The 72,089-nt window shown below is 36.7% G+C and overlaps 2 protein-coding genes and 2 long non-coding RNA genes across 4 annotated transcripts; 1 reads left to right on the forward strand and 3 right to left on the reverse strand.

Annotated features, from left to right (window-relative positions):
• The first annotated feature begins 589 nt into the window (after positions 1 to 589).
• On the forward strand, positions 590 to 2,568 carry LOC110903079. Its single transcript, XR_002571647.2, has 3 exons — positions 590 to 807; positions 1,647 to 1,722; positions 2,278 to 2,568. It is a non-coding gene; the product is annotated as an uncharacterized LOC110903079 (long non-coding RNA).
• Positions 2,569 to 12,821: 10,253 nt separating this feature from the next.
• On the reverse strand, positions 12,822 to 14,063 carry LOC110903080. The gene is made up of 3 exons (XR_002571648.2): positions 13,851 to 14,063; positions 13,114 to 13,178; positions 12,822 to 13,005 (listed from the first exon to the last, which is right to left on the reverse strand). It is a non-coding gene; the product is annotated as an uncharacterized LOC110903080 (long non-coding RNA).
• An 18,924-nt stretch (positions 14,064 to 32,987) lies between these two features.
• LOC110901450 (ankyrin repeat-containing protein NPR4) lies at positions 32,988 to 33,569 on the reverse strand. Its single transcript, XM_022148277.2, has one exon. The coding sequence runs from the start codon at positions 33,567 to 33,569 to the stop codon at positions 32,988 to 32,990; it is 582 nt and encodes a 193-aa protein (XP_022003969.2).
• Positions 33,570 to 43,333: 9,764 nt separating this feature from the next.
• On the reverse strand, positions 43,334 to 46,944 carry LOC110898896. Its single transcript, XM_022145750.2, has 5 exons — positions 46,340 to 46,944; positions 44,310 to 44,660; positions 44,008 to 44,151; positions 43,542 to 43,922; positions 43,334 to 43,459 (listed from the first exon to the last, which is right to left on the reverse strand). The coding sequence occupies exons 1-5, from the start codon at positions 46,716 to 46,718 to the stop codon at positions 43,422 to 43,424; spliced, it is 1,293 nt and encodes a 430-aa protein (XP_022001442.1). The 5' UTR covers positions 46,719 to 46,944; the 3' UTR covers positions 43,334 to 43,421.
• Between the last annotated feature and the right edge of the window lie 25,145 nt (positions 46,945 to 72,089).

Here is a 72,089-nt window from a genome sequence, read left to right on the forward strand (position 1 = left end):
AACCTCGGAATTTTTCACGAAAATAAATAACCGATGAAGTATTTATACTAATATCAATTTAGTTATTCATCTTATTTGTTTAATCAATTAATTTGGTTAATAATTTAAATTATTAATTTCATAGCTTAACCAAGTTAGTTTTGTTGGATTAAAATAAACAAAACCAAACCAAACCAAGTTAGTTCAGTTTAGTATAGTTGAATTGCGTATCGTACCTTAAAAAAAACTTTAAAGTAAAAAGGAAACTGATTAACAAAAAAAAAACATGTAGAACCCAAGGGTCGAACCCGGGTCTACCCGTTCAACAGTTAGCGACCAGATCTCCACATCTTACAAACCTCCCTATCGTTTGGATCTTAAATATGGGTTACGTTCAAACCCATGACTTTTGCCGCCCAAGGATGATAACAGCAAACTGTTAGCTGTGTTTCTATATTTCTTGATTGATTGACCCTGATTTCTCTATTAGTTGGATGTGATTGAAGTTTCCTTGTGAACGCGTATTGAATCTAGACACCTTATCAACCAAGATTCCGCACCCGCGTTTTCGGAAATTATGAACCGAAAGGATGTTATAAACAATGGATACATGCTCTTATACACTAAAAAAAAAAAACAATTCCAGAAACCTCCCACACGAAAATCAACCACCCCATACCAGAGTTCGAGAATCTTGCCGGAACTCGAAGACGCGCGGACGCACAAGCCGGAACATTCGGACCATCGTTTCGCCATAGCTCGCCGGAAACCGGAGGCATCGCCGGAGATCGGAGAAAACGACCGGAACTCGCGGCCCTTATCATCTCGGTATAACTTATCTTTTAAATCAATCCATTTCATTTTTTTTCTTTTCCTTTTCGAGTAATCACAGTTGTGATTTAACGCAACCGATACTAACCACCATGCTAACATACAACTGTCATAACAACCTCTATACATATATACACTCTAATCAGTTATATAAGAGAATATAACTAAACCAACTAAATTAACTTCTTAATTATTATATGTTCAACATGGCATTTTAGCATTCTCTTATATTCTTACATTTACAAAAAATGGAAGCGTGACAGTTGTTCATTTAAATTTGAATACCATGGATATGGATATGAGGTTTGCTATGGCAGTTGGTGCTTGTTCTGTTTTATTCGGCTGGGTATTTAAAAGGAACAAGATGATACTGTTAATCGATGTTTAAATAAAATAAAAAGCATAACTTAACACATCAGTCATTGTAGTATCAAACAAACAAAGGTTAGGAGTTCGATCCGTTTTGGGGGCGGTTTATGGGCTGATTTTTGGAAGATGATTTTTTTTAGATTCTTTTTCTTAAACACTTCAATCGAATAATAAAATTCAATAAATAACCGTTTTATTAATCTCCTTTATATTACAACCCTTAATACCAATAATGCAATATATAAATATTTGTTTTTTTTTTCATTTTTCCTTTATAGTTAAACCTTTTAATTCTATAAATCACACTAATAATTAATAACTTATTTTAATTCTTTTATATCAGAAAGAGTTATTATGAGATAGATAATAATATACAAATAATTAAAATGTAAAGCATAAGTAATAGGAATATTATTTAACTTGTAAATATTATTTAGATCGGTTATGTGTGGTATTTTTATATCTAGGATAACCGCTTCCGTTCGTTCGGTTTCTCAATTTTACTCGTGCGTTATTTTACAAGGAATCGCAAATGCAACCACTGTGAGTGAATCTTACAACTCCCCTTTTTCCATTTTATTTATACATTTTGGGGTGTATCATGTGTCGCAATGTTTTTATCGCATTTTACAAGTTCAATTCCGTGCAATTACCATTATGTGGAGTATCTATGTTATGTGTTGTTTGATTGTTTATCACTTGGTGCATTTCATACATTTTGGATATCACATCGTCATAGGCTCGTCGGATCCCCATTACCTATGGGCGGAACTTGACGTTGCCACCCATACGAGGTCAGCTCCGTTTGATTGAGCTTAGACCTTGCAGCACACCATAATACCGTGCAACATACATTCATTCATTAGCACACCATAATACCGTGCAACATGCGTGCATTTATTGAATCATTTCAGTTGGTTTGTTTATTGTTTGAGATTGTGTTATGAGTTATGATATATGACATACAACATATTTAGTTACATTGGTTAACGCACGTTTTCACAGTAAATCAAACTTAAACATATTATTTTTCCAAAAATAATAAGGTTCACTCGCCAACTTTTGTTGACCCAAAAACCATTTTTACACATGGTACAGGTGAACAGGTACGAAGAGAAGATTGGACATAGGATGGGCCTTAGTTAACAAGAAACGAATTAGTGTAGTTTATTTGTTATGATCTTGTATTTGTAATTATGTATTGAAATTATTTGTTTCATGAAACATTTGTTATGAATTAATGATTATTTAAAACAAGTAATAGCAAGTCATAAGCTTTGGATCAACCCAATCATGCCCTGATCACCTATCTCCGCTGCGGGTTGGGGTGTGACAGTATATTTACCTGTAAATCTGAACATTGAGATCTGGATATGGGAGTATGTTCAAGTGGAGTGATACACAGTTAAGTTCAAGTCTCTAAAACACTAATATCGTATCTCGAATCAATTGAAATTTGTGTGAGAATTTAAAGTGGACCAATATACTGACAATCTAGGTAAATTGTTTAGAACTAAGAATGTTTAAAGCTTAACGCTGTTAGTGATATGTCTCAATACTGATATGGTCCTCTTGCACAAACTCACAAAATATTGTCTGTAAATATTTCATTTTTGCATTTTCTTTTATTCAAAAATCCAAAAAGATTGTAGTGTGTTTTAGCATAAATTTTGAAAAAAAAAAGATTTTCGACAACTGATGTTGAATAGCTGATTTTCAAAATTCCTAGTGCTAAACAGGATGAACAATACTTGATGGGGAGTGTTTGTATGAAATCAAATGTTTTCTTAAATCTATCCTTTCAAGTGGTTCATCATAATCTGTGTTTGTTTTGAAGGAAAATGTGCAGGACTATTTGTTTGAAATATATGTGAAAGAAATTTACTTTGAGGTAGAGTTTTTGCAGGAAATCCAGACAAAGATCCTGAAGATGTTACTGAAGATGTGAATACCAGTAAATCGAGAGGGGGAGTCTGTTGATAGAGAGAGAGGCTCAAAGACTGATCAAGACTGAAGATGTGAAGATACAGCATTGTTGTGACTCGATAGTCGACTCCATCAACATCTGAGGGGGAGTCTGTTGGTGCACTACATCTGCTGATTACGTCTTGTATCGAGTCATATGTCTTAGATGTTAAATCTAGACTTGAAATATGAGAAATAGTGAGATTGTATAGTTATAGGATTATTGGATCGCTCATATGGTCAAATAATATACTTGGGCCGCTCATATGTCCATGACCTGGACCGCTCGAATGACACTATTGTGGACCGCTCGAGTGACAGCCTGGATCGCTTATTGGGCCTGTCCAATAAGCGATCCCAGAATAATATAAATACCCTATGAGCGAATTCATTTGTAACGGATTCTGATTCTCGTACCGAAGTGCTGCCGGATCGAGAACAGATTGTATTTGGCGTCAAATCAATAGAAAAGAAGTTTAAAGTGAATCTCTAGCTATTCCTACGTTGATTACTTGTTTTCCGCACCTGTAATTGACGAAAACGCCTCTGATTGACTCGTTTGGGTCACGAAACAATCCTACACTAACAAGCGCTGATTGATTGTCACAGTGTATGGAAATCGCCGTCAACGGCTTTGGCCATCTTGGAATAGTTTCCACAAATTGACGTAGCCACTCTGCCTCTTCATCGCTTTTATCTAAAGCGACGAATTCGGATTCCATCGTGGATCTAGCTATAACAGTTTGCTTGGAAGACTTCCAAGCTATAGCTTCTGGCGCAAGTGTAAACATATATCCACTTATCGATCTATGATCCTTTATATCTGATATCCAGTTCACACCCGTGTATCCTTCGATCACTGCTGGATCACGGGTATAATGCAATCCATAGTCTCTCGTGTATCTTATGTATCTGAGCACCCTCGTGATAGCTTTCCAATGTTCCGCGCACGGATTACTGGTGTATCTACTTAGCCTGCTCACAGCATACGCTAAGTCGGGTCTAGTACATGTCATTAGATACATGAGACTCCCAGTGATCCTTGAGTACTCTAACTGGGCAACACTCTCGCCTCTATTCTTTCTTAGGCGTTGGGTATTATCAATTGGAGTTCGAGCTATACTCGTATCGTCCGAATTGAATTTCCCAAGGATCTTGTCCACGTAGTGAGATTGACTCAACACAAGACCATTTTGGGTTCTAGTGATTTTTACTCCAAGAATCACATCCGCGAGACCCATGTCTTTCATGTCAAACCTCACTTTCAACATGTCTTTGTTGAGTTGATCATGTTATCATCACTCCCAATGATAAGCATATCATCTACATAAAGACACAACGTCAGTTTCGAAAGCTGAAACGTAACTGCACAGCACTAACTGCTGCTGGAAGCTTCTGCGCGCGCGCGCAGATCTGCACCCTCATGCGCGGTGCGTTCATTTGGCTCACATGCCACGCGCATGTGTGCGAGTGCGAGTGCGAGTGCGTGTACGAGTGCGAGTTAGGGTGCTCCGCACCCTTCGTGAGTACACTAGTGAGTGCTTCCATGAAACAATAAGGATGGAGAGTTCCCACTTAAATGTCCCTTTAAGTTTCATCTCTCATCCGATGTGGGACAAGGTGCCACTTTCCCACTTATTTCAGCATTTAAGTTTCAAACACCAAACTTTGAGCATCGATATCTCATTCATCTTAGCTCCATTTTGGACGTGGTTTAGTTCGTTGCGAAGCTCTTCCGACATAGAACACCAACCCACAATAAATGTATAAAACCCGCTCATTTTATTATATTTATTTCTAGTCCAAAATAGGAAAAAACATTTTCCTCTATTTGTGAAAAATGCTATTTTCGCAAAATTTCCAACAGGTAATTCCCAAAAATCCAAAATACCATGAGCTATCATGCATTTTTAAACATCAGTTCAAGTAAACCTTAAATTCTTTTTAATTTTCTCGACGCACAAACCATCCTTTCAACTGTCGCTATTTCTTTTCTTCTTTATTTTTTACCAATTTACCTCATCAAAACCCTAATATATTTTTTATTTTTTTATATCAAATCAACTTCGCAAAACTGAAAAAAAAAACTTTTTAAAAAATGTCGTTCACTCTCCCAAACCTGAAACTATTAGTAGCACATTAAAGTGTCACTAAAACACCTTATCTCTTCTTTGAAACAACACTAACAACTTCAATACTAGTCGGATTCAGATCTGTAAATACTAATTTCAGTCAAGCATCGATCCAATATTCAGCTCTGAAAAGAGTAGCCTTCAATCAACAACTCAGATCGGTACACGAAATTCAGCGATAATTCAGATTCGAAACAAACACATCAACTACAACGATCTTCTTACCGAATTCTTTGCACATCAAAATCTTTCTTCTTCGTCCAACAAAAACAACAAGTATAACTTGCAGATTTGAATATGAGATTGAAAACAAAATATCTTCTGTTAGATTTAAGAACAATTATACAATGTTTGATCTAAAAAACTGATCTCAGATCTGAAACGATTCACTGAATTCAATTAACTGCAACTTTCAGATCTGATTTATCAAAAACAGTATTCAAAGAATTCGGTTAAAATATCGATCCGAATCAAACCAAAGTTAATTGAAACAGTCCGAAATTCACTGAATCAAACTGAAATCAGTCCGTAATCGATCAAATTAGTTCAAAATCATCATCGAATTGAACCGATAATCATATGCTTTTTACCGAAACATGTTTAGATTCTCTGAAAAACCAGTTGAAATCAATCTGAAATCTATTGAATTAGTCCAAAACGTTTAACACTTTTATCAAAACAAATCAAAATAGATTGAACAGTGCAATATTCTATCCAAAATTTAACAGAAAATCACTCGATTCTGTTCGAAACTCGTCCGATTTGAACACGATTACACGCAGAGCATCCGTAGCTCTGATACCACTTGTAGGATCGTTGTACGGCCTAAACGAGTCGATCAGAAGAGTTTGAATCCGAATCAAAGGCGGAATTCGATGATGCGGACTTGATTACAGCTTGATTCACGCTTAGATTCACTTTAATTATCTTGTTTATTGATTTCAAAGCTATACAGATCACTTGACAATTTGGCAGCACCTTGGCTCTGAAATCTGCAACGTTACAAATGAGAAACCAGGCTCAGGTATTTATAGTGGTGGCCAGTTTATATGAACATGGTTCTGCCACTTCGTGCGAAGTGGCACTTCGTACGAACTGGCTTTGTCCAGTTCGTGTGAACTGGTCAAACATCACTAAAACCCTAATTTCTTTACTTTTGAGCACTGGTTTATCCTATCTAGATACAAGACTCGATACAAGACAAAGTTGACAGACATATCCACCAACATAATCTTTGCGGGTTTGGGTAATTTTTGGGTAAATCGGCTGATAACCTTAGAAACGGTAATTAAGAGATTATTAAAACGTGATATTCTACTAATCTTGTCGCTATAATGCTCGAGGTTATTAATAGGTCTCGGTTTGGTATATAGCTAGGATTAGGTTTTGTAAGAAATCGGTCTTAGTTCCCTAATCATACTCGTGTCTATTAAGCCAAGTTAAAATCCATAGTTGCCTTAGACTTTCGCGCTGTAAGGTAGATTGTCATATTAGGGCACTTTTCAAGAAGTTAGAGTACTGTAAGGAAATCTAACAACCGGTAGTCGTAACGGCCTAGGTGATGCCATAAGTTTCACCTCGAGAAGGGTTGAGGGGCTTAGTTGGTGTCTTAATAGGTTTAGTATCAAAAGATCCTGGTTCCATACCACATTAGTTTCGAATAGAAATCCACTCCAAGTTAAACCTGCGTCTAGCCTAGGTAGTCTTCATCGCCACTGCTTCAAGTCTTCGTCCAAGTTCGTGTTTAGTCATTTTAATTAATTTAGTTTAATCTTTATTTGCATTTTTAGGATTTTTAGTGAAACCCCCCCCCCCAATCAAATAAACAGTTAGTAGACGTGTCAGTCTAAGTCTAGATAGAGTCATTAACGTAATTAGAGAGTCTTGTGGGTTCGATACTCGGACTTACTTTAGCTATACTACATTGACTGGTACACTTGCCGGTTGTGTGGTCTAGGTTTTAGAGAGTCTGTTTTTATAAATTTAAAATTTAGGTGTCTAATGTAGGGTTAATTTAGTTTATATTTATTTGACCACTTTTAACACATCACTTAGGCTCACGAAATACCTAAAAGCCTTCCTTCCACAAAACGAAACGCTAATTCCTCAACTATTATCATATAGGCTAGACCCTTCCTAACGATTTTTTGATCAAATTTCCAAGCAGTCATTTTATTGTCAACCCCAAATGTGATTTGTTCCACCACTTTTTAGCTAAGTACGGGGCACAACCTTCTAAATATGTGCGAAGATTAGACGTACCTTGACTTTTTGATACACACTTGTACGTATTGCTACAATGAATACATCTTGCTCTTTCAATACCGTTTTCATCTTTGTACTTTTGAAAATCATTCCACGCCGCTGATCTTTCTTTGTATATTTTACGTTTCTTGGTAACTGGTTCAGTTGTTAGTGGAATTTGGTCATCGTTGCTGTCAAGGTCAACTCTCCGATCGTCAGCCGAATCGTATCCTGACATCTGTAAATCAAAAGTATAACGATATAGATGCAACCATTATAAATTTAACACACTACTACTTACGAATATATAAAAGAGAAAACGTATTAAAATAATGGTTGAATTGTTTTGATTAGTTTAGTTGTACAATAAAATATAAGCCAAGAATTATTTGAAAAAAAGTTTTGGCCATTAACAAAAGAATATACAGCTTGACCCATATTAAAGTTAAAATTGTTTATATGACTTAATAACTTTACATCAGATTATTGTTTGTTTAAAGACTTCAATAACTTAAACATACTAAGATTCAAAGTTGAATAAGTTAAACATCGTAAAACATTGTAAAACATGGATAAGTTAAACCAACTTCTCAATCAAACGCTTGTAACTATTTCAACTTCTCAATGAAACGAAAATAAATAACATTCTGATCTCAAATAAAGAGTAAAAGATCAAACCTTTAAACTGGATTTTTGAAAGTAGTAACGAATTCGAAACTTGAATGCAAGGTTGGAACAATATATTGGTTGATCGTCAATGTTGATTGATTGCAAATTGTCAAAGTTTTATTGACATCGATGGTATAATCAAGCAGATATTTATTATCATTTGATTTATAGAATATATTATGCATATATAAACTAATTTTTACTATGATGCGTATCCATAAGATAAAGGATAATATAAACAAAACTGATAAGAGTATAGTTGGGATTTAATTTAAATCTATAAAAAATGTTGGTTTTATAAACTTAAGAAAAAAGAACAGGGATATATATATATATATATATATATATAGAGTGGGGTTCTAGAGTGAACACTATTATATTTGTGAACTGAATGAACAAATCCTGGCCATTGATTATAGAGATCTAGAGTTTTTTTATGAATGGCAAGATTGCAATTATATTTCATAATTTCTCTTTATATTAAAAGATAGGAGGGTAAATATGTAAAATGCATTCCTTCATTTTTGGAAACCTGACAACCATAATTCCTGTTTTGGATTTACAATCCCATTAAACTCGCCATTTTTGTTTCTTTGACTTTCAACTAAACCAATTGTCTACTCTTTTCTATTTGAAGGTTTCATTTTTTAATCAAAAAATATGTTATTTTTGTTCTCAGGTAGTGTATAATTTATCTAGATTAAAGATACATATATAAATGTAGCTATATACATTGAATGTACATATGTGTACAAATATGTTATTTTTTGTACATATGTCTATATATGTGTTACGTAAAAAACAGTTCCCTATATACACATGTGTATATATATAACACAACTTTCAAACAAAATATACATCTGTGTATAATAGTAATGCTTATTCTCAACGAGTATCTTCTTCGTATACCATTTGATATATCAGTGTTGTACATATATGTACAACATGAATTAAGCAAAAATAGTTATGTACACACATGTACATATATTACACAACTTTCAAAACAAATATACATCTGTGTATAATAATAACGCTTATTATCAACGTTCATCTTCTTCATGTACCATTTGATATATTAGTGTGGTACATATATGTACAATATAAAATTAAACGAAAATGTTGAACAAAACGCATGTAATTTAACAGGCACAATGGAAATTAATATTACTAATAGCCATGGAAATTGATTAAATACCACATAATTCGCCTCATTCTAAAAACAAAACTACAAACAAACAAATTACACATATGAAAAACCCAATATTTATGCTTTGAAAATAGTAATTGAATTTGTGAATATAATGATTTTAAAACTTAAAAACATTGAAATTCTTGTTTTTCGTTATTATACCAGGTTCATGATGTATAAATTTTTTCTCATTAAATAATTGATTAAAGTGGACCTAATTTGTTTAATGATAATATATGGAGAGTCCAGTTATAGACATATATGATAATTGATCAACTAAAGATTATAGAAAGAATAACACATACTTGAGTATAGCAAAAGTAGTTAATATAATTTTGGTAACTGATATTCTCTAATTTACTATTTCAGCAAAGTGACATCCATACCCTTTTGATCAAGATGGAAAATGAATGGTTGAGATTAGTTCACAAGGTTCACAACCAAGGATGTTGTTCACTCATGATCCCCATCCTATATATAGTGGGGTTCTAGAGTGAACACTATTATATTTGTGAACTGAATGAACAAATCCTGGCCATTGATTATAGAGATCTAGAGTTTTTTTATGAATGGCAAGATTGCAATTATATTTCATAATTTCTCTTTATATTAAAAGATAGGAGGGTAAATATGTAAAATGCATTCCTTCATTTTTGGAAACCTGACAACCATAATTCCTGTTTTGGATTTACAATCCCATTAAACTCGCCATTTTTGTTTCTTTGACTTTCAACTAAACCAATTGTCTACTCTTTTCTATTTGAAGGTTTCATTTTTTAATCAAAAAATATGTTATTTTTGTTCTCAGGTAGTGTATAATTTATCTAGATTAAAGATACATATATAAATGTAGCTATATACATTGAATGTACATATGTGTACAAATATGTTATTTTTTGTACATATGTCTATATATGTGTTACGTAAAAAACAGTTCCCTATATACACATGTGTATATATATAACACAACTTTCAAACAAAATATACATCTGTGTATAATAGTAATGCTTATTCTCAACGAGTATCTTCTTCGTATACCATTTGATATATCAGTGTTGTACATATATGTACAACATGAATTAAGCAAAAATAGTTATGTACACACATGTACATATATTACACAACTTTCAAAACAAATATACATCTGTGTATAATAATAACGCTTATTATCAACGTTCATCTTCTTCATGTACCATTTGATATATTAGTGTGGTACATATATGTACAATATAAAATTAAACGAAAATGTTGAACAAAACGCATGTAATTTAACAGGCACAATGGAAATTAATATTACTAATAGCCATGGAAATTGATTAAATACCACATAATTCGCCTCATTCTAAAAACAAAACTACAAACAAACAAATTACACATATGAAAAACCCAATATTTATGCTTTGAAAATAGTAATTGAATTTGTGAATATAATGATTTTAAAACTTAAAAACATTGAAATTCTTGTTTTTCGTTATTATACCAGGTTCATGATGTATAAATTTTTTCTCATTAAATAATTGATTAAAGTGGACCTAATTTGTTTAATGATAATATATGGAGAGTCCAGTTATAGACATATATGATAATTGATCAACTAAAGATTATAGAAAGAATAACACATACTTGATTATAGCAAAAGTAGTTAATATAATTTTGGTAACTGATATTCTCTAATTTACTATTTCAGCAAAGTGACATCCATACCCTTTTGATCAAGATGGAAAATGAATGGTTGAGATTAGTTCACAAGGTTCACAACCAAGGATGTTGTTCACTCATGATCCCCATCCTATATATAGTGGGGTTCTAGAGTGAACACTATTATATTTGTGAACTGAATGAACAAATCCTGGCCATTGATTATAGAGATCTAGAGTTTTTTTATGAATGGCAAGATTGCAATTATATTTCATAATTTCTCTTTATATTAAAAGATAGGAGGGTAAATATGTAAAATGCATTCCTTCATTTTTGGAAACCTGACAACCATAATTCCTGTTTTGGATTTACAATCCCATTAAACTCGCCATTTTTGTTTCTTTGACTTTCAACTAAACCAATTGTCTACTCTTTTCTATTTGAAGGTTTCATTTTTTAATCAAAAAATATGTTATTTTTGTTCTCAGGTAGTGTATAATTTATCTAGATTAAAGATACATATATAAATGTAGCTATATACATTGAATGTACATATGTGTACAAATATGTTATTTTTTGTACATATGTCTATATATGTGTTACGTAAAAAACAGTTCCCTATATACACATGTGTATATATATAACACAACTTTCAAACAAAATATACATCTGTGTATAATAGTAATGCTTATTCTCAACGAGTATCTTCTTCGTATACCATTTGATATATCAGTGTTGTACATATATGTACAACATGAATTAAGCAAAAATAGTTATGTACACACATGTACATATATTACACAACTTTCAAAACAAATATACATCTGTGTATAATAATAACGCTTATTATCAACGTTCATCTTCTTCATGTACCATTTGATATATTAGTGTGGTACATATATGTACAATATAAAATTAAACGAAAATGTTGAACAAAACGCATGTAATTTAACAGGCACAATGGAAATTAATATTACTAATAGCCATGGAAATTGATTAAATACCACATAATTCGCCTCATTCTAAAAACAAAACTACAAACAAACAAATTACACATATGAAAAACCCAATATTTATGCTTTGAAAATAGTAATTGAATTTGTGAATATAATGATTTTAAAACTTAAAAACATTGAAATTCTTGTTTTTCGTTATTATACCAGGTTCATGATGTATAAATTTTTTCTCATTAAATAATTGATTAAAGTGGACCTAATTTGTTTAATGATAATATATGGAGAGTCCAGTTATAGACATATATGATAATTGATCAACTAAAGATTATAGAAAGAATAACACATACTTGATTATAGCAAAAGTAGTTAATATAATTTTGGTAACTGATATTCTCTAATTTACTATTTCAGCAAAGTGACATCCATACCCTTTTGATCAAGATGGAAAATGAATGGTTGAGATTAGTTCACAAGGTTCACAACCAAGGATGTTGCTCACTCATGATCCTCATCCTATATATATATATATATATATATATATATATACTAGTGGGAATGCCCGCGCGTTGCCGCGGGTATTTATGTTTGTTGGCCGCACATTACGCGACAGGTTTTACGTATTTTACCCACGATATGGATCTATAAACCTGAGGTTTCAAGTGAGTGGTTAAAAGTGGGTTTCCTTTTCGGGAAATATGCATCTTTAATCAAATATGATGCTTATGGATAGAAATCTCTTAAAACAATATATACCATCACTTAAAGGATTTCATGCTAAAGGATGTTAACCACTTAACTATGTGCAAGTATTTAGAAGAAAAACATATACCGGTAAATATTCTTTGATTATATTTGATTATATAGCTAAGTTACATAACTTCAACAAAATTCTTGCAACTATAAAAAAAAAAGATTTCGCGAGCTTTAAACATAAAAAACATTGGGAAGACCATATTACGTTAGTCCTGTACGTCTTCAGCCTCCATCATCCGGTTTACTTTATATTTTGTGTAACTAAAAGATACCAATCTTCCTGTCACATGAAGCAATTCAAGAAAATTTTCGCACAAGTGCAGCTGAGGGTTAAGTGGAAAATAAATAAAAAAAAACAAGCATAATTAGTTAAGTAGTATATAGTTACCTTCATTAGCATAATCAAGTTCATCAGTCTCTGAGCATCATGTTTTGTTTTCATAGGTTGTTACACTACCAAGCACAATAAAGGAAATTATTTTATCTCAAACGGGTCATATAAAAAGAAATTGCTGTTTTAACCCGTTTAGTATGAATGAGTTGATCCGGTTAGTGTTTTATCTCAAACGGGTTTAAAAAAGGAAATTGTTTTATCTCAAACGGGTCAAATAAAAAGAAACTGCAGTTTTAAGCTTTTAGTATGATCCGGTTAGTATTTTATCTCAAACGGGTTTAAAAAAGGAAATTGTTTTATCTCAAACGGGTCAAATAAAAAAGATTTCAGTTTTAACCCGTTTAATATAGATGAGTTGATCCCTTGTAATTAAAAATTAATACTGTTCTTCTTTACCCAAAAAAAATAATACTGTTCTTTTCATAGAAGCATTTTTTGTATATATGGTGGCTGGTATGGTGTGAACAAGTCACATCAGCCATTTACATTTATAGAGGTTGGTTGCTAAAATTGGTATTACATTATAAGTTGATTTATATTTTACACCTAACTTAAAGAAAAATTGTTTATATTGCATCTGGCTATCTGCAGCTCCAAACGCTATTTTCTACACTATGTTTATTAATTAATTATGCATCTAATTGTCTAATATCACATAATCACTACACCAAAGTGAATATCCAAACAGCCCACAAATGCTTCAAAAAGTACAAGAAAAAAAAACATCAAACCTGGAATGCGGGACCACCCTTGGCAGAGTTCATCACACTCCAAAACGCCATAAACGTAAACAGAAACAATCTTCTGAGAATGATAATCTTTTCAGGAAGCTCTCCAAAAGTGAGTGAAATCTGAACCCAAGGCGGAGACTCTTCAACCTTCTTCTTCAGCCGTGTCTTTAAACTTATTTTTGTTTTTTTTCCTGTTCTCGAAGCTTCTCATAAGTATTTATGCAACGTTTCCCATAAGATAAAAAAGAAACTTAGTAGCCTGACTCATACCTTTATTAGTAGAAAAGGAGTGTTTGGTTGCAAACGAGCGTGCACCAGATACCATCTCGCGAATATTAGAGTCCTGCAACGCTTTTCCTGACACAGCCTGTTAATAAAGACAGGATAACCTAAATCATCATGACAGTAACTGAGCAAAAACTATCCACTTCATGCTTTAGATCTTTCACGCTTTCTCTATCATTCAAAACCTTGTAACTGATTTTTCGCTCTGACATTAAAACAAACAAAATACAATCAAGGAACCTAAACCTAATAGATTTCAAAACTCAAAACACAAGATCAATATAGCTGAAGTCACAAACTCGCTGACCCGTTTGGCGTGTTGACACTTTTTAACACTAAAACTGACCGATAAACAATCATTATCGACCCGACCGGTTCTGCTACATTAAAAACATTTTCTTTTTGAATCTTTAGCAACCTTTTTGCTGAAGGACTGGTGACATTAATGGGTGAGGGTAGAGGTGCACATTTCGGGTAATTTTGTTAAAACCAGTTTCAGGTTGGAGTCGGCTTCAATGCATAGGGTTACAAGCAGATGTATACCCAAAAAACATTAGCTTATATGAACTGTATAAAACCAAACAAACCGATTTCCTTTGTAAAAAAGCGAATAAAAAAGCATTTAAACAAGTCGCTCAATGCATATAAAGTATCGGAAACTCACAATCAGTAAACATCGGATATTGACTCACATGGTAAATACATTAAATGTCAATCCAAATAAAGTAACAAAAACTCACAATCAGTAAACAAACATATCAGATGTGGGCTTGTCATCTTCCTTGCTCTTCTTGTTTCCTGCGAAGTTATTAGACAAAGAAAAAGACTCAGATTGCCATGTTCCTATGAATACACACACATTTACTCTTTCATACATAATAAATCCATCAGAAAAACTTGTAAATTTCTCAGAGAAGAGTCACCTTACATGTCACAACAACCTGTTAACAAAACTTTGCATAAACTACACTTAAATTTGAATCTCAAAACCAATTCAATTGAGCAAAATACTTACAGTGAGAGTCGTAGCTCGTGAATTAATTAACATTCATTCAGATAAATCAACAGATAACCTAGGGTTTGTGAATTAATCACGATTTGATTAGAAAATCCAGACGAATTCATGGTGACCGTTAACCTAGGGTTTGCGGATTAATCACAAATTTAGCAAAGAAGACATATGAGTTTGACTAAGAAACTAATTAATTCAGCAAATTAACCTGACCTTCAAATCCTGAGTGAGAGTCGATGAATGTTGTAGAAGGAGAACGATTAAGTTTTGGATGTTCTAATGTCGAAATAGGAGTGTTGAAGAAGATTGATTGATTCGTGAATTCTGATCGCTACCATCGGCAGTTCCCTAATTTCAGTCCCTTTCTCTATCAATTTCTCTCCATCAGTTACAAATCCATTCGATATCTCTGAAGGTATTCCTTGATTACTCACAATTTTGGAAGTCGATTAGGGGTTTAAAAAAGCCCTTCGCCACCATCACCGGTAGATTCATTCAGTAAGAGGAACCAGAAGATGAATTAAAGTAGGATTGAAGGAATTCAACCGATCTAAAACTGAAACATTCATTCAATCATCTATATACTGAAATCCCCCAAAGAGACGCTTCATTTGCAGGTCAGCATCGAATCCCATTCAATTCAATGGGTGAAAACCCTAACTTACCCCTAAGGTGTCTTAAAATTTTGGAGAACTTGCAACTTAAATGTCTTTAAGCACCTTGTACATATTGCTTTAAAATTGATACGTGTGGCAAAATTACCATCTTGTACATCACTTCTCCTTTTTAATATATTATAGATATATTCTATAGTGAACACTAGTGTATTTGCGAACTGAGTGAACAAATCCTGACCATTGATCTACACACGTGTATGGCCAGGATCTCATCATCAAATCGTAAAATACACTAGTGTATTTTATCATCAAATCCTGACCATTGATCTACCCATGTGTATGGCCAGGATTAGTTTACTCAGTTCGCAAGCTACACTAGTGTTCATTGCTGAACCTAATCCTATACACACACACATATATATATATATATATATAAAGATATTTATTGTTTATATATTATTAGAATTAATATATGAAATAAATTTGGATGCACACCACTAACTAAAACTTCTTCCAAGAAAAGTAAAAAAAACGTACAATATTTATATTAAAAATACTAGCTAAAATGATAATAATAATAATAATAAATACACAAAATATATGCAATAAATAATATATAATATTTAGATAACTTATAAACGTAGGGGAGGTTCATTTGAGAAGAAATTTAATCCGAGAAGAAAAAGAAGAAAGGACATAATGATAAAACATTAAATAGTTTGTAACTCCCCCCATTAATTATGTTATCTCTCATTAATAAAGAAAAAAACATTTTATTCTACACATTTCAAAATTTATCCTAGATATATCTTACACTTACTGAAACTTACCCTACGCATATCTAAAATTATCATACACATTTATGAATTTATCATACACATACTAAAATTTATCCTACGCATGTCAAAAAATGTCCTTCACCCTAAATTATTTTATCTTGAAAGAGTATATTTAACAAGGAGTTACAAGTTTAATTAGTTAGCTAATTAATTACAATTAGAAATTTACCTATATGCCCTTATTAATAATATTAAATGCACATACTAAATGAAGTAAAATAGAGCATTTCTATTGGTTTAAAACTTATTTTTTTTATTCTTACAAAATTTTTCTTCTCATTTGAACTCTCCACTATAAACCTGTCACACCCTGGCTTTGCGGAAGCGTGGTTAATTTGTGTGACTTCTTAATACCATAGCTTAATCATAACAAAGCTATATGAATTTAAAAACCATGCAAGTCATCCATTAAGTTTTTGAAAACATCATACAATACCATTGTTTTTAACATGCAACCATAACCTTGTTCAGTAACATTACAACTTATAACAAAACATAAACGTGATTTAGGGATTGTGTCTTGTCCAGGTAAGAGACACAACCCTAAACCCTGATGACTTCATGACCAGTGCAGCGGAAAACGTTCCATACCGTGCCAGATCCGTTTAATTTCCTGAAATACATGTGAGTTGAAAAATCAACAATAATGTTGAGCGAGTTCATGCGTAAGTGAGTATGTAAAACCTTTGTGAGTATAAGAAAAATAGTTGTGGTATGTAGCAGTGTAAGAGGACTTGTGATCATCAATGGTTTGCAAGGCCACTGACATATGTGAAGTGCAAATAGGGAGACTCAAACCTAGCAGATTTCGCCACGGCAAAGTATGTGGACAAAGTCACCCCACGGTCCGTTTCTAGTTTGGCCGGGGGCTGGGCTCGCTACACCCAGATAGATCTACCGCTCCTGTCCCTCGGTCCCTCCATGAGGACTAATGGCCCCATGTTGTTCCTATCCACTCACATGATCGTATAACACCTCCTTACATTAAACATACCGTTGTAAAGTACTCGTAAATCATAGTAACATGTATTTCACCCCCGCAGTTAAGTAAACTGAAAACAGTTAGAGAAAAGGGGGACATGAACTCACAGTGAATGCGTATCTCTACCAAGTAATCTGAATATCCGAAGCTGTGCAACGACCTACAGGCGCTAATTCTATTAGACGGATGGCCGTGCCTTAGCTTTATAACTTATATTTTTAGGAGACGGTTAGACAACCGTTTCGTGTACATACTTGGTATTTTACTTTCCTTCCCAAGGATGGGGGATTTAAATACATGTGTATTTATACTATCTCATTAAGTCCCACTTAATATATTTTTATTTCTCATTCCAAAATATAATTATTTTTCTCAAAAATAATATATTTTCTCTTTACATAATACTTTCCAAAATAATACGTTGACAACATACGTGTTGGTGAATATTTCCGCGTAATGCGTAAGTTACGTTTTAATGATTAGGTGGTAATAAAAATTACCGCTGTAACTTTTATGCTTGTCGTATAAGCGTTTGTATTATTTTGGGTTTGACAAGTTAGTAAATATTATTTTTACTCTAAAAATAATATTTATACATTTTCACAAAATAATCATAAACAGTGTTGTGACAAAATATATTTACCGAATATATATTTATCACGTTTGGTTTTGTGAAAATCCCACCTCCGATTATTTAATAAATAAAGTCATGGCGAAATATAGTTTTGAAAACATGTCAAAAGTAGTCTAACACTTGTAAATAATTCTAAGTGTTATATTTTTAGAAAATTTCGCCAGAGTTTCCCCTGTAACTGGAGGTGGCCACGCTTTCAAGCGTATCATTTTCTTTTACAAAATCACTTCTTTTATTTCAATCAATCAATTTCCAACATAATCAGCAAGTTTCGACACTTCGAATTCGTAGACTAGTATGTAACATCACAATATTACATGAACTTGTAGTTTTTCTAAAACTATTATGTAGATCTCGTTATATTTAGTGGATCTATGTATAAAATAGTTTATTCTTGCAAAAACCCCGTTTTTGGAACAAATCACTCTTTACAACTTCCGACAATTTTTATAAAAATTGTTATTTTGTCGGATCTTTCATTTCACAAGTGTTTATACACTTGTAGACTATAAAAATCACGTTTGTTAACCTGTTATACAACTTTTATAAAACATGATTTTCTCAACACCCGGTCCTACGAATATACCACTTGTACATACGTAGATCGGCTCGTTTTAAATACTATTTTTAATGTTAAAATACTTTTACACAAGTTCATGTTTCCCGTGTGGTGGAGTTTCACCTTTTAACCCTTGTACAAAAGAAACAAGTGTATGTCAAGATACGTGATCCTAACAAAGTCGGGTTAAACGATGATGAGAGCCACCACATCGTAGATCGGGCCATAAAGACCAACATATTCAAATACTACGACCTTTACACGCGTTATGTTCTTTTATCCAGCGATTTTCACTTTTTAGTAGACTTTAAAGATTCATGAAGCGGGTTACCGACATTTAACCGATAAAAATCCTTTTAACCACTTTAGATACGATTAATAACGAGTTTTAAACAATATACCTCTAGCTCGAGGCTAGGGAAGAATCTAGTCGAAAACGGTGTGGATAAAAGCAAATGCGCGAGGTCCTTCAACTTCCGTTTGTTCCGAGCTTCGTCGTACGCGATCCTCAAGACTTGTATGCACTTGGAATGAAGAGACTCGAACTCGAAAATGGATGGATGGTTGTGTGAGTGTTCGGCCGAGAGGAGAGGGCAAGGGAGAGAGAGAGTGATTTTGTTAAGTGTGTGTTAGTGTGTGTGAGAAGTGAGATTAAATAGAGAAAATTGTCGTTATTGTCCATCGGTTTCTCGTTCTAGATATCCGCATAGCCAAATAAAATAATCAAAAGTTGTCCTCTCCTTGTCCTTCCTTGTTGGCCGATTGGTTAGGGTGGTGGGGCCACCCGGTTCGTTTTCAACTAAACAGTTATGGTTCAGTTATGTTAAGTCGGTTACATAAAGGTCTAACCTCGTTAGTTGTTTATTGCGTTATGATACGGGTGTTAGGGTAATCAGGGACCCTAACTGGCTCAGAATAGTATCAATATTAATTTTGGCAATATTTTTATGTTCCGGGTATTGTCCGGTTGTTCGGTTGGATAGGAATCCGTTAAAGTGCTTAAGATATCCTTTAAGCGTCGTAAGTAATATTTTTAGCGACACAATTTATTCAGCAAAGTGTCGGGAATAATTCCTTGTATTTTGGCACTTTATTAATTAGCTAGAAGCTAGTGTGTAAATAAAAGTGCTGTGTTCCGTGCTTAAAGTATGTTTTAGGCACATCCAAATCTCTATATCTTATCCCTAGAGACGTAATCATACAACCCTTGTATCCTTACACACACTATGGGTGTAGTAAAATAATTTTGGCTCATTCAGGCCTTTAGAGGCAGTGTCTGCCTGATGCTGGCTATATCAGCATGTTCACTGTGTATCCGTTTAGTGCTACTGTGCTTTTTGTGCATCAAGTTTGTCACTAGAGTTCAGTAAATAAATGATGTAGTGACAGGAAAAATCAAAGTATGATGCAGACATGTACATGTATCAACAATCAAGTAGCAGTTTATCAGAAATCTCAGTTAAGCACAGTAATTAGGCAACAGTTAATAGCTAATTAAGTCGTACGGATACCTGGTTTTGTGAGGGTTGTCACATTCTCCCCCCGTTAAATAAATTTCGTCCCGAAATTTAAGTTCTACTTGTAGATGCAGAGTTTTTAGGAAATAAGTGGGGGTATTTCTCTCTCATCCGGTCCTCACGCTCCCAGGTGTATTCAGGACCATGTCTGGCATTCCAGCGAACCTTGACGAGTTTGACACTGCTCCGGCGGGTCCTGTTAACTTTCCAATCTGTGACCTCGACAGGTGCTTCTACGAAGTGGAGCGTGTCGTCAACATGAATCTCGTCGATAGGAATGGCAACGTCAACTTGAGTCGGACTCTTCTTTAAATTGGATACATGAAATGTATCGTGAACACCATTTAGTTCAGCAGGTAGGTCCAACTTGTATGCTACAGTTCCAATTCTTTCTAGAATTCTGAAAGGACCAATGTAGCGTGGATTTAACTTCCCACGCTTCCCAAAGCGTGCCACCCCTTTCCAGGGTGATACCTTCAATAACACCATCTCTCCAACTTGAAAATCCACATGTTTTCGGTTTGGATCCGCGTAGGCTTTTTGTCTGTGGCGAGCGGCTTCGATGCGTTTAAGAATCTGCGCAATCTTGTCTGTCGTCTCTTGGACGATTTCGGGACCGGCAAGCTGCCTATCACCTGCGTCAGCCCAACATAGTGGTGATCGACACTTGCGTCCGTAAAGGGCTTCAAAAGGCGCGACACCAATACTGGTGTGGTAGCTGTTGTTGTATGAGAATTCGACCAAAGGTAAGTGTTTATCCCAGCTACCGCCCAAATCCATAGCACATGCTCTCAGCATGTCTTCCAAAGTCTGTATCGTTCGCTCGCTCTGGCCGTCAGTTTGCGGATGGAACGCAGTGCTCAGATTCAATTGTGAGCCAAAAGCTTCTTGGAAGGATTGCCATATCCTCGACGCAAACCTTCCGTCTCTATCAGAGATGATCGAGAGGGGTACTCCATGTCGTGCTACGATCTCTCTTAAGTAAATTTCCGCAAGTTTACTAGTACTGTCTTTCTCCTTGATTGGCAGAAAGTGTGCGGACTTTGTTAGGCGGTCAACAATCACCCAAATCATATCATGGCCTCTTGGCGTTCTTGGCAGTTTTGTAACAAAATCCATTGAGATTTGTTCCCATTTCCACTTGGGAATCTCAGGTTGTTGCAGAAGTCCCGAGGGCTTCTGGTATTCCGCCTTGACCTTAGCGCACGTTAAACATTCGCTCACGTAAATAGCAACGTCGCCTTTCATCCTAGGCCACCAGTAGTAATTTTTGAGATCTTGGTACATCTTATTCGATCCAGGGTGGATAGAGTACCGTGACTTGTGCGCTTCATTGAAAATAACTTCCCTTAATTCACCAAATAGAGGAACCCAAATCCTTTTCCCAAAACATAACGTTCCTTCCTCGTTTGGCACCAATATCTTCTCCATCCCACGGAGATATTCTTTCTCAAGGTTCTCCTCCTTGAGAGCTTCTTTCTGCGCTGCACGAACGCGCGAGGAGAGATCGGTTTGGATTATCATTTCCATAGCCCTAACCCTTAGGGGCTTGATCCTTTCCTTACGACTTAAGGCATCGGCGACTACATTCGCCTTCCCTGGGTGATACTTTATCTCGCAGTCGTAATCATTCAATAACTCGACCCATCGTCTTTGCCTCATGTTCAACTCCTTCTGGTTGAATATATGCTGGAGGCTCTTGTGATCTGTGAAGATTGTGCACTTCGTACCATACAGGTAATGTCTCCAGATCTTCAAAGCAAAAACCACTGCGCCTAGCTCCAGATCATGCGTGGTATAATTCTTTTCATGCACCTTCAGTTGGCGTGATGCGTAGGCGATAACCTTTTGACGTTGCATCAACACACAACCCAATCCTTGACGCGATGCGTCGCAATATACCACAAAATCGTCGGTACCTTCCGGAAGGGCTAAGATTGGCGCGTTACAAAGCTTATCCTTTAACACTTGAAATGCTTCATCCTGTTTGATTCCCCAATCAAACTTTTTATCCTTCTGCGTGAGGAGCGTCAAAGGTTGAGCGATTTTCGAGAAATCCTCGATGAACCTTCGATAGTAGCCAGCCAAACCCAAGAATTGCCGAATCTCGGTTGGCGTTGTAGGCGTTTCCCAATTCTTGATTGCCTCGATCTTGGTGGGATCAACATGAATTCCATCTCCATTCACCACGTGTCCAAGGAATTGTACCTCACGTAGCCAAAACTCGCACTTAGAGAATTTGGCGTACAGCTGTTCCTTCTTTAGCAGCTCCAAAATGGCTCTAAGATGTTGCTCGTGCTCAGCCTTCGTCCTTGAGTAAATCAGGATGTCATCGATGAACACGATCACGAACTTATCCAAGTACGGCTTACAAACTCGGTTCATCAAATCCATGAACACTGCAGGTGCGTTTGTCAAACCAAACGGCATAACGAGAAACTCGTAGTGTCCATAACGAGTTCTGAAAGCTGTCGTCGGGATACTCTCCTCCTGTATCCGAAGTTGATGGTATCCAGATCGAAGATCGATCTTTGAATAGAAGCTTGAACCTTGAAGCTGGTCGAACAGATCATCGATTCTTGGCAGGGGATACCTATTCTTGATCGTTAGCTTGTTCAACTCTCTGTAGTCGATGCACATGCGGAAACTTCCGTCCTTCTTCTTGACAAACAAAACTGGAGCTCCCCAAGGTGAGAAGCTTGGTCGGATAAAACCCTTATCTAACAACTCTTGAAGTTGCGTTGACAGCTCTTGCATCTTAGACGGAGCAAGTCTGTAGGGTGCCTTAGCCACAGGCGCAGCGCCTGGAACTAAGTCGATGCGAAACTCCACTTGCCTTTGAGGTGGCAAGCCAGGCAAGTCTTCTGGAAAGACTTCTGGGTATTCCCTCACGACAGGGATGTCTTCGATCTTCGGCTCAGCGGCCTTCTTATCCACAATGTGTGCTAGAAAAGCAACACATCCTTTCCTTAAACACTTCCTTGCTTTCAAGCAGCTAATCATCCTTAACGGCGTCTCACGCTTTTCTCCATGAACAACAATGGTCTCACCATCACCGGTCGGAATACGAATAATCTTCTCGTGACAAACTATCTCTGCCTTGTTACTCGTTAACCAATCCATCCCTACTACCACGTCGAAGCTTCCCAACTGGACTGGTAGTAGATCTAGAGTAAACTCGCGTTCTCCTAATTCAATCACACAGCCTCTGATCACATCATTGGCTTCTATCATCTTTCCATTAGCCAATTCGATTACGTAGGGAATGTCTAACTTATTAGCGGCTAGCCCAAGTATATTCTTAAATTCTAGTGATATGAAGCTATAGTCGGCACCAGTATCAAACAAAACAGATGCATAGCGTTGATTTACAGGGAACGTACCGGTGACAACGTTGGGATCCTGGCGCGCTTCCTGTGCACCGATCTGGAACACCCTTCCACGGGCTTGGTTCAATCCTGGGCAATCCTTCTTGAAGTGCCCAACGTCACCGCAATGAAAACATCCTAACCTTTTTCCACTTCCTGCACCGCCCCCAACTGGCGGGTTGTTTTGATTGGCAGTTCCGGCTTGATTTGCATTGTAGCCTCGATTATTCCCTTGTGGGCGATTTCCCAAACCACCACGATTATCGTTTCTATTCATATATCCTCCCTGGCCTCCTCGGCCTGTACTAGCCCAACATGATTCCTTTGAGTGGCCCGGTTTTCCACAAGATTCACAAACTTTCACGTTACAATTGCCAGTATGGTGGCGTTAGCAGTTGTTGCATTTGGGCTGGGTGCCCTGGTACCCTTTCCCTTTCTTGGTACCACCAGCTGATTTTCCCTTCTTTACTGCCACACTGACGCCTTGTTTGAAGTTTGAAAACTTCCTTTTGTTATCTCCTGAGGACTCAACGTGAGTCTCTGTCTTCTTCGCCTTGACTTCATCAAACTTGTTTAAACGAATTGCCTCCTCAGTGAGAGCCACGCTCAAATCAATGGCTTCCGTAATAGTTGCCGGTCTGGCGGAGGTCACCATGCTAATGATTTGGGGTGCTAATCCCCAAATGAAACGCTCAATTCGCTTGTATTCAGGCGTGACCATATAAGGAACCAATTGAGATAGGTCATGAAACCTCTGGACGTACTCTGCAACCTTTGGTCCATCCATCTTTAGGTGCCAAAATTCAGTCTCCAACCTTTGAATTTCCGCACGGGAACAATACTTCTTGCGCATAAGCTCTTTCAATTCGGCCCAAGTCAGGGCGTAGGCGGCAGCTTCGCCTAGTGTTTGCACTTGTAAGTTCCACCAAGATAGGGCTCCGTCTAGAAACAGCCCTGAGATGTAAGTGACCTGCTGGTCGAGCGCACATTTGCTCATGCGGATGGTGGAATCAGTCTTCTCTGCCCAGCGAATGAAAGCAACAGCACCACCTGTGCGGTCGAAGTTGATGGGCTTACAGTCCAAGAATTGTTTGTAGGTGCACCCTGCACATACATCATATCATAGGAACGGCATTAGCATTTGCTAAAGGAATCCATTTATGCCATGGTATGTCTTAATGACTTAGGTTTACCATGAGGAGGATTTTGGTTGCCGTTGATGTTCGTGTTGCTTCCGCTTGGTCCTTCTTGCGAGGCAGCATACTGAGCAATGGCGGCAGCAATAACTTGCTGTAGTTCTTCAGGAGTAGTGGGCATCGGCTGCGGTTGACGTCTTGGTGCCATCTTCTAAAGATGCGTACGTCGATTAGGCCAAAGTAAATATACGTATATAGTAATAGTAATAACATATAACATCTCATGTTATCAATATATCACACACAACATCCCATGTCCCAACATCCCATGTCACAAAACATAAATAAGCAATCAAGTGAATCAGATATGGTGAGAATACAGCGATTGTTATATATATCGAGACCATAAAGTGTAGCAAGTGTGTCAGCACGTCACTGTATCATACAATCACAAATCAAATAGGGGCTACATCACCCCTGTCAAAAACAACATCACATCAGTGTCACATACAACCAGTACATCAACAAATATCAACAAAAATCTGTATCGTCAGATGGTCTCCAAAAATCTGTGCAGTCACAATCGCGGTCGTCTCACCATCGCCTACCACTACAGTACCAATGAGCCCTATGCGGATGGGGGTGGAGGAGGGGGAAAGTGAGCGAAAAGTAAGCGGCGTAAGTGATACCAGTCCTCCTCCATCGCCTGCTGAGTACGGATCACGGACGCAACCTGCTGCTCCAAGGTCGAAAGTCGGGCAGCAATGTCAGGAGGAAATGATCGAAAAGGCTGAAACGACGAAGATGTCTGACCAAGATACGGACCAAAAGACAACTGAGCTCTCTCGAGCTCCTGGAGTCGCTGTGAATGAGACTCGTGCTGGTGTACAAACGACATCAAAAGATCCTCAATAGTATGGCCCAAATGAAATGGGTGGTATGGATCAGTGGGTGGCATCGGTGAGGAAGATTTCCAAAGTAATGGCGTGCTGGTAAGATCGATAGGTGCAACAGAAGATGGGATAGATGCTATCTGAGGCATGAATGGCATGGTCATCGGTACATGACCGAAAGGGTGGGCTGAAGAGCCCTCTCCAGGCCCCGCTGGAGGAATAAATGATGGGATCTGAAATGAGAAATCAGTATGATGTGTGCCAGTGTGATGTGGGGGAAACGGTGGAACATCCTCGTCCGCCGGTATCCACCCGTGCTGTGCCTCCTCATCTGGAGGATCCATGTGCTCAGCAAAAAGAGCGTGCTCGGGCTCGATGGGTAAAGGATCGATAGGAGCAATAACGGGGTCAACAGGTGCAATAACAGGATCGACAGGATCAGCAGGTATGTCACCTACGGGTAAAGGAACAATGGGATCAGCAGCAACATGATCGCCCTCGATCACAGGAACACCTACAGGGGGATCAACATCAACAGGCTCAAGAGGAAAATCAGCATGAACAGGGTCATGCTCAAGTAAAGGATCAAAAGCAGCTGCCTGCTCTAGGGCTATGGCAGGCTCAGGGTCGTCGAACGCCATATCAAAGTCAAAATCTGGATCAATGGGATCGATAGGATCATCAGGGTCCTCTATATGCTCATCCATAGGAATATACTCGATATCATGGTCAGGATCAAATCCTGGAGGGAAAACAGGGTCAGAATCCTCGATCTCATCATGCTCAAACGCGTAGCTCGGAATAGGGGCAGCTGAAGACGCCTGATCAGGGTCTGAGTCGTGAATAAACTGCTGCGCGCTCGCCCCGCGAGATGATACAGATGCCACAGACTCTAAAGAGTCCGGGACTGGTGAGTGAATGGGCGAGTCTCCAGCTGGAACGTCAGCTATCATCAAGAGACCGCCAGCAGGTAGAGGAGCTACGTCAGGATCCTCGTCCTCAAATGGCTCGTCCTCGTAAAGCTCGATGTCGCCGTCGGCTTCGGCGTCTGGCATAAGCTCATAAGCAGGGTAAGCAGCAAGAGGAATCGGTGCCGGAATCGCAACAATAGGGAGGTACTCAGCAGGGTCGCCATCAATGGGCTCATAGGCAAAAGGTATGGGTGCCGGAATCTCTACCAGAGGGTGCCGAAAGTCATCGTCGTCCGTGCTAGTATAGTCTGAGGTGTGCACCTCATGCTCCGAAGACATAACATCGTCTGACACTAACGGTAGGGGTCCAGTGGTACCTGATCCACCTGTAGCTGGTGAATCCATGGGTCTGTAACATAACACAGGATAAGCACAAAATCAGTGAATCAAATAGTCACATAAGTTACCAGATAATAATCACATAATCCACCTAGTCCCACTAGCCTCCCAGCCTCCCAGACTGTCCTTCCTAGTCTCACTAGCCAACATTCCTAGTCCCACTAGCCTCCCAGCCTCTCAGCCTGTCCTTCCTAGTCTCACTAGCCAACACTCCTAGTCCCACTAGCCAACACTCCTAGTCCCACTAGCCAACAATCCTAGTCCCACTAGCCTGAACCTCAGCCTCCCAGACTGAGCCTAAAGTAATGAATAATATGTGCTCAACATTTGTTTGTAAAAAGTTTGTGGATCTGGACTTAAGTGGTATGCAGAAAAATGTTTTCGTGAGAGCCCTAGTGATCATAGTCTAGACTCGAGAAAGAATCCTAGTTCGCTATGATCAGAGCTCTGATACCAAGCTGTCACACCCTGGCTTTGCGGAAGCGTGGTTAATTTGTGTGACTTCTTAATACCATAGCTTAATCATAACAAAGCTATATGAATTTAAAAACCATGCAAGTCATCCATTAAGTTTTTGAAAACATCATACAATACCATTGTTTTTAACATGCAACCATAACCTTGTTCAGTAACATTACAACTTATAACAAAACATAAACGTGATTTAGGGATTGTGTCTTGTCCAGGTAAGAGACACAACCCTAAACCCTGATGACTTCATGACCAGTGCAGCGGAAAACGTTCCATACCGTGCCAGATCCGTTTAATTTCCTGATATACATGTGAGTTGAAAAATCAACAATAATGTTGAGCGAGTTCATGCGTAAGTGAGTATGTAAAACCTTTGTGAGTATAAGAAAAATAGTTGTGGTATGTAGCAGTGTAAGAGGACTTGTGATCATCAATGGTTTGCAAGGCCACTGACATATGTGAAGTGCAAATAGGGAGACTCAAACCTAGCAGATTTCGCCACGGCAAAGTATGTGGACAAAGTCACCCCACGGTCCGTTTCTAGTTTGGCCGGGGGCTGGGCTCGCTACACCCAGATAGATCTACCGCTCCTGTCCCTCGGTCCCTCCATGAGGACTAATGGCCCCATGTTGTTCCTATCCACTCACATGATCGTATAACACCTCCTTACGTTAAACATACCGTTGTAAAGTACTCGTAAATCATAGTAACATGTATTTCACCCCCGCAGTTAAGTAAACTGAAAACAGTTAGAGAAAAGGGGGACATGAACTCACAGTGAATGCGTATCTCTACCAAGTAATCTGAATATCCGAAGCTGTGCAACGACCTACAGGTGCTAATTCTATTAGACGGATGGCCGTGCCTTAGCTTTATAACTTATATTTTTAGGAGACGGTTAGACAACCGTTTCGTGTACATACTTGGTATTTTACTTTCCTTCCCAAGGATGGGGGATTTAAATACATGTGTATTTATACTATCTCATTAAGTCCCACTTAATATATTTTTATTTCTCATTCCAAAATATAATTATTTTTCTCAAAAATAATATATTTTCTCTTTACATAATACTTTCCAAAATAATACGTTGACAACATACGTGTTGGTGAATATTTCCGCGTAATGCGTAAGTTACGTTTTAATGATTAGGTGGTAATAAAAATTACCGCTGTAACTTTTATGCTTGTCGTATAAGCGTTTGTATTATTTTGGGTTTGACAAGTTAGTAAATATTATTTTTACTCTAAAAATAATATTTATACATTTTCACAAAATAATCATAAACAGTGTTGTGACAAAATATATTTACCGAATATATATTTATCACGTTTGGTTTTGTGAAAATCCCACCTCCGATTATTTAATAAATAAAGTCATGGCGAAATATAGTTTTGAAAACATGTCAAAAGTAGTCTAACACTTGTAAATAATTCTAAGTGTTATATTTTTAGAAAATTTCGCCAGAGTTTCCCCTGTAACTGGAGGTGGCCACGCTTTCAAGCGTATCATTTTCTTTTACAAAATCACTTCTTTTATTTCAATCAATCAATTTCCAACATAATCAGCAAGTTTCGACACTTCGAATTCGTAGACTAGTATGTAACATCACAATATTACATGAACTTGTAGTTTTTCTAAAACTATTATGTAGATCTCGTTATATTTAGTGGATCTATGTATAAAATAGTTTATTCTTGCAAAAACCCCGTTTTTGGAACAAATCACTCTTTACAACTTCCGACAATTTTTATAAAAATTGTTATTTTGTCGGATCTTTCATTTCACAAGTGTTTATACACTTGTAGACTATAAAAATCACGTTTGTTAACCTGTTATACAACTTTTATAAAACATGATTTTCTCAACACCCGGTCCTACGAATATACCACTTGTACATACGTAGATCGGCTCGTTTTAAATACTATTTTTCATGTTAAAATACTTTTACACAAGTTCATGTTTCCCGTGTGGTGGAGTTTCACCTTTTAACCCTTGTACAAAAGAAACAAGTGTATGTCAAGATACGTGATCCTAACAAAGTCGGGTTAAACGATGATGAGAGCCACCACATCGTAGATCGGGCCATAAAGACCAACATATTCAAATACTACGACCTTTACACGCGTTATGTTCTTTTATCCAGCGATTTTCACTTTTTAGTAGACTTTAAAGATTCATGAAGCGGGTTACCGACATTTAACCGATAAAAATCCTTTTAACCACTTTAGATACGATTAATAACGAGTTTTAAACAATATACCTCTAGCTCGAGGCTAGGGAAGAATCTAGTCGAAAACGGTGTGGATAAAAGCAAATGCGCGAGGTCCTTCAACTTCCGTTTGTTCCGAGCTTCGTCGTACGCGATCCTCAAGACTTGTATGCACTTGGAATGAAGAGACTCGAACTCGAAAATGGATGGATGGTTGTGTGAGTGTTCGGCCGAGAGGAGAGGGCAAGGGAGAGAGAGAGTGATTTTGTTAAGTGTGTGTTAGTGTGTGTGAGAAGTGAGATTAAATAGAGAAAATTGTCGTTATTGTCCATCGGTTTCTCGTTCTAGATATCCGCATAGCCAAATAAAATAATCAAAAGTTGTCCTCTCCTTGTCCTTCCTTGTTGGCCGATTGGTTAGGGTGGTGGGGCCACCCGGTTCGTTTTCAACTAAACAGTTATGGTTCAGTTATGTTAAGTCGGTTACATAAAGGTCTAACCTCGTTAGTTGTTTATTGCGTTATGATACGGGTGTTAGGGTAATCAGGGACCCTAACTGGCTCAGAATAGTATCAATATTAATTTTAGCAATATTTTTATGTTCCGGGTATTGTCCGGTTGTTCGGTTGGATAGGAATCCGTTAAAGTGCTTAAGATATCCTTTAAGCGTCGTAAGTAATATTTTTAGCGACACAATTTATTCAGCAAAGTGTCGGGAATAATTCCTTGTATTTTGGCACTTTATTAATTAGCTAGAAGCTAGTGTGTAAATAAAAGTGCTGTGTTCCGTGCTTAAAGTATGTTTTAGGCACATCCAAATCTCTATATCTTATCCCTAGAGACGTAATCATACAACCCTTGTATCCTTACACACACTATGGGTGTAGTAAAATAATTTTGGCTCATTCAGGCCTTTAGAGGCAGTGTCTGCCTGATGCTGGCTATATCAGCATGTTCACTGTGTATCCGTTTAGTGCTACTGTGCTTTTTGTGCATCAAGTTTGTCACTAGAGTTCAGTAAATAAATGATGTAGTGACAGGAAAAATCAAAGTATGATGCAGACATGTACATGTATCAACAATCAAGTAGCAGTTTATCAGAAATCTCAGTTAAGCACAGTAATTAGGCAACAGTTAATAGCTAATTAAGTCGTACGGATACCTGGTTTTGTGAGGGTTGTCACAAAACCTAAATAGATAAAGATACGTATAATATTTAGCTTTTGAAATTTATAAGCTTTTGAATATATATAAACATAAATAGATATAATACATATCATATAGCTTTAGAAATCTGTAAATAGATAACATATACATACAATATTTAACTTTTGAAATTTCTAAATAGATAGAGACGTTGCATACTACTATGCTCACAAACCAAAGATATTTTTACATATGAGATGAGACAAAACACATAAACAAAAGATAATCCCATTTTCCCACCTTCCAACTCTCAATTAACTTAGAACATATCGGGATTTGAAAATGCTTTTCAAGATTGTCGGGTTTTTCGGGTGAACCCGATATTCCAAAATAATATCCATTCACCGAACCGAATAATGTCAATCGGGTTCGGGTTTAACCATTTATCGGGTTTGGATAATTCGGATATCATATTTTTTCGGGTCGGGTGGCATCGGGTTCGGGTTTCGGGTTTTGGGTTTCGGATAAAAAGAACACCCATACAAATAAGGAATGAAACATTAAAATTGAAACTTACCAAACCAAAAACTAATAGTTTTTTTTTTTTTTTTTTTTTTGTTGTTCTCGAAAAATCACCCATGTCCAAAAAGAATGCCTTTTCTTCTTCCACCCGCAGCTCTCGTCAAAAGATGGTCCCCCCATGCGTCCAAGTTGTTGGTGATGATATACTCTTCTTTCTTTTTGTCTACTTGCCAAACTCTTTTTTTCTTTGTTTTTTTTCTTCTTGGCAGCCCAAAGGGACTTGTTAGTTCAGCCCATATTTACTAATTACAATTCATCAAAACCTTTTTATTTATTGAGCTCAACTCATGTTCAATCTCTAATTTTGATTTCGCATTAGTATAAGCTTCTTCATCTTTCAAAGCTCCTAATCTACTCGACCTTTTAGTTATTGCTCGCAATCACTCCGTGCCTACAAAATCATTAAAACGTCCAAAGTAGATTCCATTTCAAAAAAACACGTATTTTCCAAAATAATGCAATATATATAGTATAAATGCCTAAAATGCAATTAAATATGCATGCTAACATATGGTAAAATATTTTTAACCTTTTGAATTTCATGAAATCCATTTGCAATTTTTCTAATATGATTAAAGTGTTTTATTTATTTCTTAAGATTCGATCAAAATTTATCCTACCTTATATTTTATCATATTAAAAATATTATTTTAATACCAAATGTCATCAAAATAACAATTAGAGTTAACTATTATTTACAACTCAAAACTATCTATATTTTTTTTTTTTATTTTCATTGAATTACATAGCCTTTTAACATAACAATTGCATCTAAGTTTTAGTTATGCAACCTTTCTAACGAAAGTTGTAAATATCAATAAACTAAGCAGCCTTTCAAGAAAAAAAGTTGTTTTTTAGTAAAATTTGCAACTTTAAAATAAAAGGTTGCAGTTTCTATTAAACTTTGCAACTTTTTATGAAAAAAAGTTGCATTAAATCTTCTAACGCAACCTTTATGCTGAACTAAGTTGCATTAGATTAAAATGCAACACAATTGAAAAGGGTTACGTCCAAAAAGTTGCATTAGGCTCATTTTCTAGTAGTGGCACGTTCACGAACATGTTATCGAACGTCCATGAACACAAGTGAACGAACGACCTTTGTTCATGTTCGTTCGTTTATTAGACGAATGAACGTAAACAAACTTCCTGTCGAACGGTTCACGAATTATTCGTTGAACGTTCGGTTCAATTACAACCCTAGTCCTAGTTATATTTAAACCCTTAAATTTTTATGAAATACATAAATTGTTATGCTTCCATAAAAGTTATTTTCAAAGTATAATTGAAAAAATTACATAAATTCACAATCTTACAAGGTTAAACGCGTCTTAAGCTAATTTAAAAAAATGAAAAGAAAAATTGTTAGAAGAAAATAGATTACTTGAATGCACTTAAACAATTTGCATCTTATAGAATGACAAATATATTTACATTGTTAACGATACCGGGTAAACAATCAACATTAAGCTTACAAAGCTGTGAGTACCATCTAGAAATTAAAAGAGGTCGAATGCTTATTCAACCACACTGAGTTATGATCATGTTCAACAACTAATAGCAAAGCATAACTGAATTACTCATACTTCATAAATACGGTGTTTTTCCGATTAACTTTACAAGATTCAAGGTAACTATGCTTACCAAAGATGGGGTAATATGTTGATTGGATCAAGTCTACTAACAGAGGGACTTTTATAGTAACAATAACTGAAATCGGCAAGCAAGAAAATGCACATATTGGTGCTAGCATCCATGGTCTTTGATCACAAAAGACAAGGACCAAGATTGCACCAAAGGCTACCATCATGGCTGTTGTAGAGATGAATAACATTAACAGACCGAAAATTAACCTTCTTGGTAAACTAACCAGAAAATCTTTTTCAGAAAAACGTGCGGTGAGGATTGATAGGAACAGTAGTAGCGCGGTAGCGGATGTAAACAGTGAAAATGCATTGGATACAGCAAAGATAGTGAAGGCAGATTTTTCTTTGAACAAGGGGAGACCGGATTCTTGATTACCACCAGGTACAGTGATTGCTGCTGCAAATACGACTGTGACGATTAATGCTGCAGTGATGCTACATGATTCTGCAGTCGTCTTCATCCAAGTTTCTCCTTGTTTAATCGAATCCAAGTGTTCCTTTGTGAACACCATTGTTGGTGTCTCATTGTACTTATTCTGACGCGTAAGTTCAATAGGTAAGAAAAGCTTCTTCACTTCCTATAGATGGATGAAATATTTTTTATGCAACTAGAGAACAAAGTGAACCATATGATGGATGACATATTTTTTGCCACATACCTCAAACCATAAAAGCTCTCGTTGTAGTTGTAGTGCTGCACCGGTAGTACGTTCAAGTACAAATGAAGGTGCCAATTTTCCAGCCAAGTGTACAAGAGTATTATCAAAAGAATCCTCTTTTCCTTTATAAGACTTTGTGCGCTCAATTATGTGATAGATAAGGTTGTACACTTTTTCTGAACGGTTTATTATAGCTAACTGAATAATGTTGTACCCTTCATCATTCTCACAGTTTATTGTAGGTGGTGAGTTAAAAAGAATCTCATCAACAACTTCATAAGTACCTTGGAGTACAGCTTGAATAAGTGAAGAACGGTAACCATCATTTCTTTGCCCATCTGATCACATATCAAGCTCAAAATCTTCTTTGCTTCTTTATACTCTTTTTTCTTTTTCTCAATGTTCTTGATTGGACGCACTACAGTTTAAAACATTTAGAGGAAGTTATGTCTAGATTCCATCTTTAGATGGTATGGTAATGAGCAGATTAATGTGTAATCATGTACCGGTAACTGCAAGGAACTTCCAAACAAGGAAGTACAACGTAGAGAAGGTTAAATGTAGCATTAGAATGAAGAGACAAATCAACTTATATATTGGATAAAGTGTGACTATTGGGACTGCACAAGAAATAACAAAAAAATATTACATAAATCAAACAACGTCAAGAATGTACACACACACATATATAGTTGAATCGCTCACCAAGTAATATCATAGAATTCTTCCCCAACCAGTTGCAGCACGTGTTATTAAAGATTTTAGCTACTGGTAAGATGTCATCGACACATCTATCCAACAAATTAGAGTGAAACAATAAAGAAACTCCCATGACTGTTTTATGCCAGACATTCAGAAAAGCTACAAGAAGACATAGTAGTATCAGTGGAATAAATTAATGTATATACAAGGTTTATAGATTTTTATTCTGAATTAGAGATATACATGGATAGATTAAAGATTCCATAAAGCTAAGATCAGTTGGGAAGGTTACAGTTACTGCCATCAATATCCCATCATATTCCAGATCACAACCGAAAAATTTGTTGAGCAATGTCTCAGCTAAATCTGCATGATATTAATAGGAATAAGTATGAGTACACCTTAATCTAATCACATGATGTAATAACAAAGAGTGCTTATTCTTTATATGACTCAAATATCAACTTTAAAAACACGCTCGGATAGACATATTTAACCCGTTTAATAAAAACACGTTAATGCATCAACCCTTTTGTAATTACATATAATAAATTAGATGTATGTATGTATGTATATATATACATCCATTTTCGACCTGTTTAACCCATTTATATATATATCCGTTTAACTTGTTAACAACCTGTTTACAACCCCTCAAGCTGTTGACTCATATACATAATTAATTGGGCTATATGTTTTAATGTTTATGCAAGTTCATCAATGTAACAACTGCCACTAAAATCCATAATTAGGATGGTAATTAGCTATTAAGAAAACCCTAATTGAGAAACCCAAGTAATTCTGCACTAACCCTAAAAGTTCCAGAACAATCAGAATCAGGAACAGGGCCCCTAAAAACTCAGGGAGGGCAAAACCCTAGTTACGATTATCTAAATAACTTGCTGGCCGTTTTGAATTTCACAATTTTATCAACTCAGCTAAGCTACTTAGACACGAAGCTACCTATAGAAAATAGGTTACCACTCGCGTAGCGCGACGCCCATGGGGGTACCCCTCGCGCTACGCGACGGTGTCAAATTTTTAGTATAAATAGAGGGGGTTGGGACTTGAAATTTGGCATTTGAACGACGGAAAAACTCGCTGTATACGCTGAGTTATAACAGAATTCGTTCATAACACACACAATTATCGAAACGCTGCCACAATCAGGGTAATAACTCGATCGCTATTACGATTCAACGTCCGATCGATTATAACTATCCAACGATAGTCCAGGTGCTGCTCAATTGAGCTTGTACTTTGATTATTCGTCGTGATTTCAACTTGAATATTTGAGTGCTGTTCGAATTCGGACTATGCTCTGTTATTCGTTGTGAATCCGATTGAATTATCGAGTATTGCACTGATTAATTGTTGTGAAGGTTTAATCTCGTGAATTGACGTAACTGCTGTATTAAGTTACCTACCTAGTTGTGTGCACTAGATTACAAAGCTAACTCAATAGGCTAAGCTCTACCTGTATAAATCTGCAATATATCAAGGCTTATCTGTAGACTAAACTTTGGCCGTATGAATCTGCATGATTATAATGTGAGTCATTCCTCTTTTGTAAACTCTTTTCTCACAGTTTGTGAGTCATTCCTCTTTTGTAAACTCTTTTCTCACAGTTTGTGAGTCATTCTCCTTTTTAAATTGTTTTCTCACAGTTTGTGAGTAAAGTATTACAATACCTCAAATTATTTTCAAGGTTATAATTACAGGGATTAAGTCTTTGTAATCACCAAATTACAGCTGGTATGTGGGGTATTGTGCACATTACTGTTATTATCACTCTATGTGAGTGAATATTACTCTATGTGAGTTATTATTACTCTGTGTGAGTACACCGTCACTATTAGGGCAACGGGACCCAATAGTGGTATGACCACAGTCACAGAAATGAATCGAGTGACAAATACCCATTCTTGATAATTGGTTGATAGAAACATTGTAATCGCTCTTAATACTGTAAATTATAACTAACGGGTCGTTTTAGAAAACAGAATGATTCACTCAGTATTTCCCGCTGACAAAACCTTTTTTAAAACACGTTTCAGGTAATTACAGTAGATTGGAGTAAGGATTAGATCCAGCACTGAAGGACTTCAAGGAGTGGCTTATTTCATTAATTAAATCAAAATTAAGAAATATCGTTTTTATATTAAAAGCTACCTTTGTAAAACATGGGTTTATCCCATCTATTTAATAAATAAAATCCGGTGTTTTTAAACTCTGATATTTTTTTTCCTAACTCACGGTCCTGATGAAATTTCCGCTGCAATGTTTTTAAAATAAAAATAATCACCGGTACCACGGGACTGCTCACGACACCCGATTCCGTCCAGGGTGGGTCGGGGGTCGTGACAGAAGGTGGTATCAGAGCTAAGCCACTGCTTTAAGCCTATAAGTGTTGTGATAACAATACTTAAGCTTAAATAAAAGAGTTAGGAGATTTCTATTAAATGGTAGCACAGCTGAAAGCAGTTAGACTTGAACATAAGAAAAGATGCCTTAGTATAAGATAAGCTACTGGTTTACACAATTAGGTATTATAATAATACCTAAAGTGAAACGGAGAATTAGAAACTTAATATTATCTGATGGCACTCTGGATGGTATTTAGACTTGAATTTAAGAATTTTGCCTTAAAATAAATTCTAAGATAAATTACTTATATAAGTATAATGTAATGGATACTGGTATGACGGTTAGCAGGCAATAGCACTTAATTGCTATTTATTCTTGCTTATTGATATTATTTGGTCTAAAATAAGATATGTTATGGGAATACAAATTTCCTTGATTCTGTATAAAAGCCCTAATAAAAGAGGCACTTTTTGAAAAGATACTATTTATGGGAAATAGAAAATTTTCTCCGGCAAAACTGGGTATAGAGTAGCAGACTCTCCAGCTTGACCGGACATATTGAGATTACCGCTCCGGCATGAACCGGATAAGACGGGGTAAATGATATGTCAAATCAGTGACAAGATTTCCCTAAATAGTATCATGACCAAATACCTGAGTGGTTCTTGGAAATATGAATCTGTTAAATACATTGACCTGATAAATGGTATGTTTATTTCAGCATGTGAAATATGTGATTATATAGATAGGTATATCTATAAGCAAATTCCAAAAACCCATAAGGATTGACAAGTTGAAGTAAAGCACAAGCATCCATGTCTAGAATTCTTTATCAGGAATCTCTTTTCCAATATCAAACATTATTTTTTTTTTATTATTTACCTCGTAACTCATACAAAAAGAACCCTTTAAAGAAGGGATATCATCGAAAGTATAAAAATTTACAATGCACAAGTAAGAAACATATAAAGTTGTGCTAATGCACAAGAAAACACATGAAACTTAAAATATACGTCCACAGACGTTGAAATATATCACACACGACTTTCCAAGGCAAGACCTTTGAAAAGTATAAATTGGACACGATGACACCAATACTAATTCTGTCAGTAGAAAACTACTAATTAGAAAGAAACACTCTTGCCACACGATTCTACAAACGACACAAATCTCGCTAAGGTACGTTCCATAATCACACTGCAAAAAGGAATCACCTACCTTTGTAAATTCTCTATTTTATTTTATTTCGACATTCCATAATAACATCACACTAGTATCACACGGAAATCCAAGTAAAGTTTAATATATTATTAAAATTCTGACTTCTGCCTATAATAAGTTAAACTCTCGTGTTTCTACTCCTTCTAATAGGCATCATACCATGAGGATTTCTTTCCTAGTAGCAAATTTTTACATTTCTTGGTAAAACCACACGTTCATTGTACGTATGGTTCATTCAAATTAGGAAGACCATAGGAGGACATTATACCAATTGTTGTTTAATCAAAAGTTCAAATATCATTTCGCTATAGTTGATCTTTGCATAGTAAAACCTCGTTTTACAAAGCAATGACTCTTTAATATCAAATCAATGAATTTCTTGAAAAACTCGATTTTCCATGGTTTCTGTTATAATGATGTCCGAACTTCCTTATTACCACTCGTTTTGTTCAAACCCAGTTAAATTGCTCACAATTCGTATTCAATTCCAGGTCCCATATGATATTTTAAGCCATCATATTCAAATTCAAAATAATCCCAATATGCACTTTGATTCTCTTGAAACTATAACATGTTTTTGGCCTTCGATTTCACTAAAATATTTCTTTGATCACGATCACCCTCTGGTGACATCTCCACAAAATCTGAAGATTACGCTAATCTCGGATTTAAATTTTTTTTTTATATTAAATTTGCCTTATTAATTTATTCAATATAAGCAATCTTAAAACAATCATATACTCAGATAATGATACACAAATTCACCTCCTATTCCGATTTAAGTTTGTGATAATATATCAGTATTTTAAATACCCTGGTTATTGTCAGGAGCAGATATTGAGTAGCCTAGCCTTAGTTAGGCATGGACTGATCACCTATGCTTAAACAAGGCAGCACTAACCAATATCCAACCATAATAATAACCATTTAATGTATATAAATTAAGTTATCATACTTATTTATTCCAACAGTCAAAAGAACATTGTAAGCATTTACATGCACTCTTAACTTTGTTAAGAAAAAGAGAAATTGTACGCCAAAATCTCGAAGTATGAATTCTGGCTACAAGAAGTGCAATTCTTAGGTCATGTGGAAAATCACGAAGGTATCCATGTGAATCCTTCTAAACTAGAAACAATTACTAAATAGAGGGTTCCGCAAACAGCCATAAAAGTTCGAAGTTTTCTAGGTTTAACTGGATACTATAGACAATTTATTAAAGATTTTTTTTTTTTAGATAACTAAACCCTTAACTAAGCTAACCTGTAAAATAGTTAAGTTTGAGTGAGGACCTAGACAAGAAGAAGCTCTTAAGATATTAAATCAAAGGTTAACAAGTGCTTCAATTTTAGCATTGCCAAAAGAAACTGAAGATTTTGAAGTATATTGTGATACTTCAAAATTAGGAATAGAATGTGTGTTGATGCAACGCAAAAAGGTAATTGCGTATGCCTTCAAGCACTTGAAAAAGCACGAGGAAAATTTTACAACTCATGATTGAGAATTAGAAACTATAATTTTGCCCTTAAGATTTGCAGATATTATCTGTAGATACAGATCACAAAAGATAAAGGTACGTATTTGGGCAAAACAAGAGGCAAAGAAGATGGATGGAAATCCTAAATGAGTACAACTGTGAAATCCAGTATCACGAAGAAAAGCAAATGTAGTTGCAGATGCTTTAAGTCATAAGTATCATGAAAAGCAAGAGTGAGTCCATGCTCTTAGATTAAGATCTACGGTTAGATTTAATGAAGCAACTAAAGAAAATTCAAGAAACAACAATCAAAGACGATGCTGAAGGAATGAAAGGACAAGCCAAAGAATTAAAACAAGGAAGTGATAGAATTTGGAGATTCCCTAAGAAAACAATTGGGTACCTAAGCAGGGAAAATTAAGAAATAAGATTCTAGATAGATCTAGGTATACCATGTACCCAGGTAACAACCAGATATACCAAGATTTAAGAAATAACTTTTGGTGGATAGGAATAAAAAATGGACATAGCCAGTCATGTATCTAAGTGTCTCACCTGTTCACAAGTTAAGGCAGAGCACTAGAAACCTTCAGGATTACTCCAACAATTAGAAATGCCTATATGGAAATAGGAACTCTTAACAATAGATTTTGTTACTAAGTTACCCAAAACCAGAAAAGGTAATAAAGTGATTTGAATAATCATGGATCGATTTACCCAAATCAGCTCATCTTCTAAACTATGAAAGAAACCTTTAGCATAGAAAGGTTAACCAAGTTGTACATAGATAAAACAGTATCCTTACATAGAGTTCCACTCTCCGTTGTATCGGACAGAGATAGTCGTTTCACTTTTCATTTCTGGAACAAGTTTCCAAATAGCAATGAAAACACGACTAAATTTAAGTACAGCTTATCATCCCCAAACAAACGGACAAAGTAAAAGAACCATTCAAAACCTTGGAAGACATGCTGCGAGCATGTGTGATAACCATTCAAGTAGCATAACCACTTACCCTTAATTAAATTCTCCTATAGCAATAATTATCATTCAAGTATCGAAACTGTCCCATTCAAAGCATTGTACAGACGCAAGTGCAAAACCCCAGTTTGTTAAGCAGAAATAGGAGAAAGTTAATTATCAGATCCTAAAATTTTACAAGAAACCCCTGACGAAATAACTCAAATCAAGAAAAGACTGAAAACAGCTCGAGATCGTCAGAAGAACTATGCAGATAATCGTCGTAAACCTTTAGAATTTCATGTAGGAGATAAGGTACTTTTAAAAAGTTTCTCCTTGGAAAGGTATAGTACGATTTGGTAAGAAAAGAAAGCTAAGTCCGAGATAAGTTGGACCATTTTCCGTGATTCAACGAATAGGACCAGTAGCTTATCAGTTACAACTACCAGAAGAATGGGCTGGAGTACATGATGTATTTCATGTATCCAATCTCAAGAAATGTTTAGCTGATGAATCCCTGGTAGTACCTCTTCAAGATGTAGAGGTGAACGAAAAATTAAAGTTTATAGAGAAACCACTACAGATCGAAGATAGAAAAGTCAAGTTTCTCAAGCACAAACGACTAGTGCTAGTAAAAGTCAAATAGGAATCCAAGAGAGGACCAGAATACACTTGGGAACTGGAATCGGAAATGAAGCGAAAGTACCCTCATCTATTCCAGTAAATCTCGAGGACGAGATTTTTCTTAAGGTGGGGAGGATGTAACAACTGCCACTAAAATCCATAATTAGGATGGTAATTAGCTATTAAGAAAACCCTAATTGAGAAACCCAAGTAATTCTGCACTAACCCTAAAAGTTCCAGAACAATCAGAATCAGGAACAGGGCCCCTAAAAACTCAGGGGGGGCAAAACCCTAGTTACGATTATCTAAATAACTTGCTGGCCGTTTTGAATTTCACAATTTTATCAACTCAGCTAAGCTACTTAGACACGAAGCTACCTATAGAAAATAGGTTACCACTCGCGTAGCGCGACGCCCATGGGGGTACCCCTCGCGCTACGCGACGGTGTCAAATTTTCAGTATAAATAGAAGGGGTTGGGACTAGAAATTTGGCACTTGAACGACGGAAAAACTCGCTGTATACGCTGAGTTATAACAGAATTCGTTCATAACACACACAATTATCGAAACGCTGCCACAATCAGGGTAATAACTCGATCGCTATTACGATTCAATGTCCGATCGATTATAACTATCCAACGATAGTCCAGGTGCTGCTCAATTGAGCTTGTACTTTGATTATTCGTCGTGATTTCAACTTGAATATTTGAGTGCTGTTCGAATTCGGACTATGCTCTGTTATTCGTTGTGAATCCGATTGAATTATCGAGTATTGCACTGATTAATTGTTGTGAAGGTTTAATCTCGTGAATTGACGTAACTGCTGTATTAAGTTACCTACCTAGTTGTGTGCACTAGATTACAAAGCTAACTCAATAGGCTAAGCTCTACCTGTATAAATCTGCAATATATCAAGGCTTATCTGTAGACTAAACTTTGGCCGTATGAATCTGCATGATTATAATGTGAGTCATTCCTCTTTTGTAAACTCTTTTCTCACAGTTTGTGAGTCATTCCTCTTTTGTAAACTCTTTTCTCACAGTTTGTGAGTCATTCTCCTTTTTAAATTGTTTTCTCACAGTTTGTGAGTAAAGTATTACAATACCTCAAATTATTTTCAAGGTTATAATTACAGGGATTAAGTCTTTGTAATCACCAAATTACAGCTGGTATGTGGGGTATTGTGCACATTACTGTTATTATCACTCTATGTGAGTGAATATTACTCTATGTGAGTTATTATTACTCTGTGTGAGTACACCGTCACTATTAGGGCAACGGGACCCAATAGTGGTATGACCACAGTCACAGAAATGAATCGAGTGACAAATACCCATTCTTGATAATTGGTTGATAGAAACATTGTAATCGCTCTTAATACTGTAAATTATAACTAACGGGTCGTTTTAGAAAACAGAATGATTCACTCAGTATTTCCCGCTGACAAAACCTTTTTAAAACACGTTTCAGGTAATTACAGTAGATTGGAGTAAGGATTAGATCCAACACTGAAGGACTTCAAGGAGTGGCTTATTTCATTAATTAAATCAAAATTAAGAAATATCGTTTTTATATTAAAAGCTACCTTTGTAAAACATGGGTTTATCCCATCTATTTAATAAATAAAATCCGGTGTTTTTAAACTCTGATATTTTTTTTCCTAACTCACGGTCCTGATGAAATTTCCGCTGCAATGTTTTTAAAATAAAAATAATCACCGGTACCACGGGACTGCTCACGACACCCGATTCCGTCCAGGGTGGGTCGGGGGTCGTGACAATCAATTCAACCAGTCAACTCGAAATTACATGTCAACCCAACACATTTGCCACAAACAGTATAAATACTCACCATATTGTTTTGTGAGACTAGCTGCAATGAGAGCGTCTTCCCGTTCGTCATCTGAATAGGTACTTGAGTCAGAAGGTGGTGCGCATCCCAACAAATATGCACATGTACTGAGCTTCCCATTGTGAAACGCACTATGGAATGGTGCCACTTGGTAACTGTCTAGAATTACCAACAGTTCTTTCCTCTTCCGAACTAAGAGTTGCGCTGCATCTGTGTTACCAACCACTGCAGCAACGTGTAATGCTGTCAAACCATTTAGATTTTTCTTTTTGATAACTTCTGGGTCTTTTAAAAACTCCAGCAGTTTCTCTACTAAATAGTTATTGCCCATTTCAACGGCTACGTGAAGGATCGTGTTGCCATTTGGATGGATGACCTCAGTGGCAGCGTTTCTATTGATTTTCAGTATGGATTTTACTTTCCACCAACACCCGTCAACTGCAGCTTCGTATAACTCTTTCTTTAGTCTGCTGTTGTCCGTGTCTTCTATTTCTGGAATATCTCATGCGGATCCTGTTCTGAATATAAATCCTACTGAATCTGTTGAAGCATTTAATTTCAATATTTCAAAAACGGAAATAGCATGGGAAATCAAATACGTGGTAGTTAATGGAGTACACACCTTCTGTTTCTGCATAGACATCCCTTGTTTCAAGAGGTTTTCCGAATTTTGATTTTAGTTTACTCCATATATGTGGTATGTCGACAGAGTAGCCACAAAAATCTTCTAGCACTTGGTCATTCATAGTACTGAAAATCCAGCCTTGGACAAGGTTGTGATAATTTTTAGTGATGCTGTCACCACCCCCAGCTCCGTCCTTAGTGATCTGATGTAGCCCCTGACTCCATATGAGGCAAAGCATCTGAGCTTTCCAGATTTCATAGTTGTTGCGCCCAGAAAGCTTCACTGATACAAAGTTGGAGACATTAACATTTGACGCCTTAATATATTTCAACTCTTGTTTCGCTACATAATCATCATACGGATTCAAATATTCTTCACCTGCATTTCATTCCAATAATTCAGAAAGCATATTATAAGCTTTTAAAGACAAAAAAAAAAAGGTTCACTGAAGCTATTAGTCGACCCTGCCAAAAGTGGAGGTGAAGCATCTGATCCTTCCAAATATGATAGTTGTTGCAGCCAGAAAGCTTCACTGATACAAAGTTGGAGACGTCAATATTGGATGCCTGCATGTATTTCAAGTCATCTGTTTTGTCTGCTAAATCACCTGAAATTTATTTAAATTTCATAAAGGATATAAATTCAAAAGTCAAATAAAGATGGTCCATTGAAGAAAATTACTCGGCCATACCAAAAGTCGACTTACATCGGCCTCAATTATACTGGGAAATCAAAAACAAGTATGGCAGTTAATGGAGTACGTACCACCAGCATATCTTAATTCTAAGCCCCTCCACAACAATTGTACCGGTCGGTAGACTTGGAAACCTCGAAAGAATAAATGGTTGGTTAGAGTTCCTAAAATCCAACCTCTGACAAGCTTGTCGTACGTTTTAGTCATGGGGTCACCCTTATCCCATGGAAAACGAGCTTTTGCATGAATGATGTGAAGCAAATCGTGACTCTCTATGAGGCTAAGAATCTGACTCTTCCAGACATCATAGTTGTGGTTGGTAAGCTTCACTGAAACAAAGTCGGAGACATCAACAGTTGATGCCAGCATATATCTCAAGTCTTCTGTTCGTGTAGAAACATCAAGTACATTCGATGGAACACCTGCATTTCATTTCTATATTTCAGAAAGGATAAATTCAAGGGAAAATCACGATATTAGCCAAAAATTGGTCAACTTTTCAAAAATAGCCATTGGAAACGGCTCAACGAGCCTTTTCAAAAAGCTGAAACGGCTTAAAAAGTTCTTTCAGTTCAACCAATCTATAATTGCCACGTGTCTATCTGAGATCTTTCAACATGGCTTAAGCCTTTTCAAAACGGCTTGAGATCTTTCAACATATGGCTTAAGCCTTTTCAACACGGCTTGAGTCTTTCAAGATGGCTTAAGCCTTTTCAACACGGCTTGAGATCTTTCAACATATGGTTTAAGCCTTTTCAACATGGCTTAAGCCTTTCAACATATGGCTTAAGCCTTTTCAACACGGCTTGAGATCTTTCAACATATGGCTTAAGCTTTTTCAACACGGCTTGAGATCTTTCAAGATGGCTTAAGCCTTTTCAACACGGCTTGAGATCTTTCAACATATGGTTTAAGCCTTTTCAACTTGGCTTAAGCCTTTTCAACATGGCTTGAGATTTTTAGTGTAGCGACTTGGTATGGCTTAAGATTTTTCAACACGGCTTGAAAACTTTCAACACGGCTTGAGATCCTTCAACATAGTTTAAATATAAACGAATAATTAAAAAAATCTCAATTAAATGTGAGAACTTGAAAATTTCAATTAAAAAAATCTGAAAGTTTTAACTTGAAAATAAAAAATTAATAGGTTAGAATCACGTGTAATACACGGGTTAAATAAATGTAATTTTTATACTAAATAATAAAAAATATAACTTTAAAAACCTCGTGTATTGTACGAGTTGAATAAATGTAATTTATATATTAAGTAATAAAAAAGTTATGTACTTAAGAATAATCTTGTGTATTGTACAAGTTGAATAAATGTAACTGTATATACTAAATAATTAAAAAAGTTATACCTTTAAAACTATGTGTATTACACGGGTTAAATAAATATAATTTTGTATACTAAATAATAAAAATGTAATATTTTAAAAAAACTCGTGTATTGTAAAAAAGTAATATCTTTAAAAACTCATGTATTATACCCGTGTAATACACATATTTAACTCGTACAATACACGAGATTTTTAAAGTTATATTTTTTATTATTTAGTATAAAAATTACATTTATTTATGTACTTAAGCCATCTTGAAAGATCTCAAGCCGTGTTGAAAAAGCTTAAGCCATATGTTGAAAGATCTCAAGCCGTGTTGAAAAGGCTTAAGCCATATGTTGAAAGGCTTAAGCCATGTTGAAAAGGCTTAAACCATATGTTGAAAGATCTCAAGCCGTGTTGAAAAGGCTTAAGCCATCTTGAAAGACTCAAGCCGTGTTGAAAAGGCTTAAGCCATATGTTCAAAGATCTCAAGCCGTTTTGAAAAGGCTTAAGCCATGTTGAAAGATCTCAAATAGACACGTGGCAATTATAGATTGGTTGAACTGAAAGAACTTTTTAAGCCGTTTCAGCTTTTTGAAAAGGCTCGTTGAGCCGTTTCCAATGGCTATTTTTGAAAAGTTGACCAATTTTTGGCTAATATCGTGATTTTCCCTAAATTCAAGTGTTAAATAAAAACGAAATTACACGACCCTGCGAAAAGTCGAGTCACTGTTCACTCACATTTCTACTTCGGGAAAGCAAATATATGGAGTACGTACCTTCTGTATCACTTACTGGTAGATTAAAGAGGGATTCTAGTTTCATCCACACCTCTTGTGCCGTACCCAAGTCTACCAAATCCTTGAGCACATTTTCGTTCACAGAACCAAAAATCCAACCTTTGACAAGTTCATTATATTGCTCAATCATGTGGACACCCTTATCCACCGGAAAAGGATGGTTAGCATCAATGATGTGAAGCAACACCTGACTCTTTATAAGGCAAAGCATCTGGGCCTTCCAGATCTTATAGTTGTTGCCCCCGGAAAGCTTCACTGAAACAAAGTTGGAGACGTTGATATTTGATGCCTGCATAAATTTCATATCATGTGTTGGTGTAGAAACATCAAGAGCATTCGATGAACCACCCATCTCCATTGGCTAAACAAGTTCTTTTGAATTTGTGGGAAAAAAATATACTTGAAGGTAATTCACATTTCACAACTTGACAAAGGGTTTATTTATAAGCTACTACGTTCTCATTGGTTCACACCCTTCCCAGATCCAGAGATTAAGAAGCCTTGAGATGGATGCATTATTTACAACTCAAGTTGGCGATCACAGTGAATAAAAAATGAAGACCGAAAGAGAACGTACGCAATGATGCACTTTGCATATGTAAGCAATCTTTCATCATAAAATAGTTGTTAAAAAATTATTCAGTTGTGGATTCCATTCGTATACGTTATAATCTTTCTAAGAAAGGGCTGGACTTGTCATTTTCTGAAGGCTGGCTTTGTCATGTGATTTTTTTTTTCTTTTGAGTACATATTTTATAAGAAAGGCTGGATTTGTCAAGTGTTTTTTTTTTTTCTTTTTAGTGTATATTTCATAAGAAACTAGTATCTAGGATCCGTGATTAAACCGAACAACAAAAATAGACGTAAAAACGTTAAAATACGCATACACATTCCGGCGTACTAACTCACCAAAATTAGACCGAAACGTATAACATACATAAAAGAATAGCTAAGTCGACTTAGGACCCGCGCATTGCGACGGAGCAATTAAACCGCAAAAAAAATTAAAAAACGTAAAAGCATTGAACCACAAATGCGCGTTGCAGCTTGTTAACTCGTAAGACTTAGACCGAAACGTAAAATGTCAAATCGTAAAAGATGAAAAGTATACGGACCAAACTTCAAAGTAAAAAAGTGTTGAAGTAAAAGTAAAAGAAAAAATGGTTTATGACAAACTTGTAAATGATCAAAAGCATAAGAGTAAAAAGTGTACAAAAATTAAATAGTAAAGTTGTGTCATAACCAAAATTTAATAACCGGAGGAACACTTATTATTATTCTAGACCATCATTAATTATCAATAATTATTATTTAATTTAGTTTAATTTATTAAATTTAATATATGTTTCTCATATTTAATTATAGATATATTTAATTATAAATAATTATATCATAAATAAAATAAATTTAATATAACATTTTTTAAAGATTATTATTAAATTTTGAAAAAAAATATTAAAATAAAAATAAACTTACCAAAGCAACATTAGATATTTTGATTTTAATAAACTAGATTATACACCCATCAATAGATGATATAACCTAAAAAAATGTACAACAATATATATTAAAATATTCTATTATAATTGTCACTGATTAATTACTAGACGTTATAACAACATCATATTAATAAATTTATCTAAAAACAACTATCCTCTTTTAAGATGCAACTCACATCAAGATATTTAAATTTTAAAGTTATATTATTTAATAATTACCGATAATTTATACTTATCTAATTAATTTAAATATTATTTTGTAGCTATAAGTTTATCTAATTGGCTAATTGCTATATGCCTAATCTGGACATTTCAATATTTTCTTAGAATTAATTAATTAAGACCACTATTATTTAAATAAAAATTGGGTTATTAAATGTATATTCACATTACTGTTAAAACTCGCGAGAAAGTTGATGATACAGTTTGTCGATCTTCTAATCGACGGTTCAAATGCTTTCATATTTATAAACTTGACAAACATCACAAGTTTTGATTATACATGACACAATTTTGTTCGGATATTAGAAAAGCGTCTTAAAAATATCGTTTTATAATTGTTAAATCTTCGTTATTAACTATTTAATTTTTTTTATTACTTAACTCGTGTAATACACGTGATTATAACCTAGTAATAATATATAGTAAATTAGAATAACTATTAATATACAATATTCAAAATATATAATATATAGTAAATTAGAATTAGAATGAATATTAGTAAACGAATCGAAATGAATAGTGATTTAATATTATAATAGTATATAGTCTTTTAATACTTTTATTATTTTAATATTATAATAATAGTTATCTTCTTAACTTTTTAACTTTAATCATTTTCTTAATATTAAGGGTTGGGATAAACTTGGTGTCAACTGGTATCCAAACAGTACTGGTATCGAAAATACCGGTACGATCCTATTCGGTATCGGTACATGAAGGTAAAAACCGGCACTAATACAGAAAACGGCAAAAGTTGATGCCGAATTGATATTGGAAATCTTATGGTTCGGAAAATTCAGTGCTGCTACCTGGTACCATTTGCTCATCCCTTATCACGGTTACCGAATGAACAACGGTATCGTACAACTTTTTTTTTTGATTTTCTTCAACTTTTAATTTTTTTCTTTTTTTATATTCAGGGGTAGAGATGAGCTCGGTGCAACCGATACAGAATCGGTACTAATACCGAAAATACTGGTTACGGTACCGGTATATGAAGGTAAAAAACGGTAGTGAACCGGTACCAGGAACGCCAAAAGACTGTATCGAATTGGTACTTAAGATCTTTCTGTTCGGAAAATTTGGTATAGGTACCCAGAACAATTTGCTCATCCTTGACCACGGATTTCATACGAACAACATCGTTACCATACAACTTTTTTGGTTGATTTTCTTTCGGTTATCTTTTAGTGTTTTTTTCTACATTTTGTTTTTATTCTTGTCAGCAGTTCCGTTCGCAACACGCTCGTAGTGATTTCAAAACACATGTAAACACAAACTAAATAACAAAAGAAATTCGCTGCAACGCGGCGAACTTGTTTAAACCCAGTTAATATAAAAAAATCAAAGTCGAAAAAGGAAGACTATTTATTCTTTAAATACTTGCCCTTAAGAGTATCAACAAAACATGTTTTTAGAAGACGTTTTAGAATGTTTTTGACATGTCACCGTGTTTTTGTTATTATGGATTTGTTTTTAGCAAATGTTTTTGTTGTTTGTTTTTCCAAACAGTCGCTCAAAATAAAACTATTGGTGATTTCCACGTATACTTTTCATATATACTAATATATAGAGAGCATGAATGGTTAAAATTTTGAAAACTAATGATTTTTTCGGAACGTTTTTTTTTTGGAATGGCAAAAAAAAAAAAATAGTGATAATGTGACAATGTTTTCTTTTTGATGTTTTTTAGTTTCTTTAACGGGTGCGTTTGATTTTTTTCAAAGAATGTATATTTTTATTAATGTGACAGCTAATTAGTCACGTTTTTATGTGTTTTTATAATTCTTTATTATGGATAGTCTAACTGTTTCTAAAAGTTTCTAATTGTATATAGAGATATTGTGGGCTAAGTGTGATTTAGGAGTATGATATAATAGCCTTTAAAAAAAATTATGGTTGTCTCAATCATTATCGTTATGATATGTAAATAATTTCATTAAATAAGATTATTCCTCTCTAGCTTTATTTTGGTTTTTTTGAAAGTTAGGTCCACTTAGTTCGCATTGTTCTTTTAATCAATATTTTCTTTTTATTTCCTCTCTTTGATTTGGATGTAATCAAAAATCCTTTTTCTATCAGCGGGATTCCAAAGAAGCTTATTTAAATCAACTAATTTAGACACCAAGAGTAGAGAGAGGGGTCAGACTATTATTAGATGGAATATCACTTGAAGATGAAACTTTTATCTTTAAAAACTTGTTAAGAGTTCTTAGATGAAAAACAAATATTAATTAATTTACATAAACCTAACAACCGACAAGCTTAAATGAAACAAGTAAGATTATAACTCTAATGGGTAAGTGGGTAACAAATATGCACCTTGTTTTTTCTTTATCTGAAGTCACCAAATGATCAAACCATCAACACAAAGCGATATATTACAATTTTAAATTTGTATTTATGCAAATTAGCAATTAAATTTATATTCAAATCAAGTGATCAAGAGATTAAAAAAAACAAAGAAAAAGAATGTTGAAGCTGCCCTATTTTGTGTCATTGTACAACTTTGCATTTTTATCAGTTATACATGGATATTTCAATTGAAAGCACACTTTTCAATTATGAATGAAGACTTTCTCTGCAAAAATGAGGGGGGGGGGGGGGATCGGTGGAATCGGCCCCAGATGAATCCGCCACTACTAGCGACGTTAAACAATTTAACATCGGCCGCAAAGATAAAGGTGGAATCGGCCTCGGTTCTTTACGTGACATGAACGTTAGTTTGTTAATGAAATGGTGGTGGTGATATAATAACGAAGAAGATAGGTTGTGCGAAGGGTAATCAGCAAGAAATACTGGCGAGTGCATCCCAGAACAATCAAAACAAACTTTTATATCTTTACAGTATTGAGAGTGATTACAATGTTTATATCTACCCAATTACCACCAACGGTACTGTCAATCCTGACTTGTGGTCATGCTACTATTCACAATATAGTAACAAGTAATATATACAAAACCCCAACATACCGACAGTAATTGTAGAATACATAGACTCAATAACTATTATCATAATTTACAATAATTAAGGTTTCGATAAAACAGTTTGGTAGAAAAAGAGAATGGCTCACAAAAAGAGTTTACAAAAAGAGAATGTACTCACTTTGTTGACTTAGATAATAATACTGCTTTTTGGTGACTTCCTGGTTATAATCTATTAAAATTAAACAATGCACACGTGTTAGTAAGATAACCCAATTTACATTAGCCATACCCCCGAGACAGAACTCCAACGACTGAGTCAGTAGAGCCTTGACATGCATTACGGAGCCCTCGATCAATAGGGTAGAGTAAGTAATACGTAACCGGGGGTTATAATACTTACGACGAGGCAGAGCTTCGCTTTTTAGGGGTATTATATTGAGCAACACTATTGCTATTACAGGGACATTTAGAAAGAAAAGAATTGAACAACTGAACTAAAGGTCTCTGCCTCCTTATATAGCTTGATCAATGGCCGGCTCGCGGCCCGCGACACCTTTATCAAAATCTCTCGCGGCCCGCGAGATTACTAGGGTAGGCCCTAGCTTAGGTCCTGTCACGGCCCTCGGCCCCCGGTTTGACCCGGTTTAAGAGCCGCGGGACAGGAAACCTGCGGTATCTAATTTAGGCGACAACAGAAGTCTTTTAATGCAGGATCTTTTAATACTAAAAACGCCCGTTTAATATATTACATAAATTTTAGGGATAAATCCCATAATTTACAATAAGATGATTTCACCAGGAAATCTTTATTTCTCAAAACATGTTTCTTTATTTATTCACATTGAGCCACTTCTCAGAGCTTGTAGTGCTTCACGGCACTTTTCTTGGATCACAACAGATCACCTGAAACATGTTTGAAAAAGATTTAGTCAGCGGGGAAATACTGAGTGAATCATTAATTTTACTGAAAACCAAATGGTTGTTATAATTTACAGTATTAAGAGCGATTACAATGTTTCTGATATCAAACCAACTACCCACGGTACTTTACCACTCGACCCATTGGCCCATATGTCCAATGGTGTCTGTGATTATGGTCATATCACCCAATGGCTGCCCCAATGGTGAAGATTATCAAGTAATGTATACAAAACCCCACATACCGGTTGTAATATGGTGATTACAAAGACTTAATCCCTGTAATTATAACTTTGAAAATAATTTGGAGTTTTGTAAAACAGTTGATAAAAAGAGAATGACTCACATTGCGGATTTAACGAGCAAGATATAAGCCTACTGATTAGCCTGGATTAACCTATTTTAACAACAATGCACACACAAACGGGTTAGTAACTAATTCAGCAGTTACGACAATTCACGAGATTAAACCCTCACAACGATTAATTAAGTGCAATACTTAATAATTCAACGGATTCACAACGAATAACAGAGCATAGTCCGAATTCGAACAGCACTCAAATATTCAAGTCGAAATCACGATGAATCAACAAAGTACAAGCTCAATTTGAGCAGCACTCGAACAATCGTTGGATAGTTATAATCGATCGGACATTGAATCGTAATAGCGATCGAGTTATTACCCTGATTGCGGCAGCACTTCGTGATCGTGTGTGTTTAATTATACTGTTTCAGCTCTCACTCGACGTACCCAGAGAATTTAGACGTCGTTTTAAAGGAAGAAGGCAAGTCCCAAGGTCGGCTATTTATAGTAATTTTTGGACACGCTTACGGACCGTAAGCCACTTCCCTTACGGTCCGTAAGGGAAGCAGTCTATTTATAGGCAGCCTAGGTTCGGGACTAGCTTTGCCGAACCAATAATTTTCACAAATAAAATTTAAATAACGATTCCTGTAGATAATCGTCAATAGGGTTTAACCCCCCTTTGAGTTTTAGGGGCCCTGATCCTGATTCCGATTGTTCTAATGTAGAATTACTTGGGTGTCTCAATTAGGGTTTCCTTAATAGATAATTATTATCCTAATTATTAATTTTAGTGAGAGTTGTTACATCCTCCCCACCTTAAGAAAAATCTCGTCCTCGAGATTTACTGGAATAAATGAGGGTATTTTCGCTTCATTTCTGATTCCAGTTCCCAGGTGTATTCTGGTCCTCTTTTTGAATTCCATTTGACCTTGACTAGCACTAGTCGTTTGTGCTTGAGAAACTTGACCTTTCTATCTTCGATCTGTAGTGGTTTTTCTACGAATTTTAACTTTTCATTTACCTCTACATCTTGAAGAGGTACTACCAGGGATTCGTCTGATAAACATTTCTTGAGATTGGATACATGAAATACATCATGTACTCCAGCTAGTTCTTCTTGTAGTTGCAGACGATAGGCTACTGGTCCTATTCGTTGAATTACTGGGAATGGTCCTACGTATCTTGGACTCAGCTTTCCTTTCTTACCGAATCGCACTACTCCTTTCCAAGGAGAAACTTTCAAAAGTACTTTATCTCCGACTTGAAATTCTAACGGCTTGCGACGATTGTCTGCATAGCTCTTTTGACGATCTCGAGCTGTTTTCAGTCTTTCCTTGATCTGAGTTATCTTGTTAGTAGTTTCTTGTACAATGTCAGGACCTGATAATTGACTTTCTCCTATCTCTGCCCAACAAACTGGGGTTCTGCACTTGCGTCCATACAGGGCTTCGAATGGAGCAGTTTCAATGCTTGAATGATAACTATTGTTATAGGAGAATTCAATTAAAGGTAGGTGGCTATCCCAATTTCCACCAAAATCTATCACACATGCTCGAAGCATGTCTTCCAAAGTTTGTATCGTCCTTTCACTTTGACCGTCTGTTTGTGGATGATATGCAGTACTTAGATTTAGTGGGGTTCCCATTGCTTTCTGAAAACTAGTCCAGAAATGGGAAGTGAAACGACTATCCCTATCTGATACAATGGAGAGTGGAACTCCATGTAAGGATACCACTTCGTCTACGTACAACTTGGCCAACCTTTCCATGCTAAAGGTTTCTTTCATTGGTAGAAAATGAGCTGATTTGGTTAATCGGTCCACAATTACCCAAATTGCATCATTACCTTTTCTGGTTTTGGGTAACTTGGTAACAAAATCCATTGTTATGAGTTCCCATTTCCATACAGGCATTTCCAATTGTTGTAGCAGTCCTGAAGGTTTCTTGTGTTCGGCCTTAACTTATGAACAGGTTAAACACTTAGATACATAACTAGCTATATCCTTTTTTCATACCTATCCACCAGAAATTATTCCTTAAATCTTGGTACATCTTATTATTTCCTGGGTGCATAGTATACCTAGATTTATGAGATTCTTCTAAAATCTTATCTCTTAGTTCTCCCTGCTTAGGTACCCAAATTCGTTTCTTGTGGAATCTCCAAATTCCATCATTTCCTTGTTCTAGTTCTTTCATATAACCTTTCATTACTTCAGCATCATCCTTGATTGCTGTTTCCTGAACTTCCTTGATTTGTTCCATTAAATCTACTTGTAGATTTAATCTAAGAGCACGGACTCGCTTTTGCTTCTCATGATACTTACGACTTAAGGCATCTGCGACTACATTCGCTTTTCCTTCGTGATATTGAATATCACAGTCGTAATCGCTTAGGATTTCCATCCACCTCCTTTGCCTCATATTTAACTCTTTTGCCCAAATATGTACCTTAAACTTTTATGATCTGCATAAACAGTAAACTTACTTCCATACAAATAATGTCTCCAGATCTTAAGGGCAAAAATTATGGCTCCTAATTCTAAATCATGAGTCGTATAATTCTCTTCGTGCTTTTTCAATTGCCTAGAGGCATACGCAATTACCTTTTTGCGTTGCATTAACACACATCCAAATCCTAATTTTGAAGCATCACAATATACTTCAAAATCTTCTGTTCCCTCGGGTAAAGCTAAAATTGGAGCATTTGTCAATCTGTGCTTTAAAATCTTAAAAGCTTCTTCTTGTCTAGGCCCCCACTCAAACTTAACGGTTTTACAGGTCAACTTAGTCAAAGGTACAACTAATTTAGAGAAATCCTTGATAAATCGTCGGTAGTATCCAGCTAAGCCTAGAAAACTTCTAATTTCCATAGCTGTTTGTGGGACTTTCCATTTCGTGATTGCTTCTATCTTAGCAGGGTCTACATGAATTCCTTCGTGATTTACCACATGACCTAAGAATTGCACTTCTTGCAGCCAAAATTCACATTTTGAAAATTTAGCATAGAGCTTTTCTTTTCTTAACAAAGTTAAGAGTGCGTGTAAGTGCTCACAATGTTCCTTTTGACTTTTGGAGTAAATAAGTATATCATGTCCATAAATGCTGCTGGGGCATTCGTTAGTCCAAAGGGCATGACTGTAAACTCATAATGACCATACCTAGTTTTGAAAGCAGTTTTAGGTATGTCTTCTTCTTGTACCTTCAGCTGGTGATATCCGGATCTTAAATCTATCTTCGAAAAATACCTAGCTCCTTGAAGTTGATCAAAAAGATCGTCAATCCTAGGTAACGGATATCGGTTCTTAATGGTAACCTTATTCAATTCTCTATAATCGATACACATTCTCATTGATCCATCTTTCTTTTTCACAAACAACACTGGTGCTCCCCAAGGGGATGAACTAGGTTGTATAAATCCTTTGCTTAGTAATTCATCTAATTCCTTTTTCAATTCTAGCATTTCGGTGGGTGCTAATCGATAAGGTGCTTTAGCTATTGGTGTGGTACCCGGAATTAGATGAATCCTAAATTCTACTTCTCTATCGGGTGGTAGCCCGGGTAATTCTTCTGGAAAAACATCTGGGTATTCTGAGACTACAGGGATGTCCTGAAGTTCCTTACCTTTAGCGTTAATGATTACGGAAATCATATACACCATTTCTTGTTTTCTCGAATAACTAGCCAATTTCATTACTGAGATGAATTTCAGTGGCTTTCGAGGTCTATCTCCTGTAATTAAAATCACCTCTCCTGTGGGCATACGAATTTCTACAGAATTCTTATCACATAGGATTCGAGCATGGTTGGCTACTAACCAATCCATTCCTAGTACTACGTAGAATCCAGCTAATTTCATAGGTAACAGATTTGCAGAGAATTTATGGCCTAATAGTTCTATTTTTCCTTCTTGCAAAACTTTATCTATGTTAACAGAATTTCCTTCTACTGTTTCAACTGTAAAGATCTGCCTAAGGGTGGTTAAGGGTAAATTAAGAGCTTGGCAGAATGAAGTATTAATAAAACTTTGGTTTGCACCAGAGCCAAATAATACTTTTGCAAATACGTCGTGAACTAGGAACGTACCAGCTATCACATCTGGGATAAGTTCGGCTTCTTGAATGGTCAGCTGAAATGCTCGTGCATTCTTCTTAGTAGCTCCCTCAGCTGGTTTGGCTTTGTTGTCTGTGGTTTTAATCAGTTTGGGACATTCTGTTTTGTAATGCCCTGTTTCTCCACAGTGGAAACAGACTATGGTTTTCTTTTTACAGTTTTCTTCACTATGTCCTATAGATTAGCAAAAATTACAAATTGCATTGCATCTTCCAGAATGTTTCTTTTTGCAATTTCTGCAGAACGGCGGGTTTGAAGATTGCCCTACTCCACTTCTTTTAAAACTGGTATTATTACCCGTACGAACTACTTGGGTAATTTTCTGAACCAAGTCCTTCTTCCTATTTTCATCTCTAGTGCGTATTAGTTCATCAGTTAGGGTATTAGCTAATTCCACAACATCGTCAATAGTACGAGGTCTCGCCGCTTTAACGATGTTACGGATCTCGCTAATTAATCCCCAAATGTAACGGGAAATGAGTACCGATTCTGGCGAAGCCAGTGTTGGTACCACTCTAGCGTATTCAAAGAATGTCGAAGTATAACTGCGACAATCTACACCCGTCATTCGATGATTTAGGAATTTATTTGCCATTTGATCTTTTTCATATTCGGGACAGAATTTTCTTTCTACAAGACTCTTAAATTCTTCCCAGCTCATGGCATAGGCTATTCTTCTTCCTTTTGCCTGTAATACTGTGTTCCACCATTCTAGTGCCCCTTCTTTGAACAGATTTGAAACATACATGACCTGATCTTCTTCGGCACATTTGCTTATTGCAATTACTGCTTCGGTTTTCTCTAACCAACGCAGTGTTGCAGTTGCCCCTTCGTTACCTGCAAATTCAGTGGGTTTGCAAGCAAGAAATTCTTTGTAAGTGCAACCAGGCGTTGCAGCTTTCATCTTCTTAGGAAGTGGGGCTTGTCATGGATCATTATCATGATTGTCATGATTGCTTCCTCCATTTACACTATGGCTAAAATTGTCTTCCTGAGTACGTTTACCAGGAATGATTTGTTGCGGTTCAACAGGTTTCCTAGCAGCAGCCATGATTGCTGGAATAGCATTCGCTATCCCTTGAGTAATGATATTTTCAATATCTTGTCTAGTCATATACTGGTTTTCCTGGTTTTGCTCAGATTGATTCTCTTCATTAACTGGCTCATTATTAGCATTTTCCATCTGATCATTTTTATAAATATCAATCTATTAGTTGTCAAGTAGTTGCTAATTTAACACAATAATTCCATGTAATCACATAATTTTATCACGACATGTCTATAACCAAAATTGTCGATTTCTCAACTTCTATTTTGTTTTATAGATTATATATGCATCCATACAAACTTGTTATCTTACATAGTTTTATTTCCCATTTTACAACGTTCTAGTTTTACTATTACGGCTATTATACAAACCTACTTCCTTGACTCCACTCTCTTGGTTAACTGACAGTTCTAGTAACGATGCTCCCTTTCATCGTACTTCCAGGATAGTTGTTCCCCCATTTCCCTAATCCTATTCCCAGTTCCTATCAGCTCTTCTCCGAACTGTCGAAGTTCGGCTAAGTTTTCATCGCTCATGGGAGGATTGGGGATAGGTTCTGGATCGAATTGAGGAAGGAAGGTATAAGGACTATTGACTATGTTTTGAAATTGCCAATCATTTGTCCACCACTCTTCCATTTCGCCTAAAGGTCGAGTGTGAATTAAAGGGTCCGGAATAGCTGGTTCTAAGTTTAAGGGAAATTGGATTGTGGCCGGGTAAGGGTACAGATTATTGCGGATAGGACTTATGACATCACAATTTGCCAGTAGTCGGTCTATTTCGTCTTGAAATGTGATTCCTTCCCGTTGTTTTGAGCTCTCTCCGATCTCTATTCCCTTTTGCCTAAGGTCTTTCCCTACCTCTATCTCTGGCTGTTTAGAATTATCTCCAGTCTCTATTTCTTTCCCTTTACTCACAGGATTTTCTATTTTAGGGAGTCTCCAAGTTGTTGGTTTTCTCCTGCGCACTTTCCTCCATCCTACATATCTTCTTCTCTTTTTAGGTTTTGCTTTTTCCAGCGGTGGAGCTTGGAATTCCAGGGGTTCCTCTATGTCAGCAATATAACTAGTAAAGTCGTGGGAGACTTCAATTGGTACTGGGTAGAGGTTGAGATTCTGGAACGCTTCCGTTATCTCATTCATGCTGCATAGCATATATGCAAAATGCACAAAATGCTAAGTTAAAACTTTGGAACAACGTTTTTATAAACAAACACTGGAGTTTTATTGCATATTGATTTATACAGAGGATAACAGGAAAGAAACACACTAGGAGTTATTTATTTACTGGATAGTGATTTTCTACTAGACCTGACTTATTGGAAATTTAGAGGTTTGCATTTTTTGCTACGGTAGCTAGCATATAAAGATTTGCCCATTTTCCGTCTAGTTTATCTTCCCAAGGTGGACTATGGTCTATTTCCTGGATTTCTGGATTAAACCTCACTTTCTTGGATTGGGTGTTCTTTCCTTTTTCCCCACTTTTTCTAAGTATCGAGTTTCTTTTACTAGAAGAAAGTGGCTTTTCAAATTGGGCTTTTCGGACAAATATTCCCTCGTCCATATTTGGTGGATATTTCGAGGAGGTTCCTTTTTCCTGGGGTGCGGTATCTAGTTTGTGGTAGATAGCAGAAAGCTTCTCTTTACCCATACTGTATCTAACAAATAACCAATTAATAAAACACATAATCACAAAATGGCAACTAGTAAAATTAAGTATTTTGTTAAATACTTAATTTATCTTAGTCAATAATAGGCTTAAATCAGTGGCTTGATCAGTGGCTCTGATACCACCTTTTCCTGTCACGGCCCTCGGCCCCCGGTTTGACCCGGTTCAAGAGCCGCGGGACAGGAAACCTGCAGTATCTAATTTAGGCGACATCGGAAGTCTTTTAATGCAGGATCTTTTAATACTAAAAACGCCCGTTTAATATATTACATAAATTTTAGGGATAAATCCCATAATTTACAATAAGATGATTTCACCAGGAAATATTTATTTCTCAAAACATGTTTCTTTATTTATTCACATTGAGCCACTTCTCAGAGCTTTTAGTGCTTCACGACACTTTTCTTGGATCACAACAGATCAGCTGAAACATGTTTGAAAAAGGTTTTGTCAGCGGGGAAAAACTGAGTGAATCATTAATTTTAATGAAAACCAGATGGTTGTTATAATTTACAGTATTAAGAGCGATTACAATGTTTCTGATATCAAACCAACTACCCACGGTACTTTACCACTCGACCCATTGGCCCATATGTCCAATGGTGTCTGTGATTATGGTCATATCACCCAATGGCTGCCCCAATGGTGAAGATTATCAAGTAATGTATACTGATGCGTGTGTAGTGTAATATATTTTTGATGAGTATTTAAGCCCTTTTTTACACTTTTAGCCAAGTTTTAAATTTATAAAACACGATATTTACTAACACTAAACACACATATGGGCAAGTGCACCCATCGTGGACGTAGTATAGTGTTGGTAAGATACCGAGGTCGTCCAAGGACACAAGAGCTTTTAATACCGGTTTATCCTCAACGTCTAATCAAATCAAAAAGTGAGAAAAATGTTTTAAACTAAGAAAAATAAGAACTAACTAAATGCTGAAAAATAAAATAAAAACAGATAGACAAGATGAATCACTTGGATTCGACACGTGTATTAGTATAACCTTTGATTATTTTCGCACTTTTGCACTTGTTTAAGAGATTATCTTAGTTATTGTAGTAGGCCCCTCTTTTGAAGGCGACGTTACCCTCAACCCAGTAGTTTGAGTCAGCAAGGATACAATCCTAAAGGGTCGGATTATTGAAAGATAATGAATTAAGTTATTAATGCAAATTGTGGTAGGCCCCGCTTTCGGCGGTGACGTTACCCTCGGCTAAGTAGTCTGAGTCAGCAGGGATACAGTCCTAAATAGCCGGGTTATAGTATTAAAAGTAGTTAACTTATGAGGGGGTCAAAGAGTTTGGATCCCCGCCATCCAATACCTAATGGGCATTGAAGGAGATCCTACTAAATTTGACCCAGGTCCCAAGCAGGACCTCTAAACGCTGAACAAGGGCAAGACCCTTACCAAACCGTTCCCTTAACCCCCGACCAGGTAGCCAACATACCTCCATATAGACCGTGGAGATATGAATGGTGAAAATCTTTTATTTTATATAGACAGTAAAATAACGTCAAGACACCACGGACAAACGATAAGGAAAGATCACCTTCAACATAAGTAACTAGTTATTAAAGTCATTAATACAAAACCAAATAAAAAGTGCAAAAGATTAAAAATAAAAAGTATTATACTAAACACTTGTCTTCACCAAGTGATGTAAGAGACTTAGGCAAACATGGCCTTGATTGTCAAGAACTCTTACTATCAATCTTGGATCCCGAGACGACTCACACACTCTACGATGGACAATGGATGATGGTGGTGGATGATGGTGTTATGGTGGTGGTGGGTGGTGGATGAAGTGTGAGAGAGGTGGTGTGCCAAGGGATGAGTTGAAATGAAGCCAAGCACTCCTATTTATAGGCTGAACAGAAGCCTGGGCACGGCCCCGTGTCCGCTGGACACGGCCCCGTGTCCGCTGGACACGGCCCCGTGCCCGTCTGACACTCTCTCCCTTCATTAATTGTAATTCGCAATTACAATAAATGCACCTGCAGCACTCTGACCACGCCCCCGTGTCCGCTGGGCACGGCCCCGTGGTGGGCAATAGAAGCTTCTACCACTTTGTCTTTTGTTCCACAGCTGACCATTCTGGACACTGCCCTGTGTTCGCTGAGCACGGCCCCGTGTTGAGCTGGACACGCCCCGTGTCCGCTGGACACAGCCCCGTGTTCAGCTGGGCACAGCCCCATGCTCAGCTGGGCACAACCCCATGCTCAGCTTTCTTCTTGTTTTTGCTTTGGGAGATGCTGTCGAGGAGTCGGGCATGCCACGTTTCTTCCTTTTCTTTGTATTTATGTTGGATTTGGTTGCATTTTTGCTTCTTTTGTTTATTTAAGCTCTTTTAACCCTGAAAATACAAAAGGAAGACAAAAGCACACTTTTTCCAACATTCGTACCTAAAAAGGGTTAGTTTTATGCCTCATTTGATGTAATTTATATGTTGCATTTTACACACATCAAATACCCCCACACTTGAATCTTTGCTTGTCCTCAAGCAAAACTCTTTAATATGTGGCTTACACTCCCAAATGGAATGGGTAGAAGAGAAGGTTTTGGGCTTGTCTTTGAGTGTCGGGAATCCAAGATCTTTATTGGGTTTTATTTTTATACTATTTACAATCCTATTCGTTATGATTTATTTAGAACGTTTTATAAGATAAATTACTTATTTGGGCATAGCATGCCTTTTTAAAATTTCATTTATATACAAGTTCACATACCTCACGGGGGATCACTCAACACTCGGCCGAAGGTGTATTTTTAGTGAATCACTCGAGAGCGGCATGGAACTTATTCCTACCATAAGCTTGCCAAGCAATCAATCCTCCTCCTTTTTAACTTTATACCTTTGTAAATATCAAGAGGACTTTTTGGGTGAAGGGTTAGGCTTGGGCTAAAGGTGGGTGGTTGGGTTAGTGGTTAGTAAAAGGGCGAAAAGCGTAAAAAGCGTCGGTTTTCGTAAAACACTTTGTTTTTTTTTCTTTTTTCTTCTCTTTTTTTTTCTTCACTTTTTTTTTTAATTCTAATGAAGCATTTTTCAAACAAGGTTTCTTTTGATGAGCTTGTTTGTTTATTGCTAACTTCATCTCTTTTTTTTTGTGTCACAAGAAAACCGAGCTTTGTTACTAAAATAAAGGGTTTAAAATGAAAAAGGTTTTGGTGGGTAAAGGGTGTTTGTTTTGGGGAAAGAAACGAAAAGGTTTAGGCTCAAAGGGGTTAACTAGGGGGATTTTTGGGTAGGTGGTAAAAAAAAAGGAAAATTAATGGTGTAGAAATAAAAAGGGGTTAGTCCTAATGCCTCCATCATTTACTTACTCGGGTTTAAGTTGGTAAGGACCGGGAATGTATCGTCGTGGCAAGTTCTAGAGTCGTAAGAACCAAGCGGCTATTCACACAAGAAACGAAAAATGAGCATTTAGTTTAAAGATGTATATTTGTATGCTCAATAAAGGCTCAAAACTCACTTTTGTGGGAATGGGTTTTTATGTGATCAAGTATATATAATCAAATTTTAACTAAGATTGTCATGCCGTTTCATAATCTTCTTATTTGGTTCTTTTTATCACGACGCTATAGGTTGTAAATTTATAAAAATATAACCTTTTTAGAACTTGTTATTCCCAAATTAAACCAAGACAAGTAAAAAAAAAAAATGAAAAGTTTTTTGAAAAAATTTGGGGTGATTAGCGGTTCCAATAGAGTTTTGTGTAAGGCTTGTTATTAGGACTTGCAAAATTCAAGGTTTTAGCATCCCCCCACACTTAAATTACACATTGTCCTCAATGTGTCCCAAAAATAAGTTTTTCGGTTGATTAAAATGTGTAAAAGTGGGTTAAAAACAAGATTTTATGGTACTGGGTAGCTGAACACGGGGTGGTGTTGGCTGAACACGGCCCCATGTCCAGACTGCCAGTACCAAAAGTAAACAGAAGGCTGGGCACAGGGGCGTGTTCAGTGAGCACGGCCCCGTGTCCAGGTACCTGAACTGGGCATTTCTGCAGATTTTTGGGCACGGGGGCGTGTTGGGTGAGCACGGCCCCGTGCTGAACTTGCAGTAATGAAGAAAAATTGTCGAGAGGCTCTGTTTTTGCGCATGGGGTGTTGGTTCAAGCTTCCCTTAGTATCCTTCACCATCCCGAGTGTGTTTTATTCCTGCAAATTAAAACTAAACTAGAAAGCATAAAAGTTAAACTAATCTAAAACTAAGGATAGTTCCGCGGAATGCCTCCGTGGTGCGCCACGTTTATAAGGGTCCTTGGCTAGACCCTCCTTGTCGGGTGGTTCAGGCTCATCTTCAATTAGGGGGTCATTATTGCCAAAAGGATATTTCATTGAGCGCTCAAGATCTATGCTCCTTTTGAATGCCCCTAATTGAAGAGGTAGATTATTAAACTTCCGGTTTTTCAAAGCATCATGAGTTTTTACAAAAGGTTTTCCCAAGACTAGAGGAGCGTCATCGAGGATGACAAAGTTGGTTGGAATAACCATTTGATTTGTTTGAACCAAGAAATCCTCAACTACACCGATTGATTTTATTACTTTCCGATCGGATAGAAAAATGGGTATTTGAAGTGGAGAAAAATCACTAATACTTAATTTTTCGAAAATGTAGTTAGGCATTATGTTAACACAAAGATCTTTATCAATGGTGATGTTACTAATAAATGAATTTTGAAAGAAACACGGAACCGGTGTAATGTTAATTTCAAAAGGGTCTTCTTTTATTAGCGAAGTTTGATCATTAGTTAACTTAACACTTACCATTTCTTTGATTTTGGCACTAGTGTTTAACTCTTTTAAAAACTTAGCATGAGGGGTTACTAAACAATGATTTTCGAAAGTAGGTGACAAGAGATTAATTTCTTCAAAATTAGACTCTTCATGAATTTTAACATTATCGGACTCACCTTTTTCATTGTTTAACTCATGTGTCGGTTTTTCACTTTCTTGTTCTTCCATTTTTACATTTTCAACTATCTCTACGTTATTATTACAATTTAATTCTTCTCTTGCGCGGGATTCCTCTTCCCTTGTGCAAGATTCTTTCATGTAACGTTCGATAGTTTTAATGTGTTCTAATATCCTATTTGTCACTTCGGTGAGAGAAAAAGAATTTGGATCCTCAAAGCTTGAATCCGGTTGTTCGATCCTTGGCTCCTCATAATACTCATATGAAGTAGATGGTTCACACCATTGTTCTTCATTGTAAGTATATGATGGATAAGGGTCGAAACTTTGTTCTTCATAGTACTCATATGAGGTGGGTTGTTCACGCCATGGTTCCTCATAATAAGAGTATGAAGGTGGTGGCTCATATCTTGAGTCTTCAAAGTATGAGTATGAAGGCTCATACCTTGGTTCCTCAAAATATGAGTATGAGGGAGGAGGTTCATACCTTTGGTCTTCATAGGATGTGTATGAAGTTGATGGCTCGTACCTGGGCTCCTCATAGTAGTTGTATGAATTGGATGGTTGATATGAGTTATTATATTGAACCGAGCGTGCGTTACGACAATTAGTGCAATAATTACCCCTATAATCATCCTCATCATAGGTGTAGTTGTAACCTCTTGAGTATTGATCCATAAGAATCACTCAACAGATCACAACTGAGTCTCGGGACCAGAAAACAAAAATAAAGACGGAAACAGAAGCTGGACACGGCCCCGTGTCTGGTGAACACGGCCCCGTGGTCAGGGTCTGTATCTGGGCGTTTTAATTAAAGTTATTGGTCACGTTGAGCACGGGGGCGTGTTCAGTGAGCACAGCCCCGTGTTCAGACTCTGTATCTGGGTATCTACTCTAAAAATATGCAGCACGGGGGCGTGTTCAGCGAGCACGGCCCCGTGTTCAGGCTACTGTAAATGCAAACTAAACTAAAATGCAGAAAAATGTGCGCGCGTTTTGAAAAGGTTTTGAAAGACTGATTAGGCCGTCGATTTTAAGCTTTCTTAAAATCCTTGTGTCCCCGGCAACGGCGCCAAAAACTTGATGCGTGTGTAGTGTAATATATTTTTGATGAGTATTTAAGCCCCTTTTTACACTTTTAGCCAAGTTTTAAATTTATAAAACACGATATTTACTAACACTAAACACACATATGGGCAAGTGCACCCATCGTGGACGTAGTATAGTGTTGGTAAGATACCGAGGTCGTCCAAGGACACAAGAGCTTTTAATACCGGTTTATCCTCAACGTCTAATCAAATCAAAAAGTGAGAAAAATGTTTTAAACTAAGAAAAATAAAAACTAACTAAATGCTGAAAAATAAAATAAAATAATAACAGATAGACAAGATGAATCACTTGGATCCGACACGTGTATTAGTATAACCTTTGATTATTTTCGCACTTTTGCACTTGTTTAAGAGATTATCTTAGTTATTGTAGTAGGCCCCTCTTTTGAAGGCGACGTTACCCTCAACCCAGTAGTTTGAGTCAGCAAGGATACAATCCTAAAGGGTCGGATTATTGAAAGATAATGAATTAAGTTATTAATGCAAATTGTGGTAGGCCCCGCTTTCGGCGGTGACGTTACCCTCGGCTAAGTAGTTTGAGTCAGCAGGGATACAGTCCTAAATAGCCGGGTTATAGTATTAATAGTAGTTAACTTATGAGGGGGTCAAAGAGTTTGGATCCCCGCCATCCAATACCTAATGGGCATTGAAGGAGATCCTACTAAATTTGACCCAGGTCCCAAGCAGGACCTCTAAACGCTGAACAAGGGCAAGACCCTTACCAAACCGTTCCCTTAACCCCCGACCAGGTAGCCAACATACCTCCATATAGACCGTGGAGATATGAATGGTGAAAATCTTTTATTTTATATAGACAGTAAAATAACGTCAAGACACCACAGACAAACGATAAGGAAAGATCACCTTCAACATAAGTAACTAGTTATTAAAGTCATTAATACAAAACCAAATAAAAAGTGCAAAAGATTAAAAATAAAAAGTATTATACTAAACACTTGTCTTCACCAAGTGATGTAAGAGACTTAGGCAAACATGTCCTTGATTGTCAAGAACTCTTACTATCAATCTTGGATCCTGAGACGACTCACACACTCTACGATGGACAATGGATGATGGTGGTGGATGATGGTGTTATGGTGGTGGTGAGTGGTGGATGAAGTGTGAGAGAGGTGGTGTGCCAAGGGATGAGTTGAAATGAAGCCAAGCACTCCTATTTATAGGCTGAACAGAAGCCTGGGCACGGCCCCGTGTCCGCTGGACACGGCCCCGTGCCCGTCTGACACTCTCTCTCTTCATTAATTGTAATTCGCAATTACAATAAATGCACCTGCAGCACTCTGACCACGCCCCCGTGTCCGCTGGGCACGGCCCCGTGGTGGGCAATAGAAGCTTCTACCACTTTGTCTTTTGTGCCAGGGCTGACCATTCTGGACACTGCCCCGTGTTCGCTAAGCACGGCCCCGTGTTGAGCTGGACACGCCCCGTGTCCGCTGGACACAGCCCAGTGTTCAGCTGGGCACAGCCCCATGCTCAGCTGGGCACAGCCCCATGCTCAGCTGGGCACAGCCCCATGCTCAGCTTTCTTCTTGTTTTTGCTTTGGGAGATGCTGTCGAGGAGTCGGGCATGCCACGTTTCTTCCTTTTCTTTGTATTTATGTTGGATTTGGTTGCATTTTTGCTTCTTTTGTTTATTTAAGCTCTTTTAACCCTGAAAATACAAAAGGAAGACAAAAGCACACTTTTTCCAACATTCGTACCTAAAAAGGGTTAGTTTTATGCCTCATTTGATGTAATTTATATGTTGCATTTTACACACATCAATACAAAACCCCACATACCAGCTGTTAATATGGTGATTACAAAGACTTAATCCCTATATTTATAACTTTGAAAATAATTTGGAGTTTTGTAAAACAGTTGATAAAAAGAGAATGACTTACATTGCGGATTTAACGAGCAAGATATAAGCCTACTGATTAGCCTGGATTAACCTATTTTAACAACAATGCACACACAAACGGGTTAGTAACTAATACAGCAGTTACGACAATTCACAAGATTAAACCCTCACAACGATTAATTAAGTGCAATACTTAATAATTCAACGGATTCACAACGAATAACAGAGCATAGTCCGAATTCGAACAACACTCAAATATTCAAGTCGAAATCACGATGAATCAACAAAGTACAAACTCAATTTGAGCAGCACTCGAACAATCGTTGGATAGTTATAATCGATCGGACGTTGAATCGTAATAGCGATCGAGTTATTACCCTGATTGCGGCAGCACTTCGTGATCGTGTGTGTTTAATTATACTGTTTCAGCTCTCACTCGACGTACCCAGAGAATTTAGACGTCGTTTTAAAGGCAGAAGGCAAGTCCCAAGGTCGGCTATTTATAGTAATTTTTGGACACGCTTACGGACCGTAAGCCACTTTCCTTACGGTCCGTAAGGGAAGCAGTCTATTTATAGGCAGCCTAGGTTCGGGACTAGCTTTGTTGAATCAATAATTTTAACAAATAAAATTTAAACAACGATTCCTGTAGATAATCGTCAATAGGGTTTAACCCCTCTTTGAGTTTTAGGGGCCCTGATCCTGATTCCGATTGTTCTGGAAATTTTAGGGTTAATGCAGAATTACTTGGGTGTCTCAATTAGGGTTTCCTTAATAGATAATTATTATCCTAATTATTAATTTTAGTGAGAGTTGTTACAGGTCGAGTCAGACCACTAGCTTCAACACGCGTTTGGCAATGTGGCGGACTAGTGTGCAGCCTGGTGGCACTGGGTCACGGCCCGCGACTCACACAGCTAAGTGTGTCGCGCCCCGCGAGGACTCAATATAATTTGTTTTATTTGATTTTTGTAAATATAAACGTTATTTAAGGCCGTTATTTATATACGAGGTGTATTTTAGGACGTGTAGGGCATGTTAAGTGTTTTAGGAGGGTTGTTATATCCTCCCCACCTTGTTTTAGATCTCGTCCTCGAGGTCTACTAGAACAGGTGTGGATATTTATTTCGCATCTCTGATTCGAGTTCCCAAGTGTATTCTGGTCCTCTCTTGGAATCCTATTTCACTTTGACTAGAACTAATCTCTTGTGTTTGAGATTCTTGATCTTTCTATCTTCAATCTGCAGGGGTTTCTCTACAAACTTAAGTTTCTCATTTACCTCTATGCCCTTAAGAGGTACTACTAATGAATCATCTACTAAGCATTTCTTGAGATTACACACATAAAATACATCATGTATTCCTGCCATTTCCTCTGGTTGTTGTAGCTGGTAAGCTACTGGTCCTATTCTTCTAATAATCTCAAAAGGTCCAACATACCTGGGGCTTAGCTTTCCCCTTTTTACGAATCTGACTACTCCTTTCCATGGAGAAACTTTTAATAATACTTTGTCTCCAACTTGAAATTCCAACGGTTTTCGCCTGTTATCAGTGTGAAAGCACCGGATCGATGACGAACATCAAACATTGCACTTGATTCAAGAGATGAAGAACAAAATATGATAGATGAAGAAGAAGATGCAAGACAACATCATTCATTTCTATACAATCATCACAGATTACACAAACCAAAGGAGTATACATCATCTACAAGCTTGATTTAGATCACAAAGATCTAAACCCTAGCTTTCTCTCACTAACACATAGTCTCTCTGGAGAGGTGCACAAAGCTTCTTTCTTTCTCTCGATGTGTCTGTGTGTGCGTTGCCTGCCCTAATCCTATACAACACATATATATATAGACTAGGGACAAAACTCAGATAAAACAATTTACACCAAAAACCAAACCCCTGACCAAAGTTCTAGACCAAAACTTGGACATATTGTCCAAGGATAAACCTTGGACTAAGTTCCAAGATATGTACAATAAAGACCATAACAATTGTAAGGCATGCACTTTTCACCCAAAGTGCATTAACAAACTCGCCCTTGATTAGTGCATGGTCTTCATGTGGTCTAGAACTCTTCATTATCATTGACTTAAACTTGGACTTCTGCTTTGGTTGACACAGAACTGATAAGCGACAGTTACCCGGCAGGAACTGCACTTACAGTCTCCCCCTTAACTGTTGCATCAGTTCTGTGTGGCATCGATAATCTTCAATCACCGGATACTGCACTTACAGACTCCCCCTTAACTGATGATATCATGCATGCTTTCAACTTTAGCTGAGACTTGATCTTTTAGGTAGAGCACAACGATCTTCAACCCTTCTAATTAAAGACTTGCTGACGATCACTTAAGGCCGCTTTGAGAAACCCGAAGAATCCAACATCAAACACTATAGATCCTCCCCCTCAAACTACTCCCGAATCAAGTTAACGCGAACCGACCTACAACCACATGTAGGAATATCGCTCGATACATTAATCTTCAACCCTAACCGGTAGCAGAAAGAAACATTGGATTTCCAATGCCCAACCTTGAACACTTTAAACTTCACAAAAACATGAAGCTCAGTTCGATAAGTTAATAACAAACTGAACTTTGTAAAAGTACATCCACCATCTTGATCAGAGTCTTCAACCGAGTGTCTGAAATCATTTCATCTCGAATCTTCAAGATCCAATCTTGTATCTTCACAAATCCACCAATTACCCGATGACTTTCGTCTCTGATCTCCCCCTCAATGTAAGAACCCCTATTCCGAGAATCCGATCAGTCACCAACTTGGAAGAGGTACCAAGAAGACTAATCTTCTCTACTCTAACCGGCATACGATAAAGGCATGACCTTCAACTACTTGCCAAACGAACAATTGCTTCATCACGTCAACACTTGATTAAATGTCACACCCCAACCGATGGCGGAATCATCGGGGCGCGGCACTGAGCGAAACAGATTGTTCAGAAGTTTCCACAACAACTATCATACAAATTCAGTTAAATGATACATCCCATACCGTATCCCAAAATAAACAAGTTATCATAGATAACAACCAAACAAATAATACTGTTTCGACAACTCAGATTCAAATGTTATTACAGACAATAGTTTAAATAATGCCAGGAATCATTTAGATTAATCCGGACAAGATCTACAGAGGGCCTAAGCCATAGACACTTGATCGAACAACTCCAACGGTTCCATGGCTAACGTTTATTTGCTTCTAGAAACCCCTAGGTAGGCTACGACCTACAACTGCTAGATGGGCTCTAGAGCCTTATTACTGCCTCGCTTCCCTAGCAAGCTAACACCTTAAACACCTGTCACATACGTTAAAATAAAGTCAATACATAAAATGTAAAGGTGAGCACACAAGTTTGATATAGCATATAGAGTTAGAATAGTTTACGCATAACCAGGCACGTACACAGAGGAAAACGATGCATGTAAATTATCAACATGGGACCATCGGTACCAACGACTGCGGGTTGACTGTCCGAGACAGTTCGCAATACATGATTACCACCGTAATCCATGCAAGTAATTGTCCTTAGCAACCCCCGTGTGAACGGGTGCTGAGTCCAAACTATAGTACTTTGTTGCTAAAGCAGGTAGATAGCACTCCACGTGTAAACATAATAAACAACAATCATTTAATCAAGTAGCACATGCGATTAGGTTAGCGTTCAAATAGTTTGTGTTTGATTGTGATTTTGATAGATAGCGTATGTAACACCCAAAAGTGCTAAAAGCAAAAAGGGATCGAGTATACTCACAGTGATTTGGTATGGATTGAAGGGAGCGCTGAGAGTAAGTTAGCCTGAATAGTTCGATAGTATAACGATGAGTAACGCGGAAATGTAAACAAGTGATAATGGATCGATTGGGCCGTTCGATCGGACAGCTGGTTCGATCGGACGGGCTATTCGTTCGGCTTGAAGGTCCGTTTGAACATTCCCATTCGATCGGCCGGCATGCTCGATCGGCTGGTCCTTTCGAGTGGATTGTTTCTTCCTTTAGGAAAGGATGTGTTTGTGTATGATGGTTTGTACTTTTGAAGTTTTTGCATCATTACCTTTCAAGTTGGTCGACCGAACGGACTGTTCGATCGGTTAGCAACTTCAGTATTATCAATTTGGCAATGTGCTACTCGATAGGGTGGCATGCTCGATCGGGTGACATTCCAATGTTTCGAAAAAGGCTATGTGTGGAAGTATAGTATATCATGATTTGAGGAGTAATGTTACAATCGAGTGGCGTATTCGATCGAACATCACTTCGTCAATACTACACTTTGTGAATTGTGGGTCCATGTGTTAGCCGATCGGCTGGCCCGGTCGATCGGCTGGGTAGTCCGTTCGGTTGGGCTGTTCGGTCGAACAGCCTAACCGTTCGGCCAGCATTTCTGACCTGGTTAGCCTATCTTCTAACACTTGGTTATTTCTATTAAATTGATGTGATTTGGAGGTAGTTTGATAACGAGTTGAACCACAAAACCTAAGTCCTTACTTAGTTCACTGGTTTGGGCAGGAATCACCCAAGTCCGGCCAGTGAACGGTTTGGGACCTTAGCTTAACGTTTAACCCGAAATCGGTGAACCTCATAGGTAGAATCCGAACCTTGAACCATGTGTTTGTTTAGAATGATTTTATAAGTCGGTTCAAGCTCCGTTTTCACCGGTTGAGTGTAAAAGAGTTGAAAGATAGTTGAAAATCCGTCTTTCAATCCTTTTCCACCGTGAAATGTTAAGATCTTTGGTAGATTCTAGGTTTTTTATGTGGAAATCGGTTAGATCTAAGTTAATCATGATGGAATGATGCCAAAACTTGATGTTCTTGAAGAACACCATGATGACATCACCCAAGAACACCTAGATCTTGGTGATTTCACGGTTAGAATCCAAGTTTTGAAAGATAGAAAGGTGTAGAATCGATAAATGAACAAGAACGTACAAGATTTAGAGTGAAAACTTACCGGATCAGAGAGAAATCTGAGAAATAGTGAAGAACAAGGGGCTGGTCGGTCAGAGCTTTCCAAAAGTAGAAAGGGTGACAATGACAGCCCTATTTATAGGCTTCCAAAAGAGGAAAGGCCCAACCGTTCGAACAGAATTCTTGGTCGAATGGGCTGC

The sequence above is a fragment of the Helianthus annuus genome, chromosome 3 (assembly GCF_002127325.2).
Source record: "Helianthus annuus cultivar XRQ/B chromosome 3, HanXRQr2.0-SUNRISE, whole genome shotgun sequence".
Lineage (NCBI taxonomy): Eukaryota > Viridiplantae > Streptophyta > Magnoliopsida > Asterales > Asteraceae > Helianthus > Helianthus annuus.

Bases quoted from the DNA above. Each gene is read 5' to 3' on its own strand.
- LOC110901450 (XM_022148277.2), bottom strand. From the start codon at position 33,569: ATGGTGTTCACAAAGGAACACTTGGATTCGATTAAACAAGGAGAAACT.
- LOC110898896 (XM_022145750.2), bottom strand. From the start codon at position 46,718: ATGGAGATGGGTGGTTCATCGAATGCTCTTGATGTTTCTACACCAACA. The intron at 44,661-46,339 runs GTACGTACTCCA...AATGAAATGCAG, and splicing joins ACCAGTAAGTGATACAGAAG to GTGTTCCATCGAATGTACTT. The intron at 43,923-44,007 runs GTCGACTAATAG...AATGAAATGCAG, and splicing joins TCACCTCCACTTTTGGCAGG to GTGAAGAATATTTGAATCCG.